General features: G+C 42.1%; 1 protein-coding gene, 1 long non-coding RNA gene and 1 pseudogene across 2 annotated transcripts; 2 read left to right on the forward strand and 1 right to left on the reverse strand.

The window, feature by feature from the left end:
• The first annotated feature begins 3,521 nt into the window (after positions 1-3,521).
• Positions 3,522-44,475, forward strand: LOC133243887 (uncharacterized). The gene is made up of 4 exons (XR_009735219.1): positions 3,522-4,086; positions 42,611-43,138; positions 43,818-43,959; positions 44,394-44,475. It is a non-coding gene; the product is annotated as an uncharacterized LOC133243887 (long non-coding RNA).
• LOC133243886 (zinc finger protein 280B-like) lies at positions 17,188-38,051 on the forward strand (annotated as a pseudogene).
• A 1,577-nt stretch (positions 44,476-46,052) lies between the features above and the next one.
• Positions 46,053-48,667, reverse strand: LOC133243817 (testis-specific Y-encoded protein 1-like). The gene is made up of 3 exons (XM_061410553.1): positions 48,649-48,667; positions 46,916-47,331; positions 46,053-46,148 (listed from the first exon to the last, which is right to left on the reverse strand). The coding sequence occupies exons 1-3, from the start codon at positions 48,665-48,667 to the stop codon at positions 46,053-46,055; spliced, it is 531 nt and encodes a 176-aa protein (XP_061266537.1).
• Positions 48,668-72,089: the final 23,422 nt, after the last annotated feature.

The raw sequence follows: 72,089 nt of genomic DNA on the forward strand, positions 1-72,089 counted from the left end.
ACTGTGAAGAAGGCTGAGCGCCTAAGGATTGATGCTTTTGAACTGTGGTGTTGGAGAAGACTCTTGAGAGTCCCTTGGACTGCAAGGAGATCCAACCAGTCCATTCTGAAGCAATTGAGCCCTGGGATTTCTTTGGGGGAATGATGCTGAAGCTGTAACTCCAATACTTTGGCCACCTCTTGAGAAGAGTTGACTCATTGGAAAAGACTCTGATGCTGGGAGGAATTGGGGGCAGAAGGAGAAGGGGACAGCAGAGCATGAGATGGCTGGATGCCGTCACTCACTCTATGGACGTGGATCTGGGTGAACTCCGGGAGGTGGTGATGGGCAGGGAGTCCTGGCGTGCTGTGATTCATGGGGTCGCGAAGAGTGGGACAGGAATGAGCGACTGAACTGAACTGATCTGAACTGAACTGAACTGAAGTGACCAGGTATCCATAGACACAAGACTTTTTTGGCCTGTAGCAGCTCCGCCCCAGCGAGCATTGAGCATGAACTTGGCATAGCTTCTTGATTTCTGGGGACCGTGGTAGCGATAACTGTGCAGGGACAATGACCTCCTCTGCCGCAGAAGTTTTGACCCTATCAGAGTCTTTTCACCAGCCTCTTGTAGCTGGTGATAAGGAGGCCTCTTTTGCCACTCTTCCTCCATAGCTCCACTCTTTCAGGCACTTAGAGGGCTCCCTTGCCTGGGGTACTTCTCTGTTGTTTGGAGCATCAGGCACATAGATGGGGCCCCTGGGTGGGGTCCTAGTCTGCAGATCAGTAAGTCAGGCACTTGATTGGCCAGCCTCTCTTTTGTTCAGCTGCCTATGCTGGTGTATGGGGAGAAAGAGACTATGGTGAGGGCTCCACCCACTATGATTGACCCAGTAGGATCCCCTTGCTTCCATGGGGCCTGGTGTTCCTCCACAAGCATTTCCAACCCGATCTCCTTCCTCACATCCCATCAGTCCGTCTCTCTGCAGTCAATAGCAGCCCTTCCCCTGGGATTGCTCCACAATCTGCAAAATCCAGATCCCAACTGCTGTCCCTTCTATGGGACCTGTGTCCCTGTCTGGGGTGTGTATGACTGTGGCAAGGACTGTCTGATTCTCATTCCGTTTAGGCTACCACAGATCAACTGTTTCACTCTCAGCCTAAAATAGTTCTCCTCTGATCCAGACAGTTGATCCCAGGTGGGGGTCGGACACCGACTTAGAGTTCTCCCACCCACCGACGGCAGGTCCAGGCCTATTAACATTCCTGTTCCACCCACCCCTAGTTCCTTCACCCTACCGAGTTTTGTGGTACTATTTATTATTTTCCTCTGGTCAGGTACTCCTGTCAGCTCTCAGTTGATGTTCTGCACACACTTCTGTGTCTGAAGGTGTGTCCTTGATGTATCCGTGGAGTGAAATGTACTACAATTCCAGCTACTGTTCTGCCATTTTGTTCATCTCAACGTTTGGACTACTAGAAATAAGACTGTTATGAACATTCATGTGCACTTCTTTGGGTATTTTTTTTTTTCATACTTGCTGGTATAAACCTTAGAAAGGGATTGCTGGGACATATGGTAACCCAATGTTTAACTTTTGAAGGAACTTCCAAACTGTTTTCCACCATGGTGTACTATTTTGTATTCCCATAAGCAGTGCATGAATGTTCAAATATTTTCACTTCCTCATCACACTTGTTCTTCTCTGTCTCTCATGAGAGCCATACTTTCGGTGTGCCTTGCATGCTTACTTGCCATCTGTATATCATTATCTAGTGAATTTCCTGTTCAAATCTTTTGTCCATTTTTGCATTGGTGTGTTTCATATATTCTGTCTGATTCTTAAGTTTTTCTGACTTCAATGTGACTGTTATTATTTTTTATTTTAATTTTAAATTGGCCTACTATATAGAAAAGCAATTAATTAAATTTTATATATCATCTGTATATCTTGTGACATTGCTTAAATTAATTCTTAGTTTTAGGTATTCTGTTCCTGTAGATTTCATTGGATATTCTACATAGATGTCACTAACAGATAAAAACAGCTTTATTCTTCTTTTCCAAACTGGATAGCTTTTCAATCATTTCCTAATATGACTTCACGGACAGAAATTCAATATAATGAGAGTGGACATCTTTCTGTTGATTGTGATTTTAGAAGTAAAACACTCAGTGTTCTACCATAAAGTGTGATGTTAGTGATAGTGTAGTACTTTCATAAGGTTGAGGAAGTCTTCTATTTCTGCTGCTGCTAAGTCGCTTCAGTCCTGTCCAACTCTGTGCGACCCCATAGACGGCAGCCCACCAGGCTTCCAGTCCCTGGGATTTTCCAGGCAAGAACACTGGAGTGGGTTGCCATTGCCTCCTCCAATTCTATTTCTATTTCTACTTCTATTTCTAGTTTGCTAAAATGTTACAGAATGTGCTCAGTCACAGAGTTGTGTCCAGCTTTTTGCAACCCCATGAAGTGTAGGCCGAACAGGCTCCTCCGGCCTTGGGGATTCTCCAGGCCAGAATACTGGAATGGGTTGCCATGCTCTCCTCCAGGGGATCTTCCCAACCCAAGGATGGACCCAGATCTCTGAGATGCCAGGCTCTTTCTTTAAGAGCTGACCTGCCAGAAAAGCCTAAGAATACTGAAGTGGGTAGCCAATCCCTACTTCAGGGAATCTTCCCAACCCAGGGATATTAGATTTTATCAAATTATTTTTCAGCATTTATCGAGATGACCCTACTGTGTCATCATTTTCAGTTCTTTAGTAAGTTGCTTTATCCTGATGGATTTTCAAATGTTTAACGAATGCTACACTCTTAAGGGGACAAAAACCAATGGATTATGCTATGTCATACATTGTATGTATTGGTGTAGGCTGCCACAGATCAGCTGATTCATTCTCAGCCTTAACTGTTTCTCCTCTGATCCAAACAATTATTCCAATGTGGGGAGTGGAAACCTACTTCAGTTCTCCCACCCACCAAGGGCAGGTTCAGACCTATTAACACTCCTGTTTTCCCCCCTAGTTCCTTCATCCTACCAAGTTTTGTGGTTCTATACATTCTTTTCCACTGGTCAGGTACTCCTGTCAGCTCTCAGCTGGTGTTCTGCAAGCACTTCTGTGTCTGAAGATGTATTCCTGATGTGTCCAAGGAGAGAGGTGTATTCCTCCTGCAACTACCACTCTGCCATCTTGTTCATCTCAACTTTTTGACTATTAGAAATAAGACTGCTATGAACATTCATGTGCACATCTTTGGGGAACCATTTTTTTTTACACATAGTGAGGTGACCATGAGTCCAAGACTTGAAGCAAGACAGCTCCATGTGGAGAAAGGGCAAGTGTATTCAGTGCAGTCTCACAGTCTGAAGACAGCAGTGTCTGAATGGAAGCTAGAACAAAGGAGGTGGGATGGAAAAAGCTTCTGGGAGGTGGCCCAGAATTAAATCGTCTTGAAAGTGCTTTAAGACCACCTCTCAAAGAGTCAGACACGACTGAGAGAGTGAACTGAACTGTAGGAGGAAGGTGGGATGATTCTCATTTCCACAGACACTTCAATGCAGCCTAATTATCATGGAGGTAATTTAGGCAAGATATTAAAATCTAGGTGATGGCAAAAGATGGGAGAGAACAGAATCAAAGCCTAGATACTGTGGCTGTGGGTCAAGGTTTGGAGGAGACACATGCTCCCTGCCTTGTGACACAACAGAGTTGACTTAGAGAGATGAGGATGACAGGTGAGTTTGGAGGGCTCCTAAGGGCCATTAAAAATGATGCATTCCCCCCCCCCATCAAATCATCTGAGTTGCCCCCCATTCTGCCCTAGAGGTATCAGGATTGCGCTTTGTGATGTCAATTCTCAGCCAGGGCCACCATTGGCTGGGGAAGTGAGTTGCTGATCTCATAAAGCATAATGCTGTGGATCCTAGGGAGGGGTATATAGAGGTGTGCTCAGGGGCTCTGGAGCAGACCACTGGGAGTCTTCAAAATGACTAAAGAGACTCAGAAGCCACAAGGCTCTAGAGCACTTATGGAACAGCTGACTTCAGGTAACCAGGAGGAAAAGATGAAGACTTCCTGTCAACTGAGGTCCACAAAAGTGTCAAGGTGAGTTGCACCCATCCAAGCTCCTCTTGCCCATTGACACCGCCCCATAAGACCCCCTGCCCTCTACTGGCCTGGCACATAGCCCTTCTCTGGTCACACTTTTCCTGAAACTATCGTTCCTATCCATCTTCACCCTCTTCCCCAAACAAGTGGCATTCTGTGCTCCCTCTCTTGTTCTCTCCAGGTGTCCAGGGTAACCATGAGGGTGAAAAGTCATCTGGTCCTGAGCTTCGTTTTTGTTCAATGGAAGATTTTTGATTACAGTTTTGCTTTCCATGCTTGTGATGGGTATGTTGGGATTATCTATTTCTTCCTGGTTCAGTTTTGGATTGTTATACTTTTCTAGGAATTTGTTCATTTCTTCCAAGTTGTCCATTTTATTGTCCTATAGCTGCTGATAGTAGTCTTTTATGATCCTTTGTACTTCTGTGTTGTCTGTTGTGATTTATCCATTTTCCTTTCTAATTTTGTTGATTTGATTATCCCCCCTTTCTTTCTTGATGAGTTTTGCTAATGGTTTGTCTATTTTATTTATCTTCTCAAAGAACCAGCGTTTATTTTGCTGAGTTTTGCTATAGTTTCCTTTGCTTTTTTTCATGTATTTCGGCCCTAATTGTTTTTTTTAATTTTATTTTATTTTAAACTTAACAAATTGTATTAGTTTTGCCAAATATCAAAATGAATCTGCCACAGGTATACATGTGTTCCCCATCCTGAACCCTCCTCGCTCCCCATACCATCCCTCTGGGTCATCCCAGTGCACTAGGCCTAAGCATCCAGTATCGTGCATCGAACCTGGACTGGCAACTCATTTCATACATGATATTATACATGTTTCAATGCCATTCTCCCAAGTCTTCCCACCCTCTCTCTCTGAAACAGAGTCCATAAGACTGTTCTATATATCAGTGTCTCTTTTGCTGTCTCGTACACAGGGTTATTGTTAGCATCTTTCAAAATTCCATATATATGCTTTAGTATCCTGTATTGGTGTTTTTCTTTCTGGCTTACTTCACTCTGTATAATAGGCTCCAGTTTCATCCACCTCATTAAAACTGATTCAAATTTATTCTTTTTAGTGGCTGAGTAATACTCCATTGTGTATATGTACCACAGCTTTCTTTATCCATTCATCTGCTGATGGGCATCTAGGTTGCTTCCACGTCCTGGCTATTATAAACAGTGTTGCTATGAACATTGGGGTACATGTGTCTCTTTCAATTCTGGTTTCCTCGGTGTGTATGCCTAGCAGTGGGATTGCTGGATCATAAGACAGTTCTATTTCCAGTTGTTTAAGGAATCTCCACACTGTTCTCCATAGTGGCTGTACTAGTTTGCATTCCCACGAACAGTGTAAGAGGGTTCCCTTTTCTCCACGTCCTCTCCAGCATTTATTGCTTGTAAACTTTTGGATCACAGCCATTGTGAGTCGTGTGAAATGGTATGTCATAGTGGTTTTGATTTGCATTTCTCTGATAATGAGTGATGTTGAGCATCTTTTCATGTGTTTGTTAGCCATCTGTATGTCTTCTTTGGAGAAATGTCTATTTAGTTATTTGGCCCATTTTTTGATTGGGTCATTTATTTTTCTGGAGTTGAGCTGGAGGAGTTGCTTGTATATTTTTGAGATTAGTTGTTTGTCAGTTGCTTCATTTGCTATTATTTTCTCCCATTCTGAAGGCTGCCTTTTCACCTTGCTAAGAGTTTTCTTTGATGTGCAGAAGCTTTTAAGTTTAGTTAGGTCCCATTTGTTTATTTTTGCTTCTATTTCCAATATTCTGGAAGGTGGGTCATAGAGGATCCTGCTGTGATGTATGTCAGAGAGTGTTTTGCCTACGTTCTCCTCTAGGAGTTTTATAGTTTCTGGTGTTACATTTAGATCTTTAATCCATTTTGAGTTTATTTTTGTGTATGGTGTTAGAAGTGTTCTAGTTTCATTCTTTTACAAGTGGTTGACCAGATTTCCCAGCACCACTTGTTAAAGAGATTGTCTTTAATCCGTCATATATTATTGCCTCCTTTGTCAAAGATAAGGTGTCCATATATGCATGGATTTATCTCTGGGCTTTCTATTTTGTTCCATTGATCTATATTTCTATCTTTGTGCCAGAACCATACTGTCTTGATAACTGTGGCTTTGTGGTAGAGCCTGAAGTCAGGTAGGTTGATTCCTCCAGTTCCATTCTTCTTTCTCAAGATAGCTTTGGCTACTTGAGTTTTTTTTTTTTTTTTGTATTTCCATACAAATTGTTTAATTATTTATCTAGCCCTGTGAAGAATACCGTTGGTAGCTTGATAGAGATTGCATTGAATCTATAAGTTGCTTTGGGTAGTTGTAGAGGGAGGTAAACTTCCAAACTCATTCTATGAGGCCACCATCACCCTAATACCAAAACCTGACAATGATCCCACAAAAAAAGAAAACTACAGGCCAATATCACTGATGAACATAGATGCAAAAATCCTTAACAAAATTCTAGCAATCAGAATCCAACAACACATTAAAAAGATCATACACCATGACCAAGTGGGCTTTATCCCAGGGATGCAAGGATTCTTCAATATCCTCAAATCAATCAATATAATACACCACATTAACAAATTGGAAAATAAAAACCATATGATTATCTCAAAAGATGCAGAGAAAGCCTTTGACAAAATTCGACACCCATTTATGATAAAAACTCTCCAGAAAGCAGGAATACAAGGAACATACCTCAACATAATAAAAGCTATATATGACAAAACCACAGCAAACATTATCCTCAATGGTGAAAAATTGAAAGCATTTCCTCTAAAGTCAGGAACAAGACAAGGGGGCCCACTTCCACCATTACTATTCAACATAGTTTTTCAAGTTTTGGCCACAGCAATCACAGCAGAAAAAGACATAAATGGAATCCAAATTAAAAAGAAGAAGTAACACTCTCACTATTTGCAGATGACATGATCCTCTACATAGAAAACCCTAAAGACTCCACCAGAAAATTACTAGAACTAATCAATGATTACAGTAAAGTTGCAGGATGTAAAATCAACACACAGAAATCCCTTGCATTCCTATACACTAATAATGAGAAAACAGAAAGAGAAATTAAGGAAACAATTCCATTCACCATTGCAATGGAAAGAATAAAATACTTAGGAATATATCTACCTAGAGAAACTAAAGACCTATACATAGAAAACTATAAAACACTGGTGAAAGATATCAAAGAGGACACTAATAGATGGAGAAATATAACATGTTCATGGATTGGAAGAATCAATATAGTGAAAACGAGTATACCACCTAATTGTTATTATTACATTTTCCTTCTTCTAACCCTGAGATTCTTCACTTCTTCTTTTTCTAGTTGATTTGGGTGTAAAGTTAGGTCATTTATTTGAGGTTTCTCTTGTTTCTTAGGGTAAGTTTGTATTTCTATGAACCTTTCCCTTCAGATCAGATCAGATCAGATCAGTCGCTGAGACATGTTCAACTCTTTGCGACCCTATGAATCGCAGCATGCCAGGTCTTCCTGTCCATCACCAACTCCCGGATTTCACTGAGACTCATGCCCATGGAGTCAGTGATGCCATCCAGCCATCTCATCCTATGTCTTCCCCTTCTCCTCCTGCCCCCAATCCCTCCCAGCATCAGAGACTTTTCCAATGAGTCAAGTCTTCGCATGAGGTGGCCAAAGTACTTGAGCTTCAGCTTTAGCATCATTCCTTCCAAAAAAAATCCAAGGGCTGATCTCTTTCAGAATGCACTGGTTGGATTTCCTTGCAGTCCAAGGGACTCTCAAGAGTCTTTTCCAACACCACAGTTCAAAAGCAACAATTCTTCAGCACTCAGGCTTCTTCACAGTCCAACTCTCACATCCATACATGTCCACAGGAAAAACCATAGCCTTGACTAGACGAATGTTTTTGGTAAAGGAATGTCTCTGCTTTTGAATATGCTCTCTAGGTTAGTCATAACTTTCCTTTCAAGGAGTAAGTGTCTTTTAATTTGATGGCTGCAGTAACCATCTGCAGTGATTTTGGAGCCCAAAAAATAAAGTCTGACATTGTTTCCACTGTTTCCCCATCTATTTCCCATGACGTGATGGGACCGGATGCCATGATCTTCGTTTTCTGAATGTTGAACTTTAAGCCAACTTTTTCACTCTCCACTTTTGCTTTCATCAAGAGGCTTTTGAGTTCCTCTTCACTTTCTGCCGTAAGGGTGGTGTCATCTACATATCTGAGGTTATTGATATTTCTCCCGGTAATCTTGATTCCAGCTTGTGTTTCTTCCAGTCCATCGTTTCTCATGATTTACTCTGCATAGAAGTTCAATAAACAGGGTGACAATATAAAGACTTGACGTTCTCCTTTTTCTATTTATTTTTTTTTCCTTTTTCTATTTAGAATCAGTCAGTTGTTCCATGTCCAGATCTAACTGTTGCTTCCTGACCTGCATACAAATTTCTCAACAGGCAGATCAGGTGGTCTGGTATTCCCATCTCTCTCAGAATTTTCCACAGTTTTTTGTGATCCACACAGTCAAAGGCTTTGGCATAGTCAATAAAGCAGAAATAGAGGTTTTTCTGGAACTCTCTTGCTTTTTCCATGATCCAGCAGATGTTGGCAATTTGGTCTCTGGTTCCTCTGCCTTTTCTAAAACCAGCTTGAACATCAGCATGTTCATGGTTCCCATATTACTGAAGCTGGCTTGGAGAATTTTGAGCATTATTTTTCTAGCGTGTGAGATGAAAGCAATTTTGCCGTAGTTTGAGAATTCTTTGGCATTGCCTTTCTTTCAGATTGGAATGAAAACTCACCTTTTCCAGTCCTGTGGACACAGGCTGAGTTTTCCAAATTTGCTGGCATATTGAGTGCAGCACTTTCATAGCATCATCTTTCAGGATCTGACATAGCTCAACTGGAATTCCATCACCTCCACTCTCTTTGTTCGTAGTGATGCTTTCTAAAGCCCACTTGACTTCACATTCCAGGGTGTCTGGCTCTAGGTCAGTGATCATACCATCGTGATTATCTGGGTCATGAAGATCTTATTTGTACAGTTCTTCTGTGTATTCTTGCCATCTCTTCTTAATATCTTGAGCTTCTGTTAGGTCCATACCATTTCTGTCCTTTATCGAGCCAATGTTTGCATGAAATGTTCCTTTGGTATCTCTTATTTTCTTGAAGAAATCCCTAGTCTTTCCCATTCTGTTATTTTCCTCTATTTCTTTGCATTGATCGCTGAAAAAAGGCTTTCTTTTCTCTTCTTGCTTTTCTTTGGAACTCTGCATTCAGATGTTTATATCTTTCCTTTTCTCCTTTGCTTTTCTCTTCTCTTCTTTTCACAGCCATTTGTATGTGTTGTGTTTTCATTTTCATTTGTTTCTATGCATATTTGCATTTCATTTCTGATTTCTTCTGTTATATGTCGGTCATTCAGAAGCACATTGTTTACCCTCCATATGTTTCTATTTGTCATGGTTTCTTTCCCCCTGTAGTTGACATGCAATCTTACTGCTTTGTGATCAGAAGAGATGCTTGAAATGATTTTGATTTTTGTTTTCAGTTTACCAAGGCTAGATTTGTGGCCCAGTATGTGATCTATCCTGCAGAATGTTCCATGTGCACTTGAGAAAAAGGTGAAATTCATTGCTTTGGCGTGAAACGTTCCTTTGAAATCAGTTAGGTCTAACTGATCCATTGTATCACTTAAAGTTTGTGTTTCCTTGCTAATTTTCTGTTTGGTTGATCTATCCATAGGTGTGTGTAGGGTCTTAAGGTCTCCCACTATTATTGTGTTGTTTTTAATTTCCCCTTTCATACTTATTAGCATTTGCCTTATGTATTGAGTGCTCCTATGTTGGGTGCATATATATTTATAATTGTTATATCTTCTTCTTGGATTGATCCTTTGACCATTATGTAGTGGCCTTCTTTGTCTCTTTCCACACCCTTTATTTCAAAGTCTATTTTATCTGATATGAGTATTGCTATTCCTGATTCCTGTTGCTCACATTTTGCATGAAATACCTTTTCTCAGCCCTTCACTTTCACTCTGTATATGCCCCTTGGTTTCAGGTGTGTCTCTTTTACACAGCATACATAGAAGCCTGGTTTTGTAACCGATTTATCAACTTTCTTTGTCACCTATCTATCCATTTGTCCATCCCTCTTTCCAATCAACAATCAATCTTTTTCCTTGGTGCATTTCAGTATGTGTCTCCTTAAGTATCTCAGCAAGCCTGCCATTAAGTAGTCAGCCGTGTTTGTATACAGCAATTTTCTTTGGATATTAACTTTACACACAATGAAATATAGCAATCTTTTCTTTCCTCAGTCATGCTACTTTTGAACTGAAGTATAGTCCATTTATAATTTTGTGTTAATTTCTGCTTTACAGCAAAGTGATTCAGTTATAGACATATATTTACATATGTATACGTTGAGTGTGGAGATATATATATATATACACACACACATTCTTTTATTTAATCTCTCTCTCTTGTTTTTTTTTTTTTTTTGGCTAAACTGTGCAGCAAGTGGAATTAGTTCCCTGACCAGGGTTTGAACCTGCATCCCTTGCAGTGGAAATCTGCAGTCTTAACCTCTGGACTGCCAGGGAAGACATATATATATAATTTATATATATATATGATTTATATTTATATATATATATATATATATGCCTTTTTAAATCACATTTGATTATGATTTTTAATTGGATACTGAATGTAGTCCTCTGTGCTCTAGAGTAGGAATTTGTCAATCCATTCCATATAATTTGTTTTCTATCTCTTAACCCCAGTCTCTTACTCCATTTCTCCCCCAATTCTCTCTGCCCTGAAGTTGTAAGTCTATTCTCTATGTCTATGAGTGTCTTTCTGATTCATACATATGTTCATTTGTGTCATATCTTAGATTCCACATTTGGATATTATGATATTATTTGGTATATATGTTTCCCTGTGTGCCTCACTTCATTTAGTATGATCAGCTCTCAGACCTTGCATGTTGACTCAAATGGCCTTATTGTTGTAACTGTACATATTCCTGTATCTTTTTAACCATACATGGAGCTATTCATCTATGGTTATTTTCTAAATTATATTATTAAAAAGTGTTTATAAATCACTCTTGGTATAGTATGTCCATTTTGAGTCTGTATAAGGATTTTATATGTATCTGTCACTTCACTTAATTTGCCCAGTCGAGTCCAACTCTTTGCGACTCCATGAACTGTGGCATGCCATGCTTCCCTGTCCAATTACCTACTACCCAAGCCTGCTTAAACTCAGATGCACCGAGTGGGTGATGTGAACCAATGATCTCATCCTCTGTTGTGTGCTTCTCCTCCTGCTTTCAATCTTTCTCAGCATCAGGGGCCTTTCCAATGAGTCAGTTCTTCATATAAGGTAGCTAAAGAATTGACGTTTCAGCATCAGTCCTTCCAGTGAATATCCAAGAGTAATACCCTTAAGGATTGACTGGATTGATTTCCTTGCAATCCAAGAGACTCTCCAGAGTATATGTGGGTATGAAAAAATATTCATTGTGCTTATGTTTCGTCTTTTGGAGACATAGAATAATACTTATGAATGTAATTCATAAAATGTTGATGTATTCTCTCATATGTATATGTGCGTATGAATAAATGTTTACTATGCTCTTGATGAAGGTGACAGAGGAGAGGGAAAAAGTTGGCTAAAAACTCAACATTCAGAAAATGAAGATCATGTCATTCAGTCCCATCACTTCATGGGAAATAAAGGGGAAACAGTGGAAACAATGTCAGACTTTATTTTGGGGGGCTCCAAAATCACTGCAAATGATGACTGCAGCCAAGAAATTAAAAGACGCTTACTCCTTGGAAGAAAAGTTATGACCAAATCTAGATAGCATATTGAAAAGCAGAAACATTACTTTGCCACCAAAAATCCATCTAGTCAAGACTATGGTTTTTCCAGTGGTCAAGTATGGATGTGAGAGTTGGACTGTGAAGAAAGCTGAGCGCCGAAGAATTGATGCTTTTGAACTCTGGTGTTGGAGAAGACTCTTGAGAGTCCCTTGAACTGCAAGGAGATCCAAACAGGCCATTCTGAAAGAGACCAGCCCTGGGATTACTTTGGAAGAAATGATGCGAAAACTGAAACTCCAGTACTTTGGCCACCTCATGCGAAGAATTGACTCATTGGAAAAGACTCTGATGCTGGGAGGGATGGGAGGCAGGAGGAGAAGGGGACGACAGAGGATGAGATGGTTGAATGGCATCACTGACTCAATGGACGTGGGTCTGAGCGAACTCTGGGAGTTGGTGATGGACAGGGAGGCCTGGCGTGCTGCGATTCATGGGTTCCAAAGAGTCGGACACCACTGAACGACTGAACTGAACTGAACGGATGCATATGATGCCCTCTCAAGCAGAAATAGAAAAATGATAATGAATGTAATTTATAAAATCCGAATGTATTCACTCATATATTTACTGTGGTTATACTGCCATCTCATGGAGAAACAGAAGAATGCTTATGAATGAAATTTATAAAATCCAGATATATTATTCACATATTGAAAAATATACTGTATAATTTATTAAAAAATTAACACATGATCATAACAGAAAATGTTAATTTCTTAGAAAAAAAAGAAAGGAAGAAAGAAACCGCCCATGATCTCATTTACTACTCGCTCAGAATTCTGAGTTCCTTAAATAGACATTTCTCCAAAGAATACATACAGATGGCTAACAAACACATGAAAAGATGCTCAACATCACTCATTATCAGAGAAATGCAAATCAAAACCACTCTGAGGTACCATTTCACACCAGTCAGAATGGCTGCGATCCAAAAGTCTACAAGCAGTAAATGCTGGAGAAGTTGTGGAGAAAAGGGAACTATCTTACACTGTTGGTTGGAATGCAAACTAGTACAGCCACTATGGGAAACAGTGTGGATATTCCTTAAACAACTGGAAATAGAACTGCCTTATGATCCAGCAATCCCACTGCTCGGCATACACACTGAGGAAACCAGAAGGGAAAGAGACACATGTACCCCAATGTTCATCGCAGCACTGTTTATAATGGCCAGGACATGGAAGCACACCTAGATGCCCATCAGCAGATGAATGGATAAAGAAAGCTGTGGTACATATACACAATGGAGTATTACTGAGCCATTAAAAAGAATACATTTGAATCAGTTCTAACGAGATGGATGAAAGTGGAACCTATTATACAGAGTGAAGTAAGCCAGAAAGAAAAACACCAATACAGTATACTAACACACATATATGGAATTTAGAAACATGGTAACAATAACCCTGTGTACGAGACAGCAAAAGAGACACTGACGTATAGATCAGTCTTATGGACTCTGTGGGAGAGGGAGAGGGTGGGAAGATTTGGGAGAATGGCATTGAAACATGTATAATATCATCTATAAAATGAGTCGCTAGTCCAGGTTCAGTGCATGATACTTGGGATGCTTGGGTCTGGTGCACTGGGACAACCCAGAGGGAGGGTATGGGGAGTGAGGAGGGAGGAGGGTTCAGGATGGGGAACATAGGTATACCTGTGGCGGATTCATTTCGATATTTGGCAAAACTAATACAATATTGTAAAATAAAATAAAATTTATTAAAAAAAAAAAAAAGTAATTCTGAGTTCCTGAGCTGGAGAGATAAAATATGAGGGTGTGTTAGTTCTTTCACTATAAAATACTTTCTGTTATTTGAATTTTAGCAAATAACTTGGTTCGGATATGTGGTTCTTGCTTTGTTTACTTATACTGAAGATTTTTCTTTTACAAATACTGAGTAATTTGACCACATCTTTAGAGACTGCTTGCTTTATACTTTTTTTATTCTTTTTTTTTCTTTTTCCGTTTTTTCTATAATTAAAAAATGTTGCATGTCGTGCCTCCAGGAAATAATACTGTAATGAACATTAGGGTGTATCAATCTTTTGGTTTTAAGGTTTTCTCCAGAAAAAAATGCCCAGGAGTAGGTCATAAGGTGATTATATGTTTTAATTTTTAAAGGAGCAGCATTACTCTTCACCATAGTGCCAGTACCAATTTACATGCCCACTAACAGTGCAAGATTGTTCCCTTTTTTCCCACATTCTCTCCAGGAATTATTGCTTGTAGAATTTTTGTTGCTATCTATTCGGCCTGGCGTGAAGGAATACCACATTGTAGTATTGATTTGTATTTCTCTAATGAATAGTGATGATGAACTATGGATGGAGGTTCATGACACTGTACAGGAGACAGGAACCAAGACCATCCCCAAGAAAAAGAAATGCAAAGAAGTAAAATGGCTGTCTGAGGAGGCCTTACAAATAGCTGTGAAAAGAAGAGAAGCCAAAAGCAAAGGAGGAAGGGAAAGCTATATCCATTTGAATGCAGAGTTCCAAAGAATAGCAAGTAGAGAAAAGAAAGCCTTCCTCAGTGATCAGTGCCAAGAAATAGAAGGAAATAAAGAATGGAAAAGACTAGAGATCTCTTCAAGAAAATTAGAGATACCAAGGGAATATTTCATGCAAAGATGGGCTCAATAAATGACAGAAATGATATGGACCTAACAGAAGCAGAAAACACTAAGAGGAGAACTGTACCAAAAATATCTTCAGGACCCATTTAATCACAATGGTCTGATCACTCACCTAGAGACAGACATCCAGGAATATGAAGTCCAGTTGGCCTTTGGAAGCCACACTACAAACAAAGCTAGTGGAGGTGATGGAATTACAGTTGAGCTATTTCAAATTCTCAAAGATGCTGCTGGAAAGTTCTGCACTCAATATGCCAGTAAATCTGGAAAACTCATCAGTGGCCACAGGACTGGAAAACATTAGTTTTCCTTCCAATCCTAAAGAAAGGCAATGTCAAAGAACGCTCAAATTACAGAACAATTACACTCATCTCACACACTAGTAAAGTAGTGCTCAAAATTCTCCAAGCCAGGCTTCAGCTATACGTGAACCATGAACTTCCAGATGTTCAAGGAGGTTTCAACAAAGGCAGAGGAACAAGAGATCAAATTGCCAACATCTGTCAGGTCGTGAAAAAGCAAGAGAATTCCAGAAATACATCTATTTATTCTTTATTGACTATGCCACAGCCTTTGAGTGTGTGAATAACAATAAACTGTAGGAAATTCTCAAAGAGATGGAAATACCAGACCACCTAACCTTCCTCTTGACAAATCTGTATGCAGGTCAAGAAGCAAGAGTGAAAACTGGACATGAAACAGCAAACTGGTTCCAAAGTGGGAAAGGAGCACATCAAGGCTGTATATTGTTGTCGTGTTTATTTAACTCATATGTGGAGTACATCATGAGAAACCCTGTGCTGGAGGAAGCACAAGCTGGAATCAAGTTTGCTGGGAGAAATATCAATAACCTCACATATGCAGGCGACACCACACTTTCTGCAGGCAGAAAGTGAAGAAGAATTAAAGAGCTTCTTGATGAAAGTGAAAGAAGAGAGAAAAAGTTGGCTTAAAGCTCAACATTCAGAAAATGAAGATCATGGTCTCATCACTTTATGGCAAATAGATGGGGAAATGGCAGAAACAGTGGCTGACTTTATTTTGGGGGGCTCGAAAATCACTGCAGGTGATGACTGAAACCATGAAATTAAAAGACACTTACTCCTTGAAAGGAAAGTTATGATCAACCTAGACAACTTATTAAAAAGCAGAGACATTACTATGCCAACGATGGTCCATCTAGTCAAGGCTATGTTTTTTCTAGTAGTCCTGTATGGATGTGAGAGTTGAACTGTAAAGAAAGCTGAGCACTGAAGAAGTGATGATTTTGAACTGTGGTGTTGGAGAAGACTCTTAAGAGTCCCATGGGCTCCAGGGTGTTCCAATCAGTCCATTATAAAGGAGATCAGTCCTGGTGTTCATTGGAAGGATTGATATTTAAGCTGAAACTCCAATATTTTGGCCACCTGATGTGAAGAGCTGACTCATTTGAAAAGACCCTGATGCTGGGAAAGATGGAGGGCAGACAGAGAGGGGGACGACAGTGGATGAGATAGTTGGATGGCTTCACTGCCTCAATGGACATAAGTTTGGAGGACTCCGGGAGTTGGTGATGGACAGTGAGGCCTGGCCTGCTGAAGTCCATAGGGTCGCAAAGAGTCGGACCCGACTGAGTGACTAACCTGAACATAGCCTCTTTTCAAGTGTTTTTTCATCATCTGTATGATTTCTTTTGGGAAATGACTATTTAGATCTGCCTGTTTTGTTACGAAGGTGTTTTTTGTTTGTTTGTTTGTTTTTGATACTGGGCTACGTAGCCATTTGCATATTTTTGAAAATAATGCCTTGATAACTAATGGGAACTATCTGTGTAGCACAGGGAACTGCCCTCCATGCTCTGTGATGACCTAAATTTAGAAGAAAATTAAATGAAAGAGGTTATGTTTATACACTTGTACACCTAGTGTGATTTGTGTACGGCAGAATGTAACACAACATTGTTAAGCAACTACATGTGTATATGTGTACATACTCTAGGCTCCATTTAAAGGATGTTCTAAAAGAAGCAGAAGTAATCTACAATAACAGAACTGAGAAGAGGGGTTGCATGGGGAAAGACAGTGTGGGGAAGTATACCAAATAAATTATCTAGGATAATGGGGAAAAAAAATTTTTTTTCAGTGAGCATTAGATATATAATCTAGGTGAAATTGCAGAAATATTTCTGAAATGGACATTCCAAACAGGGTCTTGCCAAGTGGCTCTATGTATTTATAAATTTACTAGATAATGTCATATTGTCCTTCAGAAAGTTGCGTCACACTATGTGCTCACAACACTGCTGAAACACTCCTTTTCCAATTTGTCATCGTCCATTTGGAGGAAAAATTTGGTATATTTCAACTTTGTCATTGAACTTTGGCAGTTTTCATGGTGAGAAATCATAATCCATTATTGTTTTCGTTTGCATTTATTTTATTACCAGGTAGGTATGACATTTCTTCCTGATTTTTGGTAATTTTCCTTTTTTCGGGGGAGGGTAATTTGTATGTTTTTTTTTTTTAATTATTCTTGTTTTTTTCACAATTCTCTTCTATTGGGTTTTTCATCTTTTCTTATTTTAACTTCGGACTCTGCATAAATGAGGTAAATGAGTCATTTGTCAGCTGTCTTCCAAATATTTCTCAATTGTCATTTTATAATTCTGTGTTTATTTTCTATTCAGTCATGCAGGAGTTTTACTACAAAAAAAGTTATGTAAATTTTCCCTTTTAAGCTTCTGGACAAAGAACATGTAAAATAAGAAATTTTAAAGGTGGCCCAAAACTCTAGGAAGCTAGAGGGTGTGGTTAAAAGAATCGGGAGAGGTCAACGCTCTCTGACTTGGTCCCCATACTCCCCTAGAGGTGTCAGGATGAGGCTTTGTGAGGTCAAGGCTCACCAGGGCCTCCATTAGCTGTGCAAGTGGCTTGCTGACCTCATAAAGTGTAAGGGTGTGGCCACCTGGGGAAGGGTATATATAGGGGTACTCAGGGGCTCTGAAGTCGACCACTGCAAGTCTTCAAAATTACTAAGGTGACTGGGAAGGCTCTAGAGCACTGGAGTTTCAGTTTTAGCATCATTCTTGGAACAGCTGACTCTAGATACCCAGGAGGAAAAGATGAAGATCTCCCATCAACTGAGGTCCAAAGGATGTGTCAAGGTGAGCTGAACCCACCTAAGCTCCTCTTGTCTTTCTCTGACTTATTTAGTATGATCATCTCTAGGTCCATCCATGTTGGAAAAAATAGCATTATTTCGTTCTTTCTTATGGATAATATTCCATTGTATGCATAATATATCTGTCTTTATCCACTCACATATTTAAGTGCCTTAAGGTCGTTTGCATGTCTTTGCTACTGTACATTGTGCTACTATAAGCACTGTTGTGCATATCACTTTTCTGATGGGAGTTTTCGTCTTAATGGATATATGCCCAGAAGTGTTATTGTTGGATCATATAGTAACTGTATTTTTAGAGTATAAAAAAACTCTATACCAAGGAAGGAGATAATGGGCAGGTAGTTCAAAAGGAAGGAATATATGTATACATATGGCTGATTCATGTTGAGGTTTGAAAGAAAGCAACAAAACTCTGAAAAGCAATTACCCTTAAGGAAAAATAATAATAATTATTATAAAAGACCTGCTTACTGTTTTCAATAGTGGCTGCATCAGTTTCTTGATTTTCATGTATAGTAGTGGTAGTGAAAGTCACTCAGTCATGTCCGACTCTTTGCGACCACATGGATTATACGGCCCATGGCCAGAATACTGGAGTAGGTAGCCTTTTCCTTCTCCAGGGGATCTTCCCACCCAGGGGTCGAAACCATGTCTCCTGCTTTGTAGGTGGATTCTTTACCAGCTGAGCCACAAGGGAAGCCTGATTTTTCATGTATGCTGCTGCTGCTGCTAAGCTGCTTCATTGTGTCCTACTCTGTGAGACCCCAAGACGGCAGCCCACCAGGCTCCCCCATCCCTGGGATTCTCCAGGCAAGAACGCTGGAGTGGGTTCCCATTTCCTCTCCAATACATGAAAGTAGAAAGTGAAAAGGAAGTCGCTCAGTCCTGTCTGACTCTTCACGACTCCATGCCCTGCAGCCTACCAGGCTCCTCCGTCCATGGGATTTTCCAGGCAAGAGTACCGGAGTGTGGTGCCATTATAGGATGTTGTTCATCTCCCTGCAGTACATGGTTGAGTTACATGTTTTTTTTCAAAATCTGTTTTGTTTTGTTTTAATACATACTCTTAGGAATGGAGCTGCCAGGTCATATGCTCAGTCTCTCGTATTCTTGAAAAGACAAATTCCAGCAATCAGAATCCAACAACACATTAAAAAGATCATACATCATGACCAAGTGGGCTTTATCCCAGGGATGCAAGGATTCTTCAATATGCTCAAATCAATCAATGTAATACACCACATTAACAAATTGAAAAATAAAAAACATATGATTATCTCAAAAGATGCAGAGAAAGCCTTTGACAAAATTCAACACTCATTTATGATAAAAACTCTCCAGAAAGCAGGAATACAAGGAACATACCTCAACATAGTAAAAGCTATATAAGACAAACCCTTCAGGAAACATTATCCTCAATGGTGAAAAAGTGAAAGCATTTCCTCTAAAGTCAGGAACAAGAAAAGGGGGCCCACTTTCACCATTAATAATCAACAGAGTTTTGGAAGTTTTGGCCACAGCAATCAGAGGAGAAAAAGAAATAAAAGGAATCCAAATGGAAAAGAAGAGGTAAAACTCTCACTATTTGCAGATGACATGATCCTCTACATAGAAAACTCTAAAGACTCCACCAGAAAATTACTAGAACTAATCAATGATTACAGTAAAGTTGCAGGATATAAAATCAACACACAGAAATCCCTTGCATTCCTATACAGTAATAATGAGAAAACAGAAAGAGAAATTAAGGAAACAATTCCATTTACCATTGCAACGGAAAGAATAAAATACTTAGGAATGTATCTACCTAAAGAAACTAAAGACCTATATATAGAAAACTATAAAACATTGGTGAAGGAAATCAAAGAGGACACTAATAGATGGGGGAATATACCATGTTCATGGATTGGAAGAATCAATATAGTGAAAATGACTATACTACCCAAAGCAATTTATAGATTCAATGCAATCCCTATCAAGCTACCAACCGTATTCTGCACAGAGCTAGAACAAATAATTTCACAATTTGTATGGAAATGCAAAAAAAACCTCGAATAGCCAAAGCTACCTTGAGAAAGAGAATGGAACTGGAGGAATCAACCTACCTGACTTCAGTCTCTTTTACAAAGCCACACTCATCAAGACAGTATGGTACTGGCACAAAGACAGATTTATAGATCAATGGAACAAAATAGAAAGCCCAGAGATAATTCCACACACATATGGACACCTTATCTTTGACAAAGGAGGCAAGAATATACAATGGATTAAGGAGAATCTCTTTAACAAGTGTTGCTGGGAAAAATGGTCAACCACTTGTAAAACAATGAAACTAGAACACTTTCTAACACCATACACAAAAATAAACTCAAAATGGATTAAAGATCTAAATGTAACACCAGAAACTATAAAAATCCAAGAGGAGAACATAGGCAAAACACTCTCCGACATACATCACAGCAGGATCCTCTATGACCCACCTCCCTGAATATTGGAATTAAAAGCAAGAATAAACAAATGTGACCTAATTAAATTCTAAAGCTTCTGCACAACAAAGGAAACTATAAGCAAGGTGAAAAGACAGCCTTCAGAATGGGAGAAAATAATAGCAAATGAAGCAACTGACAAACAACTAATCTCAAAAATATACAAGCAATTCCTACAGCTCAATTCCAGAAAAATAAATGACCCAATCAAAAAATGGGTCAAAGAACTAAATAGACATTTCTCCAAAGAAGACATACAGATGGCTAACAAACACATGAAAAGATACTCAACATCACTCATTACCAGAGAAATGCAAATCAAAACCACTCTGAGGTACCATTTCACACCAGTCAGAATGGCTGCGATCCAAACACCTACAAGAAATAAATGCTGGAGAGGGTGTGGAGAAAAGGGAACCCTCTTATACTGTTGGTGGGAATGCAAACTAGTACAGCCACTATGGAGAACAGTGTGGAGATTCCTTAAAAAACTGGAAATAGAACTGTCTTATGATCCAGCAATCCCACTGCTCACCATACACACTGAGGAAACCAGAAGGGAAAGAGGGACGTGTACCTCAATGTTCATAGCAGCAGTGTTTATAATAGCCAGGACATGGAAACAACCTAGATGTCCATCAGCAGATGAATGGATAAAGAAAGCTGTGGTACATATACACAATGGAGTATTACTGAGCCATTAAAAATAATACATTTGAATCAGTTCTAATGAGGTGAATGAAACTGGAGCCTATTATACAGAGTGAAGTAAGTCAGAAAGAAAAATACCACTACAGTTTACTAATGCATATATAAGGAATTTAGAAAGATGTTAACAGTAACACTGTAAAGGAGACAGCAAAAGAGACACAGATGTATAGAACAGTCTTCTGGACTCTGTGGGAGAGGGAGAGGGTGGGAAGATTTGGGAGACTGGCATTGAAACATGTAAAATATCATGTATGAAACGAGTTACCAGTCCAGGTTCGATGCACAATACTGGATGCTTGGAACTAGTGCACTGGGACGACCCAGAGGAGTGGTATGGGGAGGCAGGAGGGAGGAGGGTTCAGGATGGGGAACACATATATATCTGTGGCAAATTCATTTCAATATTTGGCAAAACCAATACAATATTGTAAAATTGAAAAATAAAATTAAATTAAAAAAAAATAAAGGGCACTTAGTAGTGACATTTATAATGACTCCTACCAAATATATCTCACTAGTACCATAAAGATTCCCCTTTAACAATGTTTCTCTACCATGTCTTCTCTGTATAGTATTTGGTACTTTTTCACTACTCAGAGGTGATAACTCATTAGCATAGTTGGATTATCTATGTAATACACTGGGCTTCTCAGGTGGCACTGTTGTTAAGAATCTTTCAGCAAAGGCAGGAGTCAAAGGAGATGTGATTTGGGAAAATGCCCTGGAGGAGGAAATGGTGACTCAGTCCAGAATTCTTGCCTGGAAAATTCCAAGGACAGAGGAACTTGTTGGGCTATGGTCTCCGGGATCACAAAAAGGTGAAGCTAAAAGAGTTCTTAGTAATTCACTATAATGAGTGTATTTCATGTGCTTTTAAATAAATACTGAGAACTGTATTTACCTGTTGGTATTTTCTTCCAGATATGGTGTGCTATTTGACATTTTTCATCTACACAAAAGAGTTAGCAATTTTGGTTTTTTGTTTTCATTTCTGTATTTATGTATTTATTTATTTTATTCGTATTATTTTTTACTTTACACTATTGTAGTGGTTCACCATACATCAACATGCATCCGCCACAGGTGTACACATTTCCCCCATCCTGAACCCACTCCTACCTCCTTAGCCATACCATCCTTCTGGGTCATGTCAGTGCATCAGCCCCAAGCTTCTCTTATCCTGCATGGAACCTGGACTGGCGATTCATTTCTAATATGATATTATACATGTTTTAATGCCATTCTCGCAAGTTATCCCCCACTCCCTCTCCCACAGGGTCCAAAAGATTGTTCCATACATCTGTGTCTCTTTACCTATCTCGCATACAGGGTTTTCATTACCATCTTTCTAAATTCCATATATATGTGTTAGTATACTGTATTGGTGTTTTTCTTTCTGGCTTACTTCATTCTGCATAATAGGCTCCACTTTCATTCACCTCATTAGAACTGCTTCAGATGTATTCTTTTTAATGGCTGAGTAATACTCCATTGTGTATATATGCCACAGCTTTCTTATCCATTCATCTGCTGGTGGACATTTATGTTGCTTCCATGTCCTGGGTATGAGAAACTGTCCTGCGATGAACATTGGAGTACACGTGTCTCTTTCCCTTCTGGTCTCCTCAGTGTGTATGCCCAGCAGCGGGATTGCTAGGCCCTATGGCAGTCCTATTTCTAGTTTTTTTGTTTTTTTTTTTTTTTTTTAAGGAATCTCCACAGTGTTCTCCATAGTGGCCATACAAATCTACATTCCCACCAACAGTGTAAAAGGGTTCCCTTTTCTCCACATCCTCTCAAGCATTTACTGCTTGTAGACGTTTGGATCGCAGCCATTCTGACTGGTGTGAAGTGGTACCTCATTGTGGTTTTGATTTGCATTTATCTGATAATGAGTGATGCTGAGCATCTTTTCATGTGTTTCATAGCCATCTGTATGTCTTCTTTGGAGAAACGTCTATTTAGTTCTTTGGCCCATTTTTTGATTGGGTCATTTATTGTTTGGAATTGAGCTGTAGGAGTTGCTTGTATATTTTTGAGTTTAGTTTGTCAGTTGCTTCATTTGCTATTATTTTTTTTCCCATTCTGAAGGCTGTGTTTTCACCTGGCTTATAGTTCTTTTGTCGTACAGAAGCTTTTAAGTTTAATTAGGTCCCATTTGTTTATTTTTGCTTTTATTTCCGATATTCTGGGGGGTGGGTCATGGAGGATCCTGCTGTGATGTATGTCAGAGAGTATTTTGTCTATGTTCTCCTCTAAAGACAGATATATTTAAAGCTCGGAAGCCTTTGGAATATTAAGTGATTCTGTTTTGTTTTTTTTTTCCAAGCAGTTTGAGCTGTATTTAAATGTTGATATTTTCTTCTTAAGAGTGTCCTGTATTTCTTTTTCACTTATTAATTTTTTTTTTTTTGATGAGTGACTACTGTCATGTTCAAGGGTAGGTGTCATATCAAGTCCAGCAATAGGACCTTGTGTATATCAGATGTCCATCAGTGATAGTTTTAAGGCTGCTGTTACAGAGAAAACTCTATGCTGCAAGGCTTTATTATTTGCTCCTTTTTAGGATGGCCTGTGATGTCTGAGAGTTTTTGTCAGGCCTGGGAGTGCATTAGAGCAGAATGAGCCAAAGGATGCCATGAAACCTGATGTATCCTCACTTTTGGATCTTTGAAGTAAGTGCTCATATTCTCTTTAAGTTGAAGACAAGGATGAGTTGGTTTTACATGTACAGATTCTTGTTCTGAAACACTGAGATGACATTATGTATTCAGTGGTGCTTGCTTTTCCCTACATATTATTAGAAATTGTTTTGTCTACCACTCTTGCTGCAATAGGTTTATACGGATTTTGTATTTAATATGTATCTGTGGGAAGAAATTAATACCAAGTTCCAGATTTATCCCTTCCATCCACCAAGGTCCTTGGCTACCATAAGTTTCTTGCCAGTTTGGATGTCCACATCACATTTGTGTGGGCACACACTGCAGTGGATTTCTGTATCCCACCACTCCAATGTATCCCATGATATTTCTTGAAGTGTTCCTTCATTTAGCGTGATGATCTCTGGATTTCTCTCTATCGGTGAAGAGGGCCTACTTTCAAATTTCAGTCCTGATTAAAGCTTCATTCCAGACCTATATCACACTTCTTTATCTATTCCTCTATCCAAGTACACTATCTTACCTTTCATTGCTTTGATGTTCTGAATGATGCAGCAGGATCTAGTTTGGGGTGTGTGGTGTTTGAAATCTGTTCATGTCTGAAATGCTGCAGGAGAGGATCTGATTTACCATGCTGTCATGACCTCTTTATTTATTTATTTTTCTTTCATGGGAGTGCACCTTTCTAGTCATGTCCATAGTGGCTCTTACCAGGTCCATTAAAGCATTACCTTAAAGCGTCCACTGTACTACTCCTACTCTGCCATTGATGCCATGTCCAGGATTTGACAGTGGCCCTTTTCCATGCTCAGGCGGAGGTGATAATGTCCTCAGAGTTTAGATGTCTGTATCTCTTAGAATTCACCCTATGTGTCATGTGCTTTTTTAAAGAAACACGGAATTATGTTTAGCTGTTCATATCCTCTTCCTGTTAGCTTCTCCCAAGTTTACTTTACTTATTTTCCCCTCTGTGAACCCTGAAAATTTGTTAAGGGTGGATATCAGTTAGAGCTCAGCACCCTTGTGAATATTGTGGCCATCAGCAAGAATTTTAAGGTTGCTGTTAGAGAAAATGTCCACAAGGTGACAGCATTTCTTCATTCCCTCCTCTTTTACCCATGGTAACAGCAGCCTCTGTGTTATTCCCAAGTCTGGTTGTAAATGAGAGTAAAATGAGACACAGGTAGTCACCAAAAGTTTTGGTTGTTTACTCTTTGATTTTTTTTTTTTAAGCGAAACTATATATTTTTTAAGACTATTAACACCGTTGTAGTTGTTGCATAGAAACAATTCCACCTTCCTTTCCATAGACACTTGGAGGAATTTAGCTCTGGTTATTGTCAGAGGTATCTTTTGGAATCTATTGAGTACATATCTCTTGATACAGGAGGTCCATGTGGATTATGAATTGCATAGGTATTTGTGGGTATAAGTCTATTCCAGCCTTGACCTGTTGGCCTCTCACCCACCAAAACCCTTTGCCAACTGTAATTTTCTTACCAGGAGTGTAAGTCCATTTCACTTTTCCTTGGGTACTCATCCCATCAATATGTTTTTTAATCCCTTCTGGAAGGCATATGTTGTAATATCTCTTTAATCTGCCTTTCTTTACTTACTGTGATTCGCTCTAGGTTTCTGCATATTCCTCCAAATGGCTTTTTTTTTTTTTTTTTGCATTTTCATAATGTCAGACTCATATTTATTGTGTCTCTATGTCCCATATGTTTCTCTTTTAATTTGCAGCCAGCGATTCTCTTTCCTTTCATCTCTTGGGCATTGTGACTGCTGCTCCAGGGTATGTTTGTAGAGGTGGGGGTTTTGTGTGTGTTTTTCACGATCTGTTGATTGCTCAAATACTCTGGAAGTGGAGCTGACATATGACATCATCTACATCATTTTGTGATTCCTAGGTACTTTGGCAGCCATGCTTATAATGTCTCTGAGCACTTACCTTACCTCCCACCAATGGCATACAGGGTTCCCCTTTACTAACATTGCTCTACTCTTTCTTGTCTGTAGACTTTTGGATAATGGCCTTTTTGGTTTCCCATTAGTGATATTGCCTTGCAGTTTAAGTTTTCAATTCACTGATAATAGAGCAAATGAGGCACATTTCCAGAGGCTTTTTTCTAAGCATTGACTAAGTATTTACCTGTAGATGTTTCCTTCCTGACATGTGTTTTGCGCCCGTTTTTGTTGTTGTTGTTGTTTGTTTGTTTGTTTGTTGGCATGCCATACCTGGCCATTTTCTAAGGGTCAATTCAGCTCGGTTGTTCAGTCATGTCCAACTCTTTGTGACCCCATGAATAGCAGTATGCCAGGCCTCCCTGTCCATCACCAACTCCCGGAGTTTACTCAGACAGGTTCATCGAGTCAGTAATGCCATCCAGCAATCTCATCCTCTGTCATCCCCTTTTCCTCTTGCCCCCAATCCCTCCCAGCATCAGAGTCTTTTCCAATGAGTCAACTCTGGATGAGGTGGCCAAAGTACTGGAGTTTCAGCTTCAGCATCATTCCTTCCAAAGAATTCCCAGGACTCATCTCCTACAGAATGGACTTGTTGGATCTATTTCCAAGGGACTCTCAAGAGTCTTCTCCAACACCACAGATCAAAAGCATCAATTCTTCAGTGGTCAGCCTTCTTCACAGTCCCACTCTCACATCCATACAGGACCACAGGAAAAACCATAGCCTTGACTAGATGGACCTTTCTTGGCAAAGTAATGTCTCTGCTTTTGAATATGCTATCTAGGTTGGACATAACTTTCCTTCCAAGGAGTAAGTGTCTTTTAATTTCATGGCTGCAGTCACCATCTGCAGTGCTTTTGCATCCCCCCAAAATAAATCTGACACTGCTTCCACTGTTTCCCCATCTATTTGCCATGAAGTATGGGACCGGATGGCATGATCTTCATTTTCTGAATGTTGAGCTTTAAGTCAACTTTTTCTCTCTCCACTTTCACTTGCATCAAGAGGCTTTCTAGCTCCTCTTCACTTTCTGCCATAAGGGTGGTATCATCTGCATATCTGAGGTTATTGATAATTCTCCCTGCAATCTTGATTCCAGCTTTTGCTTATTCAACTCCAGAGTTTCTCATGATATCACACTGCATAGAAGTTAAATAAGCAGGGTGACAAAATGCAGCCTTGACTTACTCTTTTGCTATTTGGAACCAGTCTGTTGTTCCATGATGAGTTCTAACTGTTGCTTCCTGACCTGCATACAGATTTCTCAAGAGGCAGGTCAGGTGGTCTGGTATTCCCATCTCTTTCAGAATTTTCCACAGTTTATTGTGATCCACACAGTCAAAGGCTTTGGCATATCAATCAAGTAGAAATAAATGTATTTTTCTGGAACTCCTGTTTTTTTCATGATCTAGCGGATGTTGCCAACTAGATCTCTGGGTCCTCTGCCTTTTCTAAAACCAGCTTGAACATCAGGAAGTTCACGGTTCACATATTACTGAACCCTGACTTGGAGAATTTTGAGCATTACTTTACTAGTGTGTGAGATGAGTGTAATTGTGCAGTTGTTTGAGCATTCTTTAGCATTGCCTTTCTTTGAAATTGGAATGAAAATTGACCTTTTTCAGTCCTTTGGCCACTGCTGAGTTTTCCAAACTTGCTGGCATATTGAGTGCAGCACTTTCACAGCATCATCTTTCAGGATTTGAAATAGCTCAAATGGAATTCTATCACCTCCATTAGCTGTTCTCATAGTGATGCTTTCTACGGCCCACTTCATTTCACATTCCAGGATATCTGGCTCTTGGTCAGTGATCACACCACCCTAATTATCTGGGTCATGAAGATCTGTTTTTGTACAGTTCTTCTGTGTATTCTTGCCACCTCAATTCTTGTTTATTCAGTGATATTCTAGCAAGTCTCTTCTTTGTCCTGGATTAAGTTTTCTGTTTCTCTGGATGGTTCCCATCAGCAAACAGAATGACTATAATCTTACCTCTCATTAAAAATCTGTCCTTTGGTGACACATCGCCTATGCTTTTTTTATTTCATATTTGCTTATGCTAGACTTCTGTGGAGTTGTTTGTAGAATCTGTTATCTCCAGGTCTCTCATTTTCCTTTAAATTCACTCTTGTCAAAGTCAACAGTGAATTCCAAATGTTTAACTCAGTGGTCAATTTTTAGTTGTTATTTTATTTAATTTATTGACAGCCTTTATCAGAGCAGTGCATTTCCTCCTCCCTGGAAAAAAATGTTTCATTTGCGTTACAGAATGCTTCTCTTTCCTGCTTCTTTTCTACCTACAGTTCTCCCACATGCAATGTGTGACCTCTGTGTCTGGCTTTATTCAGATGTCACATTTTCTTTTAAAATATTTATTTATTTAGCTATGTGGCATGTGGGATCTTAGTTCCCTGCCCAGGAATGGAAACTGTGCATAGTCTTAAACACTTAAACATTTCCAGGGAAGTCCCCTAGTTTGTGTATTTTCAAGATTCATCCACTTCTTGGCTGTATAGCAATGCATTTTAATGGCTGTATATGATACATCAATATGGTATATGGCTTACATGAACTCCATTGAGAACAATTACCACGATTTTTTATCCATTCATCAATTAATAGATAATATTTGGATGGTGTATTCTTTGTGGCTCTTGTGAGTAATGCTGTTGGGAACACTGTTTTTGAATGGACTTAATAGTTTCAGGGATTTTTTTTTTATATATATACAAAAGAGTGAGATTTCTGGATCATATGGCTACTATATATTTAATTTTTGAGGTACTGACAAACCAAAGTGGTTGTACCATTTTACAGCAATATATTTTCAACAATATATTTCAGCAGCATATTTTCAACATTTTTCAACAATATATGAAGATTCGTTTTCTCCACATCCTCTGCAGCACTTGTTATTTTTCCTGGTTTTGATTATAGCCAAGCTAATGTGTGTGAAGTAGCATTTCAATGAAACTGATTTACATTTTGCTAAGGGCTTCCCTGGTGGCTCAGAAGGTGAAGTGTCTGCCTGCAATGCAGGAGACCTGGGTTTGATTCCTGGGCCAGGAAGATCCCCTGGAGAAGGAAATGACAATCCACCCCAGCACTCTTGCCTGGAAATCCCATGGATGGAGGAGCCTGATAGGCGACAGTCCATGGGTTCGCAAAGAGTCGGACAGGCCTGAGCGACTTAATTTCTTTCACTTTCAATCATGTTAAGCAGTATTTTTGGTGAAATGTCTATTCAAATTCTTTTCCTGGTTGTTAAAAGTTTTAATTGTTGTAAAAAAAAATCTAACTTAAATTTTCACCATTTTAACCATTTTTACATGCTAAGTATTTCACATACTTTCATCAGCCTTTTTGGAGAAAGAAATGGCAACCCACTCCAGTATTCTTGCCTGGAGAACCCCATGGACAAAGGAGCCTGATGGGCTACAGTCCATGTGAAAGCAAAGACTTATACATGACTGAGCAACTAATACACACACACACACACACACACACACACACACACACACAGTTACAGTGTTGTTTTATTGTTGTTGTCATAGTTTTCGCTATGCTATGCAGCTTGAATGACAGTTTCCTGGTTGAGAACCCTACCCAGGCCCCTGATAGGAAAGCGTGGAGTCCTAACCTCTGAACTATCATAGAATTCCTTATCATATTGTTAAGAAACATATCTTTACACCTTTTCATCTTGCAAAATTGAAACTATACCCATCACCTGTCCCATTTAACAACAACTCCTCTTTTCTTCCCTGTTTCCCTAGATCCTGGATTCCATCATTCTACTTTGTTCCTTTCTATTGCTTGACTATGTTAGATATTTCATATAAGTGGAAACTTACAGTATTTGTCTTTTTTTATGACTGGCTTAATTCCTTTGGCTGGATGTTTTATTTTTAAAGTGAATTTATTTTTTATTTATTTTTTAACAACAATAATGTATTGGTTTTGCCATGTATCAAAATGAATCCACCACAGGTATACATATGTTCCCAATCCTGAACTCTCCTCCCTCCTCCTTCCCCATACCATCCCTCTGGGTTGTCCCAGTGCACCAGCCCCATGTATCCAGTATCATGCATCAAACCTGGACTGGCAACTCGTTTCATATATGATATTATACATGTTTCAATGCCATTCTCCCAAATCATTCCACCCTCTTCCCCTCCCACAGAGTCCAAAAGACTGTTCTATACATCTTTGTCTCTTTTGCTGTCTCGTATACAGGGTTATGGTTACATCTTTTGAAATCCCATATATATGTGTTAGTATACTGTATTGGTGCTTTTACCTTCTGGCTTACTTCACTCTGTATAATAGGCTCCAGTTGCATCCACCTCATTAGAACTGGTGCAAATGTATTCTTTTTAATGGCTGAGTAATACTCCATTGGGTATATATACCACAGCTTTCTTATCCATTCATCTGCTGATGGACATCTAGGTTGCTTCCATGGCCTGGCTATTAGAAATACTGTTGCAATGAGCATTCGGGTACATGCCTCTTTCAATTTTGTTTTCCTCAGTGTGTATGCCCAACAGTGCGATTGCTGGGTCATATGGCAGTTCTGTTTCGAGTTTTTTAAGGAATCTCCACACTGTTCTCCATAGTCGCTGTACTAGTTTGCATTCCCAGCAACAGTGTAAGAGGGTTCCCTTTTCTCCACACCCTCTTCAGCATTTATTGCTTGTAGACTTGGATGACAGCCATTCTGACTGGAGTGAAAATGTCCCTTATAGTGGTTTTGATTTGCATTTCTCTGATAATGAGTGATGTTGAGTATCTTTTCATGTGTTTGTTAGCCATTTGTATGTCTTCTTTGGAGAAATGTCTATTTAGTTATTTGGCCCATTTTTTGATTGGGTCATTTATTTTTCTGGAATTGAGCTGTAGGAGTTGCTTGTATATTTTTGAGATTAGTTGTTTGTCAGTTTCTTCATGTGCTATTATTTTCTCCCATTCTGAAGGCTGTCTTTTCACCTTGCTTATAGTTTACTTTGTTGTGCTGAAGCTTTTAAGTTTAATTAGGTCCCATTTGTTTATTTTTGCTTTGACTTCCAATATTCTGGGATATGGGTCATAGAGGATCCTGCTGTGATATATGTCAGTGAGTGTTTGGCCTATGTTCTCCTATAGGTGATGTCTTAAAGGATCATGCAAGTTGTAGCATGTGGCAAAATTTCCTTTATATGGCTAAATAATATTCCATTGTATGTATATATCACATTTGATGGATGTTTAGATGCTTCCAACTCTTAGATGTTGTGATTAGTGCTGCTTTGAGCATGGCTGTGCAAATATCTCAAGACCCCATGTTAACTCCTTTTGAATTTATATCCAGAAGTGGAATTGCTGAATCATGTGGTAGTTCTATTTTTAATTTACTGAGGAGCCTTTATACTGGTTTCTGTAGCAGTTGCACCATTTTAAAATCTACCCATAACACACAAGGATCCACTTTCTGTACGTGCTTGCCAAGAGTTGTCCTTTCCTTTCTTTCCTTTTACCTTTCCTTTCCTTCATATGTAAATACGCACACATGCACACACAATATTTTCCATATCCTTTTCCATTATTATTTATCACAAACTATGAATATATTTCCTTGTGCTATACAGTAGGATCTTGTTTATCTGTTCTATATATTAACATTATAGTTTGCATCTGCTCATCACCAGCTCCCAATCTATGCCTCCCCCACCCTTCCCCTCTTGGTAATCACATAGTCTACTCTCTATGTCTCTCAGTCTGTTTCTGTTTCACAGATAAGTTCGTTTGTACCATATTTTGGAGTCCACATGTAAGTGGTACCATATGATATTTGTCTTTCTCTTTCTGACATCCTAAGTATTCTTTTTAATGCTAGTGTACAGTCAAGTGTTTACTTAATTTCTTTTTCAAAATGTTTGTTGCTATTGTATAGAAATCTGCTTGATTTTTAAAATATTTATCTTGTATTCTGCAAGCTTTTTATTACTTCTAATACTTGTGGTTTCTTCAGGATTTTCTATATATAAAAGTATGTTATCTCCAATATACTTTGACTTTTTCCTTTCCATTCTGAAGGCTTTTTTTTTTTTTAAACAACCAAAACAATAATTCCTTTTTCTTACCTGATTGCTCTGGTTATAGAACTGCCAGTATAATATTGAGCCAAAGTGTGGGATAGACTTCCTCGTGTTGTTCCCAATCTTAGGGGGAAAGCTCTCAGTTTTTCATTATTAAGTATGATGTTAGCTGTGGGTCTTTTACAGGTACCCTTTGATTGAGAAAGTACTCTTCTGTTCTTAGTTATTAAGTGTTTTTAACCCCTATTATGGATAGGTGCTAGACTCAGGGAAATGCTTTTTCTGCAGGCAAATATGTTTTTTGTTCTTTATTGCATTAAAATGGCATAATGTCAATTGAATTTCATATAATGAACCAACTTTGCATACCTGCATAAATCCCACGTGGTCATGGCATATAACCTTTTTTATATGTTGTTAGGGTTTTTTTGCCAGTGTTTTGTTGAGGACTCTTGCATCTGTATTCATATGGGACATTGGTTGTGTGTCTGTGTGTGATGTCTCTGTCTGATCTTGGTATTAGAGAAATACTGACCTCATTTTGCCTGCTTATCAGGAAGAGACATGTGGAGTGAAGGATAAAGCATTGTTGGATTTAAGTTTAGTCAGGATTAGAGGGAGAAATTTAGGATGTATCAGTGTGGATTCGGGGTGAGATTATCAAGAGAGTTCATTCTCAATTTCCTAGGCCTGTGTTAAGTGCTTGACATCGAATTATGCTGTTTGCTAACTATGTAGAGATACTATATACTTTGAATTTGTGCCCTATTTTCTGTATTAATATTTATGAAATTAGTATTTGTGAATCAGTTGTAATGTGCATTTAAGATAAGGGTTTTTTTTTTTTTTTCAGTTTTCCTACAAAACAAGATGCCATTGAATAGCTGATGCTTTAAAAAAAGGAGTTGTTAACCTTAAGTCTAGGAAATAAGCTTGTTTGTCTTTAAGATACAGAAACGCATTTAAAAATTATACATTTGCTGAAAAAGATGCAGCTGGTGTGTGGTTAACTTAGAATTCCAGGTTAATCTTCTTTGACTCCAAAGTCCATATTTCTAAACACTGTAAAATAGTGCTTTTGTAAAAAAAATTGTCCTTTACATGTGATTTGACCTAATGAACAGTGGTGGGTTTTCTTTCTTTCTTTCTTTAAATAGAAAATATTAAAATCAACATGGGACAAAGCTACGATTCTCGAGTCATGTAGACTTGTAGTCATAGGTTTTTCAGCTGTCATTTAGTCTCTTTGATGCTAAATGTCTTTATCTGTAAGATAAGGGTGTTTATAACTACCTTAGAGTTTTGGAGACAAACAAATAGCACATTTTTCTGTACTTAAATAATATGTAGTATATTTATACTTAGGTGGCAGTTTATTTCAAGGAAGCACTGGGAGTTGTGGCCACATCCTCCAAGAATAAAAAAAAAAAGTACTTAAAATATGGAACGACCATGTATGTTATGTGAAAAAGAACAAGAGCCAGAACCACAGAAAAGCAAGGGAGAAGCCAAATAAGTAGATGATGAACACGCTGAACTGATCTTTTTGGAGTGGAACATGTAAATGAAGATGCTGATGTGATCTTTGTGGGGATGACCTCAAATCCAAAACCAGTCATTTCAAACATACTGAACAGAGTTACCCCAGATTCTTGTTCAAGGAGAAAAAAGTATGGTCACTTCAGGAAAGATAATGCTCAGAAATTACAGCCTGTTAATCATGTGACTCCTGCATCAGAAGCAAAGACTGTCTTGCCACTTTCTGTCTCTGAATCAAGATCAACAGATAATCCTATTATTATTGAGCCTTTGTCCAAAGCAGATTCTAAAAATATTTCACCACAAATAGTGCCTAATAGCTTTTCAGAGTTATGTTCTCCTTTGATTACCTTCACAAGTTCATTGCAGCATCCAGTAGAAACAGCAGTTATGCAGGAGCTATGGATAAAAGTCCTCATGTATCAAAGTGACTTTCCACTTCTGAAACAAATAGCACAAATCCCAAAAAGCCTAAACTCAGTGATGGAATTATAGGAGAACATTCTTTAGCTTTGTCCCCTCCAGATATTTTTCAAACAGTGACTACTCAGCAAAGCACACCAGACAGTGTTCATACCTCATTAAGCCATGTTCAGAATGGAGAATCTTATCCAACACATTTTCTAAAGGACAATGTCCATTGCAAACCTATAAGCCCTTTAGGGTAAAATGGACTGACAAAAATTGACTTTCCAAGTGTAGCAAGTCAAAACAAGATTGTTGATCCCACAGAAGGCAATCTGAATGTGTTACTTCGTGACTTCTACTATGGACAGCATATAGGAGATGGGCAGCCAGAACCGAAAACTCACACAGCCTTTAAATGCCTCAGCTGCTTGAAAATTCTAAAAAATGTCAAGTTTATGAATCACATGAAGCACCATATGGAGCTTGAGAGGCAGAGAGGTGACAGCTGGAAATACCACACCACCTGCCAGCACTGCAACTGCCAGTTTCCTACTCCCTTCCAGCTGCAGTGTCACATTGAAAGTGTCCATACTTCCCAGGAGCCCTGCACAGTCTGTAAAATCTGTGAATTGTCCTTTGAGACAGATCAGGTTCTCTAACAGCACATGAAAGATAATCATAAGCCTGGTGAAATGCCCTATGTATGCCAGGTTTGCAGTTACAGATCATCATTCTTTGCAGATGTGGATGCGCATTTCAGAACTTACCATGGTAACATTAAGAGTTTACTTTGCCCCTTTTGTCTCCAAATGTTTAAAACTGCAACACCATACATATGTCATTATAGACAGCACTGGGAAAAGTTTTCACCAGTGTTCCAAATGTAGGCTACAGTTTTTAACTTTTAAAGAGAAAAGACAGCACAAGACCCAGTGTCATCAAATGTTTAAGAAGCCTAAGCATCTAGAAGGATTACCTCCTGAAACAAGAGTTTTTTTTCAGGTATCACTGGAACCCCTTCAACAGGATTGGTGGAAGTAGCATCCATTACTGTGAACACATCTGATTCTGAACCATCATCTCCCAAATCTAAAAGTAGGAGGCAAAAAAAAAAAAAAAACCATTAATTCTACTTTCATTAAGTCTGAAGCAAGTATTTCAGTCAAAGTTAAAAACCCCATTAAAAACAAAAAATTCAAATTTTAGAATTATTCAATAATATCAAATATAGGGCAACCAATGTGTAATTTATGTGTTTTTGTTTTAAATACATGAAGTACAGCTTTGTTTAAATATTGAGATGTTATTTAAAAATATAGTACCTGTTTTTCATATAAGTGTTTTAACATGTAAAAAGTGTGTGTGTGTGTGTGAGAGAGAGAGAGAAAGAGAGAGGTGGAGAAAGGAAAAGTAACAACGTATTTTGGTATTTCATGTTATTTGCAAGTTCGAAAGCTCTGCTGCTGCTGCTACTGCTGCTGCTAAGTTGCTTCAGTCATGTTCGACTCTGTGCGACCCCATAGACAGCAGCCCACCAGGATACCCTGTCCCTGGGATTCTCCAGGCAAGAACACTGGAGTGGGTTGCCATTTCCTTCTCGAATGTATGAAAATGAAAAGTGAATGTGAAGTCACTCCGTCGTGCCCGACTCTTAGCAACCCCATGGACTTCAGCCCACCAGGCTCCTCCATCTGTAGGATTTTTCCCACAAGAGTACTGGAGTGGGGTGCCACTGCCTTCTCCACTATACATATAATCTGTAGAGTGTTTAGCAATGAAATTTTCAACTCTTTTCATGCCTTGAAGATCTCAGTATTAACTATATAGCCAGATTGGAATGGCTTTGTTATGGTATGGTCCTGTGTGCTGCTGAACTCTGTGAAGTGCCTCTGTTGTGCTGTTCTAAGATAAAATGGTTCCGAAAGCCTGATGTGGAGAAGTTGATGGAGAAACTATGATGTGAGTTTGGACCAGACACGGGATTTAGTTAGTGGAGAGCTGTGGCTTCTTGTCCCAGTTGAGGAAGAGGCATGCATGCACTCCAGGCATGGAGCCAAGGCAGAAGGAACACTGTCTCAGAGTGTCTTAACCTAGCCCAGGGACATGTCAAGGAAGCCAACCATTAAAATGCCTGTTAGGTGAGAGGCACCTGCAAGGATCAAGCAGGACCTGTGTATCATTGACTGCAGTTGGAGAAGCAGAGACAGTTAATAGAATGAGGCCTGGTGCCAGTGGACCTCCTGTTGAGTGATCAAAAGGGGAATTTGATTCATTCCATCTCCTTTCCCATTTGGCTGGCCTTTAGTCAAAGTGAAGTAGCCCTATCGGTCTCCATCACAGTAGTAAAGCAACTTAAGATTCCCAAAGAAAAAAGCCTTGACATCCAGTTTGATTTGTACTGGACCCATAGTTTTAACTGAAAAGGATCAAACACAGGGAACCTTTTCAGTTTATGAATTGAGCTAAATTTAGTTCTCTTTCCCTTAAGCTACAAAGGAGTTGTCCGAGAAGAGTAAATGTAGTGGATACAAAGGGTCCAGGGTGATTAAACCCTCTATAGAACTTTTCCTTACCTTTTCCAGTTACATGTGTCTTACCCTAGTTTAACACGTGATAATTTCAGTTTTGTATCTTATCTTGCCTTGGGCACGAATGTATTAAAGTTAACAGCTAATTCTTTGTGTAATTTCCCATTTTATCAAACTAATACTGGGTTTCCATCTTACTTGACACAGTCTGATGTGCAGGAATTTTCTCATTTATTTCAGTAATTATCAGGTCATAGAGTTATCATCCTTCCTCTACTCTACCCAACTACCTAGTCTGTGATTATACTTGTGGAAACCTTTTTTCGTGTGATCTCCAAGGGCTCTTTCACAGACCTGTGGTGTACCCTCTAAGTATTGGTTCCTGAACATCAGCACACTTGGCTTCCTCTGTGGGTTCCTGGAGTTGAGTCTCCTCCTGGAGTTGAATGCCATACCTTCTCCACTTCTGGCACAGATATCTAGAATCTCTGTGCACCATTCAAGGAACCTGGAATCTTGGCTGCAGACCTATGTCAAGAGAAATCTCTCCATTTCCTCTTCCTTTCTCCTCCTCTTTGTCTCTCCCCACTCTTTCTGCCCCCCCCCCCCACAATTCATTTAAATCCTCTAAGCTTTCACAAAATGCTAGAAAGTGATAATCACCAAGGGGTTACCATCCCTCTCAGAACAAAAGAGGAAGGACTACAGATAACTAAGCTGTAGTGAGTCTCTTGTCTCCATTTTAGGTAATTTCCTGAGTGTAAATTCAAACACAAGTAAATTGTATTTATTTACTCAATGCTTGATTGATTGGTTTACACTTTTAATATTTTACTAGGCCTTTCCAGTTAGTTCGCTTGGGCCAAAGCACTTTGCTAAGTGTCAGCTTAAACTGCTTTTAGTTGTATAACGAGTGTGTGTGTGTGTGTGTGTGTGTGTGTGTGTGTGTGTGTGTGTTTGTCTTCTGGTCTCAGGTGAAAACTCTATATATAAATGTGCAGACTATTGCATTCTTATCTCCTTTATTCTATTTCTATAGTAAAAATATGAAATGATTTATTTATATGTTTTTATTGTTGCTTAGGATTATCAATACTGTTACTGTTGTTTGCTCTGTAATATGCTCCTAAAGAGTACAACTTGTATTTATTGCCAAATGAAAAGTTTCCAGTGATATGGTCCCTGACTACTTCCTCTCTTCCATTCTCTGTCATTCTACTCTACTATTTTCCCCACTGCTGCCCTGTTTTTGACAACACTGGCCTTGCTTTCCCTAAGCAAATTCAATTTCTTCCCAATCCAAAGACTTTGCAAATGCTCTTCTTCTGGGAATGCTCTTCCCAGAAGAAGAGCATTGCTACATCCCTTGTTTGAGCTTCCCCAATGCTGTTCAAATCACACAATGAAATCCTCCTCACACCCCTCCTTTTCCTTCTCCTCCTTAAAGACACTTTAAGTCTCTATACTCGTCTTTCCTGTCCAGCCTAAAGTTCCTAGATTTTCACACACACACACACACACACACAAAACCTGAAAAGAGATAATAACATCAGGGCTTTGCTTCATAAAATTAACTTGAGTAAGTTTCTGTGCCTGCAGAACAAAGATAGTTAATACTGAGGTGAGTTCTTTCAGGAGCTTCCTCTATTTTCCTATTGATATCTCTATATTTTTTTCAGGCAATGGCACTTTGTTTTTTTTTACAAATGTATTGAATATCTGTCAAGATGACTATTTTGTTATTGCCTTTGGTGAATTTCCTTGTCTACTTTGCTTGTTCTTTCAGGTAAAATTTATTGTTTTATTAATGTTGCCAAAACATTGTCAGTAAAATTACTATTTATAAAAATAAAATGTTTTTTAAAAAATTATTTCTGCTGTCCATCTTTTTACAAATAACATAGCATTTTTTTTGTTTGTTTCTTTTTTTAAATAATCTTATTGTGTTGTCCAGAAATTCTAAACAGTGATGTGTAAATGGGTTTTCTGGTTCTTAGTACCATCAAAGGCAATGAGGATATGGCTTAATAAATTTCTGTTTCTGTTTTTAGATTTTAAAGAGAATTGTTTCATTGGATATTTACAACATCTGTTGAGACATTTACTTTTCTTTCTTTCTCCCTTACTTTCCTTTTCTTCCTTTCTTCCCATGACTGTCTTCCTCTTTCTTTCCTTCCCTTTCTTTTCCCAGGTTTTGGTTTGACTTGACCTTTCCTGAAACAAAAGTAATTCCACTCAGGGTTGAATATTACCATCTCAAAATCCCATTCCATGTGTCATTCATTTCTAGTATTGGAATTAACCTCCTCTTCTGTTATTAGATTGGCTACAGTAGTATCAATGTTTCTGATTTTTTTTTTTTTCGAAGAAGCAGGTTTTGTTTTATTATCCCAACAAGTTTTATTTTTGTTGTTTTTTATTTTTGTTTCAATTCATATATACCTTCTACTTTCTTTAGGATTTTTTCTTTATAATCATACATTTTAAAAGCTTTCTTTACAAATTTTATGGAAATATATTTGATTTACAATGTTGTGTTTCAGATGTATATCAGAGTGATTTAGTTATGCATATACATGTCTATTTTTTAGGTTATTTTTCATTATAGGTTATTACATGAAACTATTTCTTTTCTTTCTTTTTTTTACTAGATGGTTTAGGGCTTGACCTATCTTTACTTAAATAACCTATTTTGTCTGAATCCCAAATGGTTTTATGTATACATTTTTAAAATCAAAATTTCATTCTCTATGATTTTTTGGCACGGTAATTCCAAAGATTTCACTTCTTGCAGGTGAATGTTTTAATTTATAGTTTATTGAGAATTAAGTTTTCCTTGGAGGTCTGAGGGTATGTGTGTATATACACTGGCATGTCTATATACAGATCCTTTTAAGATTACTACATTTTTTTAAGATATATAAATATATTTTAAAAGATATTTTCTGTTTGTATGGTAAAAACATGAAATGTTTTAATTCTAGAAATTTGTTCCCCTAAGGAATATAGTATAAAAAGTAAAGGTATAGAACTATTCCTTTGAGAATAATCCCTACTAACAGAACCTGGAAATGTTAAACAAATGATTCATAACACTTCCTAAAGGTGGTAAGAAAAATGTTATTCAAGGTAAGAGTACTACAGCGGGGGTCTTATAATACGGGAGAGAGAGTGAGCTTAAGCCTGACTCCAGCAGGGACACAGCTGGGATTTATAGCTAAGGAACAGGGTGGGTCCATGTGATAGCAAAGAGAGACTGGGAGACTGAAAAGCAATGAACAACAACAGAGTGGGTGTCAGTGGATGGAAACATATTAAGATGACCATAAGGGTGCTGGTGGATTCTGGCTCAACTGAGACGATCATTGCTGAGGCTAGGCAAGACTGATAAGATATTGAGGTGAGTGATAAAGAATTTGATCTGATCTGAGGGTGGTCAGATCAAGGGTGAAGTATGTTTTCTAAACTGAAGTAGCAGAATCTAGCTTAGATTGGACTAAATGGACAGGTGCCCCGGTATAAAGACATGAGCCAAAGTTGGCAGTGCATTAACGAACTACTGCTGCATAACAAATTATCCCAAAGCAACAGCTTAAAACAATATTATCTCATACTGCTGCTGAAAGTTGGGAATCCAGGAGTAATTCAGTTGAGTGTTCTGGCTCAGTGTTTCATGAGATTGTCGTCATCTGAAGCCTTGACATGGGCTGGTGGATTTCCTTCCAAGATGGCTTACTCACATAGCTGTTGAAACCAGTTTCCTTGCTGGCTATTGGGAGAAAGCCTCAGTTCTTTCCCATGGGCCTCTCTACTGGGCTACCTGAGTGTTCTCAAGATACGACTAAGCTGGCTTCTAGAGTGAGTGATCCAAGAGGATGAGCAAGGAGGCTGCAGTGCCTTTTGTGACTTAAAGAGTCATAGTCAGACACTTCATTTTCATTTCTACAATATTCTAACATTAGAAGTGAGCCACTAAGCCCAGCCTACATGTAAAGGGGAGTATAAGGACCACCCTTGAAGGAAAGGATTTGTGGACATACTTTAAAACCACATGGTACACCCATGGCCACAAATTGTTTACATACTTGTATGTCCAAAATGCATTTTCCTGCAAATGCTTTCAAATAATTTATCCATTATAGCATTAACTTGAAGTTCAGGACCTTGTCATCGAATTCAAGTCCAGATATGGACCAGGTGCACTTGGTGCACTGAACACTCAAGTGTTCAGTCACTCAGTTGTGTCCTACTCCTTGCGACCCGATGGACTGCCACATGCCAGGGTTTCCTGTCCACCATCAACTCCAGAGGCATGCTCAAACTCAAGTCCATTGAGCTGGTGATGCCATCCAACCATCTCATCCTCTGCTGTCCCCTTCCCCGGCCTTCAATCTTTCCTGCATCAGGGTCTTTTCTAAAGCGTCAGTTCTTAGAATCAGGTTGCCAAAGTATTGGAGCTGCAGCTTCAGCATCAGTCCTTCCAATGAATATTCAGGACTGCTTTACTTTAGGATTGACTAGTATGATCTCCTTGCAGTCCAGGAGACTCTCAAGTCATCTCCAACACATCAGATCAAATTATACAAGTTTAGTTCCTCTAGACCTGATGATCTGTGAACAAAAGAGATGAGTTAATCTGCTCACTTTCACAGCCAACATACAGTGCTGGGTCAGGCATAGATAACCTTCATGGGCACTCCTGTTCCAGAAAGAGGAGGGGAGATGGGAGTCAACAGTAGCAGTTCTGAAATCCCACGGGTTCTTGTTGGCAGTCCTTTGATTAGGATTTAAGGCCTGGAAACTTCCTAGGCTTCAGTCTCTGAATTTTTAATTCTGCCCTCTGACATGATTCCATTGCAGGAAAGGTGGGTAGTATATGGTTACAGTGAAACAGTCTCCCTAGCCTGCTTCCTGCTTGTCGAAGGTAGAAGTTCAGAGCTCTCTTATTTTGTACTATTGCTGGTCCTTTCAGTCCAAGCTGAACTTAAATATGTTATCTTAAAAACTTGGTGTGTCTCCTGATAATCTTACTGGTTTTCATGGTAAAGCACTCCACTCCAAAGCCACCATCACACATGTCTTCATAATAAGGCCTACTCTGTCTTGGCTTTCTGCTGAGATAGCTGAGGGATAACACCCTGAAACTTGGTACAAGTCTTATTGTGTGACTAAAATGTCTCTGAGTGACACCCCTGAACTCTTTGGAGGGCATTGGCCTGCCTAAATAATGCCATGAAGCATCCCCTTCCAGCTTTCTGAGGCTTAACAAAGAATTTTACACTCACTCATCTTTAGACCACGTTTATTAAAAATAAATAAATAAATATGAATTGATGTATAGGTGTTATAAAATGTTATATTTAGACCACCTTATCTCAATGCCCTGGATAGAACCTTGTTTGAGAGCCATTAATTTTAGCATCCTCTGTCATGTTAAAAGACTGGAAAATTTCCAATTCAGCAAGTTCTGTCTTATTTTTTAATAGTTTCTCTTAAATATATTTTTTTAATTTCCCTTTATATTTTACTATAGGCAGCAAGAAGAAACCAGGAAGCACTTTTGGCTGTTTGGCTGGAAATCTCCTTAGCTAGATATCTCAATTAATTAAGTACAGTTTCTCCTTCCTGGTACATTTCTACTTTTCATAAACTGCAGATATAGTGGACTTTTCTCTGCACATTCCCCAGGCTCTTTTTTCCTGCCTCTACTTTCTGCCAGACATCCTGGGTGCACCCCTGTGATCCCACTTAGAACGTGTTTGCTCAGTGAGATAACTGGGATCGAATCCCTGGCTTCAGTGCTTCTGCTGGCCAGAGCATATGTACCTTTCTCTAACACCTTCATGTTTTTGCTATCCAACTTCCATCACCTGGCTAGGTCAATTCCGGAAGCTCATACTCACAAGCACACTGGCAGGGACTTCTATGCCCATGTGTGCACACACATGTGCGTGTACACAGGAACATCCCTGAGAGGAAACGCACACGTGCAGAACTACAAGCTTTCTTCTCTAGGAATATGAATTTTGGTAAGTACCTTTGTGCTCACAAACAAAAAGTAACTTTCTGTTCCTGGTTGTTTCCTTTCGCTTGTTAATTAATCATGTCACCTTGCACTTCTAACTCTGTGCTGCTACTGCTGCTAAGTCACTTCAGTCAAGTCTGAGTCTGTGTGACCGCATAGACAGCAGCCCACCAGGCTCCCCCGTCCTGGGATTCTCCAGGCAAGAACACTGGAGTGGGTTGCCATCTCCTTCTCCAATGCATGAAAGTGAAAAGTGAGAGGGAAGTCGCTTAGTCATGTCCGACTCTTCGCGACCCCATGGACTGCAGCCTACCAGGCTCCTCTGTCCATGGGAATTGCCAGGCAAGAGTACTGGAGTAGGGTGCCATTGCCTTCTCCATCTAACTTTGTGACTTATCCTCAAAGGTTACAAAATCTTGGCATTTGCCAGTGACACGGACCGACCAGCAGAGCAGCAAGCAGGGTTGGAAGCACTTGCCATGAACAGCTGTATGACATGCGCCTGTGTTCTGCATTCTCCCATCACCTTGGACAGCTTCACAGTACCAGTCACATTGGCCTGATCCATGTGGGGACAGAAAACAAGGACCTTTGGGCTCAGCTGACTTGGAGAACCTCTCTCTCGGTGTGCACCTATCTAGGTCATTCCTTGTCAATGTTGTGCCCCTCTTGCTAGCCTACCACTCTTTATGGACAACAACATTCTGAGTGAGGCCTTCTGTTCTTCCTATCTGTGTAGCTTTATGTGTGCACCTGTCTACATGTGCCCCCAAGGGCTATCTCCATGTAGCAGGAAAAGGCCAAAGAGACGCCTGAGCCTCCAAGAGCCCCAAGAGACTGTGATAGGCCTGGATCTTATCCTATGTTGTGAGAAAGGTGCACATGGATACAGGGTCTCTTCAGATACAAAGATTGGAACCTGAGGCCATAAAGGTAAGGTGGCATTCCTACACGTCCTCCCTTCTGTTTAACACTACCCATGCACATGGAGTCCCCAAACAGATGATGCCCTGCAAAACCTTCCCTTTGTGGGCCCACAGCTCATGCCTCCCTTGGGCGGAAAGCAGCTTTTCTATCTCAAAGGCACCAAGATGGCTTGAACCACCAAGGCCACAGTGATTTGCTAGATGTCAAGACTCTCTTCCAGTTGCTCTCATTAGGCCCAGGTAGGACTCCCTACAGTCACACATCTCTGCTTGCCTACACAGCCCACATGCCAAGGAAGCCAGCCTCCATTTGGGCCCAGGAGCATCCAAGACGGTCACCTGGAACGCAGCTTCCCTCTGAGCATCACCTGGTTTCAGATACCCTATGACAAAATCAGAGATTTTGCCTCAGCGAGACTGCTCGAATTCTCTCAGATGCAGACGGACACTTTTGCCCCTCAGGCCCCCAAAGCCAGTGGCAAGACCCCAGAGGAAAGAAGAACTTCACATCATGACTTTCAGCACCCACCATGGCGTATCTTTGGCAGGACTGCTATTGCCTAGACCCTGGACCCTGAAAACCAGCAGGCCCCAAACTGCCCCCAGGGGCTTCCCTGTCTCCCACTCTCCTGAGGTCCTTTGAGACATGCAATTACTCCTTGCTCACTCCGTTCCCTCCCTCACAGGCTCATCCGGGCACAGGGTCAAACACGTACAACCACCTGTGCTTTCCTCGCCTTTCTGCACTGCCAGGGAGGCAGGCTGGAAGTGCCTGGAGGCATGCCACACTCACATCCTGTCTCTCCTAGGATGCCTGTGGTTTTGCAGGTACAGCTTACTTTAGCATGTCTCCCGTTTTGTGTCACAGTGTGTGCCACCCTCAGGGAGGGAGTGTGCTGGCTGATGGGCTGCTCCTGGGCAGCACTGGCCCAGGACCTTCCCAGTTCTCCTTCTCACATGTGTGGAACAAGTCTCCAGTGCAGCAGGCAATCTGTGCCTCTTTCTCCTTCACGTCTCTGCCCAACTCGGAAGGACCTTAGCCTCCTCACCATCGTGGGTCTTGCCACAGCCATGTCCACCATTTCAACAGGCCAGCTATGGCCCCCCGAGACTCAGGGCTCCACAGGCAGTGGTTTAAAAGCCCCACCCTACCTGATTTGCCCTGAGTGAACCCTCAGACCATGAATCCCTTTTCCTGGTCCAAACACACACAACAACACAGTAGAAATGGTGAGCGTGTTTTGTGTTTTGTCTAATTGCAGATATCTGGAGCCATGGTCAGGAGTTATCACTGGCCATCCTTTCTTCATTCCCATCCTGGACAGGGTCAGTGCACAGATATGGCGACAAACTCCTTCAGACTGGGAACGCCTCGTGCCTCCTCTTCTGGTTACTCAGCACCTCCTCTCCTGTCGCCTTCATCTCTGCATCTGCCCTGGGCCTGATACACACAAACACACAGAAACACAGCCAACACAAGCACATGCGTGTATACACACATGCTTGGCATGGGGACACAAATGCAAACAGGGAACACAGGTGTTTCAGGAGCTGAAGACGCCCATGTCCAGCAATGTTGGAGATGGTGTCAGTCGGCACCATGTCCTGCCTTTGGGGCTCCCTGTCCACCTCCTCCCCAGATTCATCCGGATTTTCCCAAGGCAGCCTGAAGCCACTTCGAGTGCAGCATGTGTGGTGGTGGTGGTGAGATCCGAGTGGTGAATGTGGAAATTCACCCAAGATCCCAAAGTCAGCACACAGGTGCACTGGGACCACCAAGAGGATGTACTTTCAATGATAGGCCATCGCAGGGTAAGGGGCGGGAGTGAAGGGCCCAGTTAATCTCAAACTCAGTGAGCAGCAGGAGGCTGGAGGATGGCAGGACCCAGGGACGGATGATTCTGACACAGACCCTTAATTCACCCTGCCTCTAGGCCTCTAGAGGAATAGGGTATCACCTAGGTATCACCTAGGACTCTCGAGCTGCAACCATAGCTGACTTGAGGGAGACTTACTTCACTCACGGACACACAGAGTCCCCCATGCCCCTAGTCTCAGCAAGTCACCTGCTACATGCATAACCCAAATTCTGGCTCTGCAGCCAGCTTGCATGAACCTGAGCATCCTCATTTGGGAAAGGATAGTGTCCCAGCTATGATAAGGCTGTCTCTCAGGGCCTATCTCCTGACCGCCTCACCACATGTGTTTCTGTCAGTTATCTCTGATGGAAGAATCATCCTCCCCGAGGTAGTACTTCAGGGGATCGTCCCACATGTCATTGCTGATGAGCTGCTGGCAACACGAGCAAGGTCAACCCAGGGCTGACCAGGCCCTGAACCCTCCCATGAGCAGCCAAGAACTGCAACATTAATCATCTCCTGTGTGCAGGCCCAAAGCAACCCCACATCAGCAATCGTGTTCAATTCTGGGCCATTGTGGCCTGACAGCCAGTTGAGAAAATTAAGGCTCCTGGTGTCCAGACTGTGGCTGGGGGATGCCCATTCAAAGTCCCAGAACCAGGGGACTGGAGTGGAATGACATGCCCTGTTCCCTGCGGAAAGACGGGAGACTGGGGTGGACTCCACAGGTGGATCATGTACATGCTTGCACACGCACACTCATCACCCTGGGAGCCACGTGTTACCAGTGATGTCAAGGTAATACTCCTTAATGATCATGGTGTTCAAGAAGTAGGGGTTGTCCTGAAAGGAAAAGATCAGCTTGCAGCGGGACTGCAGATGGCTCCGCACCTGCACCTGCCAGGGTAGGGAGGACGGAAAAGGTGCAAACTTCTAGGGGCCTCAGCTTGCCTCCCAGGCAGGCATTAACAGCTTCCACGACTCCTCTCCAAAGTCTCACAGCGCAGGAACATGGCTAACAGGATCTTCCCACTCCCTGCCAGGTCCCATACCCATCCTTTCTCAGTCTTCCTCACTGATCTTCAAGTCGATCATGTAGCCGAGAAAGTCTTGATCTTGGTCGCTGATCATGACGGAAACTTGAGGGTGGCTCATAATCTGCTTTAGGTCAAGGAGCCATTCAGGGAGCTACATGCCAGGCCAAGAAGAGCCAGGAGCATCAGTCCTAGTCTGGGGTGGAACAAGGATATTGGAAAAGGCATCTGCAAGGAGCTGGGTACTGCCTGTTACCTGGCCACCCCTGATGTCATCAGGCTTTGCCATACCATCAGACACGCTCATGGCTCTCGGCCACTTGTGGTGGTGTGCATCTGAGGTGGTCTGCATTCTTCAAGCAAGGACTGGTTTCTGACCGCTACTGTTCTCCTCCAGACTTGTGTATGCTGGGTAGTGGCATGTCACTGCTTACATGGTCAGATTTGCAGTCCTGTGACAATCTGTGTTTGAAAGCAAAGGGGTTTTGTGTGTGTGTGTGTGTACGTGTGTGTGTGTTGTGTGTGTATGTGAATGACTCCCATGTCTTAGCTATATGCCAGGATCACCCGCATTTACAGCAATAGCTGTACAGATGCTGCTCTTGTGTACCATCTCTGGTCATTCCTGACTTGGAGGCCTCAGGTGCTGCTCCTCCTCAGATGCAGGCCTGAAGGAGACACTCAAAGGCATGGCTGCAACACGTACATCTGTAGCCCTGCCCAGACCCTACTCTGCTGGGCCTTTGGAGCTTGCCAATTGCCCAGGACCACATTTTCTTCAGGGGCCTCCAGCGCCCTTCCTGTGCCCTCGCCCCCTCCCCCTCCTCCTGCTCCTGCCCCTTCTCCTCCTCCTCATGAGCAGTGGACCCAAAGGAGCAGCGGAAAGGATACAGTTTTGGCCCAGAAGCCAGGGATGCCCTGGATGATGGCACTCCCCCAAGCCAAGTGATGCTTCCTCCTCTGATGGTAGGCCCTGTGGTTTTGCTCACACTCAGAGCTCAGTTCCACCTGCAGGGCGGCCAGTGCCTTCAGGACATCTAGCGCCTGGTGCTCACTCGGGCCTCCCGGCCTGTCCTGGCCCTGCTCCTCCACCGTCTTCTCCTCCACCTCCTGGGAGGACCACTGTTTCTGCTCCTCATCTGCCACAACCTCCACCTCTTCCATGATGTCTTCTGCAAGCAGCCAGAACTCCCGCCGGATCCCTGCCACGTCTCCGTCCACCAGGGTCTGGCTGTCTTGCACTGCCTCCACCCTAAAGAGGATGGCCTCTTCACTTGGCGTGACAACTGGTGGTTGCAAGGTTCCAGCTGCGCACAGCATCAGGATGGCAGGTCGCGGGATGAGGGGTGGGGGCTTCTCCCTGAGTACTGGGGCTCACAGCTAAGGGTCCCGGGACGCTCCCGCCTTCCTTTGATCGCCTCTCACGCTCCTCTTGGCCCAAGCTGGGGCAGATGTGAAGGGACACGATATAACAGCACAGACAATGGTGCATAATGGTGACCAGGCTGCAGTAAACCTGTGGGACCCACTAGCTCTTTTGGGGGCGGGGAGTGAGGGGGATGGTCGGGAGGTGGGGAGTGGTGTGTTGGGGGTGGCGTGAGGCCAAGGAAAGGGGTGCCGGACAGCCCAGGCCAGGGTGAACGGGCCCTGGGACATCAGCGGAAAACAGGCAGGAGCCTAGGCTGTGAGCCAAGCACAGGCTCCTTGCCCAAATCTAGACCAAGGGCAGAGAGGGTAGTGGGCGGCACCCTTATGGACATGCCCCTAGACTGGAGGGCATCTTCCGCGGTTCCTGTGTTCCAGTGTCCCGACGTGGCCAGATTCTGCACCAGGATTGTAGAGGGTTTTGCATGTGGCTGGGGTAGCCCCGGGCGCTGTCATTGACCTGGCCCTGGAAATTCCAACCACGGGTTCCTGCTCCACAATCCAAACAATACCCTCCTGTGTCCCCTGGGACCAGCAATAGCTGGGAGCTCTCCCTGACTATCCAAAGGATATGCAGGGGTGCCAAGTGGCTGGATACTTTTCTTCATGGGACAGAGAGCCTGTTGCTGTCCTGATACTAGGGGAGTAGGGAAAAACCCCAACATTTGCTACCGTTGATCTCCACTGTTCAGGGAGACCAGAGGTTTAGGGTGCAGAGCTCGCTCTTTGTCTCTCTATCTTTGCTTCCGGCATAGCACTGTTTTGGACAATCCTTCTGTGTGTGTACCAGGCGCTAATGTCTGTGTGTCTCTGTCTCTCTAAGTAGTGCTGTTGCCGTCTGCCACTCTCTGGACAGCAGCTCTCAGAAAAGACGCTTATCCTTTGCAAGCCCTTCTGGTCCTGACTGAGTTGCAGCAATGGGAGATTAGACGGTTTTAGTCCATACGTTCGGAGAGTGCTTTCTCAACCTTGAGAACCAACAGTGGGCGGTCACTGCTGAACTGCAGAATTGGACGTGTGACCCTCCCTCCCTCGCTGGACAGATGTGAACACTGCACAGCCCTGAGGTGGCTTGGCCACACTTTGCACAGAGGGAGAAATGGGGCCCGCTCTGCTGGCATGAGGGAACTCCCTGAACCTTGTTCGAATGCCTGCCAGGGAGACTCTACAGACATTTCTCCATAAGTTCCATGACTCACCGGTGTCGGAGACATGCATGTCTGCCATTTACCCTATTGAGGCCCTTTCAAAGTGGTACTGTTCTCCATGTGAGAACACATCCCAACCTGCCCTATCACACAAGCCTGTGGGGCCTGAAGCAGCAAGAGGACCAAGCTAAGCCAGCCATCCTATAGTCCTGATATATGATATATGCATTCTACAAAGAGCTTGAACATGGACAGGACCCACCTGATTCAGTGCAAGGATTGAGATGTGGGCTCAAGAGTGTTTGTTGGGGGCTTGAACAAAGGCAGGACCCAGCCTGGTTCATTGGAGCGACTGAGATGTGGCCTCAGGAGTGTCTGTCTGGATGAACAAGCGGTGGATCCAGCCGCGGTCAGTGCAGGGACTGAGATGTGGGCTCAGGAGTGTTTTTTGAGTGCTTGAACAAGGGCAGGACCTGGCCTGGTTCAGAGAAGGGACCCAGATATGGGCTCAGGAGTATTTCCCACGGGTTTCAGCAAGTGCTGGACCCAGCCTAGTTCAGTGTAGTGAAGGAGATCAGCCTGAGAGTCAGATGAAGGCCAAGGAGTGTTTGTCAGGGTCTTGAACATGTGTAGGACCCAGCCTAGTTCAGTTCAGGGGCGAGAAATGGGGTCAGGAGTGTTTGTCTGGGCTTAAATATGGCCAGGATCTCAGCCGCTATCAGTGCAGGAACCAAGATGTGGTCTTAGGAGTGTTTGTCATGGTTGATATGGGAAGGAAACAGCCTGGTTTGTTGCAGGGACTGGGATGTTGGCACAACAGTATTTGTCATGGCTTCAACTTTGGAGGGACCCACCCTTGTTCAGGGCAGCGAGTGAGATGCAGGCTCAGTAGTGTTTCCTGGGGGATTGAACAAGGGGAGCACACACCTTAGATCAGGGACAGGGAGCGATTTGTGGGCTCAGGATTGCTTGCTGCGGGCTTAAATAAGACCAGAAACCAGCCTTTGAGTCAGATGCAGGCCCAGAACAGTTGGTCGGGGGCTTGAACACGTGTAGTTTCTGGCCTGGTTCAGTGCAGTTTCTGATGTGTGGGCTCAGGAGTGTTTGTCAGGGGTTTCAAAAAGGGCAGGACCCCGTCTGCTTCAGTGCAGGGACCAGGATGTTGGCTCAGGAGCATTTGCAGGGGACTTCAGAAAGTGCTGAACCCAGCCTAGTTCAGTGCAGGGAACAAGATATTGGCACAGTAGTGTTTGTCAGGGTCTTGAACAACTGTGTGGATCACAATAAACTGTGGAAAATTCTGAAAGAGATGGGAATACCAGACCACCTGATCTGCCTCTTGAGAAATGTGTATGCAGGTCAGGAAGCAACAGTTAGAACTGCACATGGAACAACAGACTGGTTCCAAATAGGAAAAGGAATATGCGAAGGCTGTATATCGTCACACTGTTTATTTAACTTACATGCAGAGTACATCATGAGAAACGCTGGACTGGAAGAAACACAAGCTGGAATCAAGATTGCCAGGAGAAATATTAATAACCTCAGATATGCAGATGGCACCAGCCTTGTGGCAGAAAGTGAAGAGAAACTGAAAAGACTCTTGATGAAAGTAAAAGTGGAGAGTGAAAAAGTTGGCTTAAAGCTCAACATTCAGAAAACGAAGATCATGGCCTCCAGCCCCATCACTTCATGGGAAATAGATGAAGAAACAGTGGAAACAGAGGCAAACATTATTTTTCTGGGCTCCAAATCACTGCAGATGGTGAGTGCAGCCACGATATTAAAAGACGCTTACTCCTTGGAAGGAAAGTTATGACCAACCTAAATAGCATATTCAAAAGCGGAGACATTATATTGCCAACAAAATTTCGTCTAGTCAAGGCTATGGTTTTTCCTGTAGTCATGGATGGATGTGAGAGTTGGATTGTGAAGAAGCCTGAGTGCCAAAAAATTGACGCTTTTGAACTGTGGTGTTGGAGAAGACTCTTGAGAGTCCCTTGGACTACAAGGAGATCCAACCAGTCCATTCTGAAGGAAATCAGCCCTGGAATTTCTTTGGAAGAATGATGCTAAAGCTGAAATTCCAATCCTTTGGCCACCTCATGCGAAGAGTTGACTCATTGGAAAAGACTCTGATGCTTGGAGGGATTGGGAGCAGGAGGAGAAGGGGACCACAGAGGATGAGATGGCTGGATGGCATCACCGACTGGATGGACGTGAGTCTCAGTGAACTCCGGGTGTTGGTGTTCGACAGGGAGGCCTGGCATACTGAGATTCATGGGTTCGCAAAGAGCCGGACACGACTGAGCGACTGATCTAATCTGAACAAGTGTAGGACTCAGCCCAGTTCAGTGTAGAGAGCGAGATATGGGCTCAGAAGTGTTTGTTAGACCTTCAACGTGGGCAGAACCCACCTGCTTCAGTGCAGGGACCAAAATGTGGTTTCAGGAGCATTTATCAAAGTCTTGAATAAGGGCAGGAACCAGGCGGCTTCAAGGCAGGGCGTGAGATGCGGGTACAGGAGTGTTTCCAGAGGGATTGAAAAAGGGGAGGACACACCTTAGTGCAGGGGCAGGCAGTGAGTTGTCAGCTCAGGATGTTTTTCTGGGGGCTTGAACAAAGTAGAAACCATTCTAGTTCAGTGCAGGGATGGAGATGTTGGCTCAGGAGTGTTTGTCAGGGATTTGAATGAGGGCAGGGACCACCGAACTTCAGTGCAGTGAGTGAGGTATGGGATCGTAGTGTTTCCTGGGGTATTGGTCAAGGGGAGGACACACCTTACTTCAGTGGCAGGGAGAGTTGTCAGCTCAGGATTATTTGCTGGGGTTTGAACAAATGCTGGAACTATCCTGGTTCAGTGCAGGAACCAAGATGTTGGCTCAGGAGTGTTTGTCAGAGTCTTGAACAAGTGCAGGACACAGCCTAGTTCAGTGCAGGGACGGTGATGCAGGCTCAAGAGTGTTTGTCGGGGGTTTGAACAAGGGCTTGGCCCAGCCTATTTTAGTGCAGGGACTGAGATGTGGGTTTAGGAGTTTTTGTCGAGGGTTTTGACAAGGTCTGGACCCAGCCTGGTTCAGTGCAGTGCGTGAGATGAGGGCTCAGTACTGTTTCTGGGGGTTTGAACAAGGGGAGGACTCACCTTAGTTCATGGGCAGGGAGCGAGTTGTTGGCTCAGGATTGTTTGTCGGGGCTTGAACAGAGGCAGAAACCATCCTGATTCAGTGCAGGGATGGAGATGTTGGCTCAGGAGTTTTTGTCGGGGATTTGAACATGGGCAGGACCCAGTGCATGGACCGCGATGCACGCTCAGGAGTGTTTGTTGGGGCTTTGAACAAGGTCAGGACCCAGCCTAGTTCAGTGCTGAGACCGAGATGTGGCCTCAGGAGTATGTGTTGGGGGATCGAACAATGGCAGGACCTAGACTCGTTCAGTCGGAGAAGTCAATGGCACCCCACTCCAGTACTCTTGCCTGGAAAATCCCATGGATGGAGGAGCCTGGTGGGCTACAGTCCACAGGGTCACTAGGAGTTGGACACGACTGACGGACTTCACTTTCATTTTTCACTCTCATGCATTGGAAAAGGAAATGGCAACCCACTCTAGTGTTCTTGTCTTGAGAATCCCAGGGATGGGGGAGCCTGGTGGGCTGCCATGTATGGGGTCGCACAGAGTCGGACACAACTGAAGACACTTAGCAGTGGTAGCAGCAGATTCGTTCAGTGCAGTGACCGAGATGTGGGCTCAGGAGTGTTTGTCAGGTCTTGAACAAGTGTAGGACCCAGCCTAGTTCATTGTAGTGAGTGATATGTGGGCTCAGGAGTATTTGTTGTGGCTTGAACATGGGCAAGGACTCATCTGCTTCAGTTCAGGGACTGACATATGGGTTCCAGAGTATTTGTCAGGGTTTTGAACAAGGGTAGGACCCAGGTGGCTTCAGTGCAGGGAGTGAGATGTGGGATCAGGGGTGGTTCCTGGGGGGCAGGGAGTTGAACAAGGGGAGGACACACCTTAGTTCAGGGGCAGGGAGCTAGGTGTCGGCTCAGGATTGTTTGCCGGGGGCTTGAACAAAAGCAGGAACCATCCTGGTGCAGTGCATGGACAGAGATGTTGGCTCTGGAATGTTTGTCAGAAGTTTGAACAAGGGAAGGACCCAGCCTAGTTCAGTGCAGGGACTGAGATGCAGGCTCAGGAGTGTTTGTCAGGGTCTTCAACAAGGGCAGGACCCAGACTGCTTTTGTGCAGGGACCGAGATGTGGGTTCAGGAGTATGTGTTGGGGGATCTAACAAGGGCATGACGTAGACTGGTTCAGGGCCGGGGATGTGATATGGATACAGGAGTGTTTGTTGGGGTCTTAAACAAGGGCAGGACCCAGCCTAGTTTAGTGCAGGGACTGAGATGTGCGCTCAGCAGTATGTGTTGGTGGATCTAACAAGGGCATGACCTAGATTGGTTCAGTGCATGAACCAAGATGTGGGTTCAGGAGTATTTGTCGGGGTCTTGAACAAGGGCAGGACCCTGGCGGGTTCAGGGCAGGGAGTGAGATGTGGGATCAGGAGTGTTTTCTGGGGGATTGAACAAGAGCAAGACAGACCTAATTTCAGGGGCAGGGAGCGAGTTGTGGGCTCACGGTTGTTTGCCGGAGGCTTGAACAAAGGCAGGACTCAGCTTGCTTCAGTGCGGGGACTGAGATGTGGGCTCAGGTGTATGGGTTGGGGGAATCTAACAAGGGCAAGACACAGACTGGATCATGTGCAGGGCAGGAGATTTGGGCGCAGCAGTGTTTGCCGGGGTCATGAACAAGTGTAGGACCGAGCCTAATTCAGTGCAGTGACCAAGAGTTTGGCTCAGGAGCGTTTGTCGGGGCTTGAACATGGGAAGGACCAGCCTGCTTCAGGGCAGGGCCCGAGATGTTGGTTCAGAGGTATGTGTCAGGGGACTAACTAGGGCAGAACCTAGACTGGTTCAGTGCAGTGACCGAGATGTGGACTCATGAGTATTTTCCAGGGGGTTGAGCAAGTGCTGGACCCAGCCTAGTTCAGTGCAGTGACAGAGATGTGGGCTCAGGAATGTTTCTCAGGGCTTGAACATGGGAAGGATACAGCCTGCTTTTGTGCAGGGACCAAGATGTGGGCTCAGGACTGCACTGGAAAAAAACATGATTCCATTACTAATGAGTGTAATGCCTATATATAACAATTAGGTGTAACTAGTCCATTGTGCCATTTAGGAGCACCTCAAGATGCAAGGCAAATGCAAGGAAGTAGGAAAGGGGGAATTAACAGTACCACAATTATAATGGCGGTCTTTAATACCTGACTCACACCTATGGATACATCAACTGAAAGAAAATTAGCAAAGAATCATGAGCTGTAAATGTACTTTTGTGTGTTATCTGTCTTTACACTTACTGTAGTGCCTCTAGTATGGCAGGAGGAGATACTATATAGTTGTCCATATTTCCTACTGTCAGGAAGTTACCTAGAACAATTGGTAGAGTTGGGAAATTGATAGAAAAGTCCTAATACAAAGATGTATCTTCTAAACTAGTGCTATCTTCCTTTTTCATAAGTGGAGAAGTACTCACCAAGAAAGTGAAATCCCAGATATCAGGTTATATGATCTCATAATGGGAATTTTCTGAAGATAGCAGTCTACATGCATATAAGTAAGTCCTGGCTCAAGCCCAGTTAATTATGCTAAATGTTAGAACATGTCTGATAGAACACATCTCCTTCAAGTCTCACACACCCTTCCTAAATTAATATCTCTTGAATTTCTAAGCTATGACTCTCTACTTGGTATAGTATCATAGGCTGAGGCTTTAAGGTTGTAAAAGCTCATAGAGGACAGAGACCACATTAATTTATTATTACATTTGGAAATATCTCCGCAAGGCCTGCAGCCAGGTCTGGGGCAGCTGCCATCACCCTAAATGTCCAGAAGCTAGATCTGAAATCTGCCCTCCATTCTCCTCTCCAACTTCCTCCATCTTATCACCAACCTGTGGTGTTGTCTGTCCCTTGCCCTGGAAAGATACTTTGTTCTTACAGTCTTCATCATCTTCCTTGAGTGCCTACCCATTGCCTATATTTCATACTGTCTGCTGATTGAATGAACACAATTTATGAATGGAAAGCAGAGGCTGAAGACAGGCCTGCACAGAAGCTTCTGAAGTTACCTAGTGGGAATCTGCATTGACATGTGGCTACGTTGAGTGTTATTACTGACTTGAATCCTGTTAACTTGGTCATCTGGGAAATGCACATTTTCAGTCTGAAACAGGCACAAAAGGCTTTTTTTTTCTTATTTCATTTTTGTGTACACCTTCTCTATAGTGTCCTATATCTGGTACTGTTACCTACAAATATTCCCAGTTGAATGTGCCTTGGGCCTGATATGCACATATTCCGTCTTTTAGGCTTGGCTAAGATGGGAGGTTCAGACGTCTTGTTGACACAATTTCTCAAATTGGTAGAGGACTTACAATCTACAATCTTTATCCATTACCAGGACATGTCCTTTGAAGGGCTGCAGGTGTTAACAATGAACTTGCCTAGACCCATGCTTTTGTGGCCCTAATGGCCCTTCATAGAGCTGAGGACCATTTGATTATCCTTAGGCACTTCAGTTTGGACTGGATTTTATCCTTTTGTTTGTTTTTTAAGCAGATATATACTTTGCAAGCTAGAATTGGTCTTGTGGGGTTCTCACAAATCCAGAGGACTGGCAGTAAGACTGGTGGCCATAGATGATAATTTTTGCCATGGAAAAGGTGACCTCATCATACCTGCAAACCCTCTGTGGGAAAGGCCCAGGTGGCTCCAACCATTTACGGGAGACCTTGTGATCCTGTAAGCTCCCCAATGGCTAGTGCAGCCTATTGTCTTGGTTAGGGGAGGTTAACGGAGGCATGATTACCATAATGTGCCTGCTTTGTGTCATCACTAAAGTAATAGGCAGAAATTGTTCTAGATAACATCCCTTTGCAATGACCATTCCTCAGGATTGGTGAGGTCCTATCATCAGGTTTCAGAAGGAAATCAGTGTGAAGGATTAAAGGATCATACTATATGTTTTTGGCAAGGTCATGCTGACTTGCTGATGTGTGTACTTTCTTCTACAACTTTCTGTAAATTATGCCCCTTCCATTATTTCCTAGGGGATATTTACCCATATAATGGAAAGAATGGCCATCCTTGCTGAATCTCTGAAGAAACAGTTAAAAATCTTAGGGGGCATTAGGAATCTGTGAGGATTATCAATTGATGGGTAAGAGAGTTCTTTACCATTTTCATTTCACTGAGAACCTAAGTAAGTTTGGTGAGTATCATTAAGTCCGACTCTTCCTGATCCCATGGATTGCAGCATGACAGGCTTCCCTGTCAATCACCAACTCATAGAGCCTGCTCAAACCCATAACCACTGATTCCGTGATGCCACCAAGCATTTCATCTTCTGTCGTCACCCTCTCCTCCAGCCTTCAATCTTTCTCAGCATCAGGTTCTTTCCCAATGAGTCAGCCTTTCATTTCAGGTGGCCAAAATATCCAGGATCCAGTTCCAGCATCAGCCCTTCCAATCCATATTCTGAACTGATTTCCTTTAGAATTGACTCCTTTCATTTCCTTGCAGTCCAAGGGACTCTCAAGTGTTTTCTCTAACACCACATATCAATAGCATCAATTCCTTGGAGGTCAAGATTCTTTAGGCCCAATTCTCATCTCTTTACATAGCTTTGACTAGACTGACCTTTGTCTGCTTTATAATGTGCTGTCTAGCCTGGTTGTAACTTTTCTTCTAAGGAGAAAGCATATTTTAATTTCCTGAACAGAGTCACCATCTTCAGTGATTTTGGAACCTGCTCCCCCCAAATAGTTTCTCACTGTTTCCATTGGTTTCCCATCTTTATGCCAGAAAGTGATGGGACCAGATGCCATGAATCTCATTTTGAATGTTGAGTTTTAAGTCACCGGAATCACTCTCCTCTTTTACTTTCCTCAAGAGACTCCGTAGTTCTTTCCATGTTCTGCCACATGAATCGTGTCATCTGCATATCTGATGTTATTGATATTTCTCCCAGCAAAGTTGATTCCAAACCCTGTTGCATTCAGTCTGGCATTTTGTGTGATGAACTCTTCATGTAAGTTCAATAAAGAGGTTGACACTACAGCCTTGAAATATTCCTTTCCCAACTCAGAACCTGTCTGTTGTTCCATTTCCTTTTCTGATTGTTGCTTCTTGAGCTGCATACAGATTTATCAGGAGGCATATAACATACTCTAGTAGTCCCATGTTTAGAAGAATTTAAAATGTTTTGTTGTGATCTACACAAACAAGTCTTTGACATAGTCAAAAAGGAGTAGATGTTTTTCTGGTGTTCTCTGGCTCTTTTGATAACCCAATGGGTGTTGGTAATTTGATCTCAGGTTCTTCTGACCTTTCTAAATCGAGCTTGAACATCTGGAAGCTCATGGTTCACATTCTGTTGAAGCCTGGCTTTGGGAATTTTGAGCAGTACTTTGCGAATGTGTGAGATGAGTGAAGTTAAGTAGTAGTTTGCACATTCGATGGATTGTCTTTTATTGGGGTTGGAATGAAAACTGAAATTTTCCAGTGGTCTGGCCACAGCTGTGTCTTCCAAATCTGCTGCAATATAGAGGGCAGCACACTCACAACATCATCTTTTAGAATTTGAAAGAGCTCAACTGAATTCCACCACCTCCACGAGCTTTGTTTGTAGTTATGCTTCTAAGGTCCAACTTGACTTTGCATTCCAGGACGTCTGGCTCTAGGTGAGTGATCACACCATTGTGCTTAACTGGATCATGCAGATCTTTTGTGCATATTTCATCTGTGTATTCTTCCCTCCTCTTCTTAATAGCTTCTGCTTCTGTTACATCTGTACCATTTCTGTCCTTTATTGTGCCCCTCTTTGCATGAAATTTGCCCTTGGTATCTCTGATTTTCTCGAAGAGATCTGTAGGATTTCCCATTCTATTTATTTCCTCTATGAACTGGTATTGATAACTGAGGAAGGTTTAATCTCTCCTTGCTATTCTTTGGGACTCTGCATTCAAATGGGTATTGTTTTCATTTTCCCGTTTTTGTTTAGCGTCTTTGGTCTTTTCAGATCTTTGTAAGGCCTCATCACTTTGTCATTTTGCATTTCTTTTATATGGGAATGGTCTTTATCCCTGATTCCTGTACAATGTCACACCTCCACCCATAGGTCTTCAGGCACTCTGTCTATCAGATAGAATCCCCTGAATCTATTTATCACTTCCACTGTATGATCATAAGCGTTTTGATTTTGCACCTGTAAAATATGCTAATCCCCTATTTCATGCAGAGAAATCTTCACCCAGATTTTTTTCAAAGAAATACAGAGAACTCTTTCTGTTATTCAGGAAATACATGAAATATAGCTGTACCTATTTGATGTTTTAGCTCAGATATAAATTTCTGATTCATTGAAAATTCTCTATTTCATGTGTACAGTTCAGTTCAGTTTAGTTCAGTCACTCAGTCGTGTCTGACTCTTTGCCACCCCATGAATTGCAGTATGCCAGGCCTCCCTATCCATCACCATCTCCCGGACTTCATTCTAACTCACTTCCATCGAGTCAGTGATGCCATCCAACCGTCTCATCCTCTGTCATCCCCTTTTCCTTCTATCCCCAATATCTCCCATCATCAGAGTCTTTTCCAATGAGTCAACTCTTCCCATGAGGTGGCCAAAGTACTAGAGTTTCAGCTGTAGCATCGGTCCTTCCAAAGAAATCCCAGGGCTGATCTCCTTCCAAATGTACTGGTTGGATCCCCTTGCAGTCCAAGGGACTCTCAAGAGTCTTCTCCAACACCACAGATCAAAAGCATCAATTCTTCAGTGCTCAGCAATCTTCACAGTTCAACTCTCACATCCATATATGAAGACTGGAAAAACCATAGCCTTGACTAGACGAACATTTCTTGGCAAAGTAATGTCTCTGCTTTTGAATATGCTGTCTAGCTTGGTCATAACTTTTCTTCCAAGGGGTAAGCGTCTTTTAATTTCATGGCTGCAGTCATCATCTGCAGTGATTTTGCAGCCCCCAAAAATAAAGTCTGACACTGTTTCCACTGTTTCACCATCTATTTCCCATGAAGTGATGGGACCAGATGTCATGATCTTCGTTTTCTTAATGTTGAGTTTTAAGCCAACTTTTTCACTCTCCTCTTTCACTTTCTTCTAGAGGCTTTTTAGTTCCTCTTCTCTCCCATAAGGGTGGTGTCATCTGTATATCTGAGGTTATTGATATTTCTCCCAGCAATCTTGATTCCAGCTTGCACTTCTTTCAGCCCACTGTTTCACATGATGTACTCTGCGTGTAATTTAAATAAGCAGGGTGACAATATATAGGCTTGCGGTCCTCCTTTCCTAATTGGAACCAGTCTGTTGTTCCATGTCCAGTTCTAACTGTTTTTTCCTAACCTGCATATAGGTTTCATGTGTACAAATCTAGAAAAAGTTTCATATGTGAATAGTTGAGATTTCATATTTCATATGAGAACATTTCTCCCCAGATTGTTAAATGTGAAATACACAGAATTCCAAGTCTCATATCAGAAGACCTTCATTCAAGCTTTCTTAATGGAAATATACAGAATTTCAGAGCTCAAGCATGAAAATCTGTGGGAAAATTCTACATTTCTTGTAGGAGAATGAATGCACTTTTTTCAAATGTGAAGTAGACAGTATTCAATATTTCATGAAGGAAGGACAGCACAAAGATTTTCAAATGAGAAATATGAAAAAATTCCATATCTCATGTGAGAAATCCTGTGACCATATTTTGATATGTGAAATAGACATTTTCATATTTCCTGTCAAAGAATCTGCATCCCGATTTTCATATCTCTAATGTGAAAAATTCCACATTTTATGCAGAAAATATTGTATGTATACTTTCATGTGAGATGTACAGAGAATTCCACATTTCAAGTTGGAAAAATTGTCCCCAGATTTGTATATGTGACTAATAGAGAATTTTATATTTCACATTCTGGAATATGCATCTAGATTTTCAAATGTGAAACTGAGAATTTCATCTTTTATGAAGGACTATGTCATTTCAGATGTCTGTACTTGAAACAGATAATACCTTCATCAAGAGGTGCCTTAATTCCTATTATTCTTCTGTCATTTGGGTGTTGTCATCTGGATAACTAAGTTATCATATCGCCCACATAAATTTTGTGTCTAGCTTGAGATTCATCTAGGATTTTATTTTTTCATGATGTCCTCTGTACAGAAGTCAAATAACCAGGGCAACACTAGATAGCTTTGACTTATTCCTTTCCCGATTTTGAACCACTTCATCGTCCCGTGTCCAGGTCTAACTGTTGCAAATTTAATAGCGTACACATTTCCCAGGAGACAGGTAAGGAATTCTGATGTTCTTTTCTCTAAGAATTTTCCAAAATTACTTTTCTTTTTCAATGGTTTGTGTGTGATTCACAGTGTCCAAGTCATTAGCAGAAACAATTAAGCAGATATAGATGATTGTACAGTCTATACATCAATTTATGTGTACCTGTTATGACTGAATCACTAACTATACATTTCTGTGTTTTTTTGTTTGTTTATTTTTTGGTTATTGTTGTTTTCTCTCTTTATCAAGTAGTCAAGTACCAAGTAGTCAAGTCAAGTATGAACTTGCCAACTTATTCTACAGGAATTAAATTATGCCCATGGCCGTCTCTGACCCTTGAGACTCGCTGAATGGAATTAAGCTTTGAGATTTGAAATCAGACATCGGTACTCTGGGAAAATGTCAGGAACATTCAAGATATAGCTAGATATATTCAAGTGCTGACTTTTTGAGCCCAGTTATGCTATTATATTTTATGTGGAATGTTCTGCATTTCTTCATGCTGATGACAATTTATCATTAAGAGAAATTTTCTAGGGGGAAAACAACAACAACAACAAATGTGCTTGATTGCATGTTGGAAGTCAAAGTAATACCAGTTACGTGTGTACGTAAGCAACGTCCCATCAAACAGAGTAATTCATGTCCACTAATGTTTCATGTTTTGCTGTCAAGGAAAAAGAATAATAGAGCTTTCCAGGAAACACTGAGAAGTTCAAAGAAGGCAGAAATGTAGAAGGATATGAAATGCACCTCTCTCAGTGTATAGATCAGAAGTAACACTTCTACATGGTCAATAGTTTTCCCAGAGCATCAGATAAATACTAGCAGAAGACCCTAGTCCCCAGAGTGTTCCATGTGGGTTTCAGACATACCTGGGTGGGAAGGAATTAAGATGGGAAAAGAAGTATAAGAGGAAGCAAAACAAAACCTGAGCCTTGTGGTGGGAGACGGAGAAGCAGGGAAGAGATTTCCAGAATGAGGCAAGCCCCTTCAGTAAAGGGTAAATTGCTTTGGACTGAAAGGAAGCAAGGTAAGACAGCTGATGAAATATTATTTATATAGAGCAAAAGTTACACAGATAATGTGTGTCTTGGCTCTATATGGCCCAAACTGCAATGCAGCTCAACCAGTGTGCATGGGGTCTGGAAGCTGGACACAGGATTTAGAGTGCCATCCTGGGAGAGGACTGTTGTTGGTTATGTGGAGACGGCCTGAAGGAGAAAGGGTGACAGAGAATGAGATGGCTGGATTGCATCACCAATGCAATGGACACGAACTTGGGCAAACTTCAGGAAATGGTGAGGGACAGGGAAGTCTGGCACACTGTGGTCCATGGGGTTGCAGATACAACTGGGCAAATGAACAACAACAATTTCTTGAGATAAAGCTGTTCCAGGGAGAGTAGAAGAGGAAAACGTTTGTGAGAACAATGGAAGCGCCAAGTTCTCCCCTAGAGACGGAAGAAGTGGGAAGAGTCTGGCCATCTGGATTAGTGCACTCCTGAAAGGTGTGCCTTCTGGCCACCTTGTAGAGTCCACTTCTCACACAGCCCTGATCTGTAGTCAGCAGGCACCAGCATGTATCCTGAGGGCCTGACCTCCTACTGGGTACCAGGTTCTCGGTTGGTGTGATATGCACAGCCCTGTTGGTGAACACTCAGGCTGACCACATGTCACTCCACAGCCACAAGCCCAAGGGAGCTTCCTCCTTGACCACAGCAATGGACCTGAACTGGACTCAGCCTTGGGGTTGTCTATGGAAGGAAAGGTGGGAAAGGTCATGTCTGTCTTTCTTTTGTTTGTTTGTTTGTTTTTTTCTATTGTTGGCCAGCCAGTGCAGCTTGCAGGATCTTAGTTCCCCAACTACGTATAGAATCCATGCCCTCCGCAGTGAAAGTGCAGAGTCCTAACCACTCCAGGACTACCAGAGAGTTCCTAGTAGGTCATTTCTTGAGCCTGGCAGATGGCCCAGAAGTCTGACGTTGGCTGCTGAGAGGCAGCCTTCTATGGGTCAGGCTTGGGTGAAGTCACAAAACATCCCTCTCTCCCTGATCTCTGGGAGCCCTATGACCATGGCCCATATCATAGAAACTTCTGGAGGTAGAGAGAACTGAAGGACGACATACCCCCTCCCCACTCATATTCCTTTCCTGGCTACAGACCCAAAGGCCTTCCAATAAATTCATCTGCTCTCAACCCATCTACAGAAAGCATGCTGTCCTCCTTCCTGGAAACCTTCCCTGAAGAAAAGGTTGAAATCATGTCCTCTGCTTCTTCCTAACATAACATGTGAAGGCTTTTCTGTACATCCAGTGTTAAGCTTATGCTAGACAGCTATGGGTTTTCTTCCTTTTTTTTTTTTTTTTGTTAAAACACATACTCCCCTTCACGACCAGGATGGTTTGAGCACAGGCCTTGCTCTGTTCTCAAGGCTCTGTCCCTCACAGTCTAGGAGAGAAGTAAAGAAAGTTGGGGCCAGAACGAGAGTTGGGTGGGGACTTTTAGCATCAGTGGTCTGCAAGAAGGGGTCCACAGGAGCAGGCTGTGTCCTGGAAAATCTGGGGGGTGGGCATTTGTTGATGTTTAGAAGTCACCTGGGAGCTGAGTCATCACCTGCATACTCCCCACCTGTCCTTGAGGTGAGCCCTCTCCAGGGACTCCTGATCTAAAGAACGCATTAATGTACTAAGGTGGCCACAAGATATACGAGAGACCTAAACAACAGGAAATTGTTTTCTCCCAGTTCTGGAGGCTAGAAGTCCAGGATCAAGGTGTTGACAGTGTGGTTTCTTGGGAGATCTCTTTCCCTGATGCACAAACAGCTGCATTCTTGTGTCCTCCTGTCCCTTTATGTCCATGCATCCTTGATGTCTTGTGTGTCCTAATTTCCTTTTTTTTTTTTTTCTGGCCATGCTGCTTCACTTCTGGGTCTTAGTTTCCAGTCCAGGGATTGAAATGGGGCCCTTGGCAGTGAAAATTCTGAGCCCTAACCACTGGCCTTGCAGGGAATTCTGCTCTCTCTTTTTATGTAGAGAAACATCAGATTGGACTAGGTCTTACCCTAGTGACTTCGTTGAGTTTAACTACCTTGTTAAGAATATAATCTACAAATATAGTCACATTCCAAAGTGTAGGGGGTTAGGACTTCTACAGATAATTTTTTAAATGAATTAATTTATTTGATGGCACCAATTGTTAGTTGTGGCATGTGGGGTCTTTGGACTTCCTGGCAGCACATGGGATCTAGTTCCCTGACCAGGGACCGAAGTCCAGCCCCCTGCACTGGGAGTGGAGAGCTTTAGCCACTGGATCATTGGGAAAGTCCCCTCAACATATGGATTTTGTAGGACACAATGAAGCCCAAAACAGGGTTGATGGTAGGGTGATGTGCCTGGATACACATTGTGGTGTAGCTTCACGTTGCACCCTACCTGCTCCTTACAAATATCTGAGACGCTTAGTAACGTTGACTCCCCGGACCCATTCCTGGAGATACTTATTCTGTGGGTATGGAGTAAGATCGGCAAAATCAACCAGAACTTTTCAAAATCAATCAGTACTTTTCAAAACTCTCTAGTACTCCCTGTTTAATATGGACACCTTAAGCAGCCTGGGCAACACCTGGAGTTTGTGAGAAACTCAAGACTCTCAGGCCCCACTCACAACTGTTGGACAAGAATATGTTTTTACACAAGACACGTAGGGAAATCCTTAGATTCACTGAGGGTTACAAAGCACAGCCCAGGAGATTTGCAAGTGTGGCCCAAACTGAGAAGTTTGGATCCAGATCTCTGAGCTTTGCTTATACCCTAACTTCCTTTAGTACGAAGGACATCCAGAAGCCTCAGGACAGAGTGTGGAGGTCCTAGAATCTCTGAAGAGTGGTGGGGAGGATGAAGCTCCCAGCTCAAGCTACAACATCTGATTGGTTTATTGAATTACCAATAACACACTTCTCCCAAGGCAGGTGCTCAGTGTGTCACATGAAGAAAAAATTAATTCCTGACCCTCAACCCTCAGGGTCTCCTGAAGGAGTAGATTCTTGGATATTTTAAGCATGTTTTTACTGTTGTTTGGGTTCCCCTTGTGCCTCAGCTGGTAAAGAATCTGCCTGCAATGTGGGAGACCTGAGTTTGATCCCTGGGTTGGGAAAATCCCCTGGAGACAGGAAAGGCTACCCAGTCCAGTATTCTAGCCTGGACGATTCCATGGACTGTATATAGTCCATGGGGTCAGGAAGGGTCAGACACGACTGAGGGACTTTCACTTTCACTGTTGTGGTTTAGTTGCTAAGTTGTGTCTGAGTCTTTTGTGACCCCATAGACTGTAGCCTGCCAGGCCCCTCTGTCCATGGTATTTCCCAGGCAAGAATACTGGACTGGGTTGCCATTTCTTCCTCCAGGAGATCTTTCCAACCCTTTCATTGAAACCAGGTCTCCTGCATTAACAGGTGGATTCTTAACTGCTGAACCACCAGAGATCAATCTTTCCCAAAGTATTGGATGATTTTACACCCTGGGACTCACGTCACATCAGAATCAAGTGAGGCAAACATTGAACTTTCAGATGCCCAGGCCCCCTCCTCAGGCAATTTTAGTTTCTTAGGTATGATATGCAGCCCTGGAATCTCTATGTTTAATAATGTCCCAGGTGATTCTGAGATTTGAACAATCTTTAGAAGCATATGAAAATGAAAGTGTTAGTCACCCAGTTGTGTTTGACTCTTTGCAAACCCATGGATAGTAGTTCCCCAGGCTCCTCTATCCATGGAATTCTCGAGGCAAGCATACTGAAGTGGATAGCCATTCCCTTCTCCAGGAGATCTTCCTGAACCAGGGATCAAACTCCTGTCTCCTCTACTGCAGGCAGACTTTTTACTGTCTGAGCCATTAGGGAAGCCTAGAAGCATAAATATGTAGTCAACATTTTCCTTCCTTTCCCCTAAGTTTTTGCAAACATTTTAAAATTGACATCCAAAATGTTTTTATTGTAAGTGTAAACACAGCAAAGGATGTACCTTTGGGCATACAATAAAAATAAACCCTTTAAGTAATCAAACTAGGAATTCCCTGGCAAACCAGCGTTTACTGCTCAATGCTATCACTCTGGTGATCTGGGTTCAGTCCCCGGTCAGGAAACTAAGATCCTGCAGGAAGTCTCATGGTGTGTCCATAAATAAATAAAACTGTTGATATCATGCTTACAAATACATCCAGAAGAATGTAAAGAGCATAGAATTCAAATATATATATATATTTTTATTCATTTATTTGGCTGCCTCAAGTCTTAGTCATGGCATGCAGGATCCTTTGTCCTTTCTACTGCCCTCTGGCATGTGGGATCTTAACCACCATGTATTAAACGCACATTCCCTACATTGGAAGGCAGATTCTCAACCCATGGACCACGAGGGAAGTCCCTAGCCTTGGGTTTTGATACTCACCAACATTGCAGAAGGCCCTGGCAAGGCAATCCAGCATTTTTGCCTGGAGAAGTCCATGGATAGAGGAGCCTGGCTGGCTACAGTCTATGGGGTCGCAAGAAGTCAGACACAACTGAGCAACTAGGCACAGCACTCACCATCAACCGTCTTAAAAGAGTCTAAAACGAGCTCTTTCTAATGGTCAGTTCTGTATTTTTTTCCCTGCTTCATTGAGATGTAATGGACACATATTGTGTAAATTTAAGGTGAACACATGTTGATTTGATAAGAACAGTGTTTTTGATGTTATATCTGGTTACAACACTTGAGATCACGTTCATCAGTGAACTTCATTTTTGTTCTAATTCAGTGACTCTGTTACCTTATAAGGAATGGAAATACACATATTTCTGCTCTGAAACCCTCCCTCCCTCTATGTATCTGTGTGCACAGGGCTGTAAAGGCAGTGGGAAGGAAAGCTTGAGATATAATCTTGGTGGTGCAAAGGGGAAGGAGAGAGAAAACGGGGAGTGAGTGAGGAAGGCAGAAGGATGGGGACCAGGGTGTGACCTGACACCCCTGACCTGGTTTAAGAAAGCATGAGCCCCTGCCTAGAAAAAGCTCCTGGGGTTCAGCATGAAATCCACAGTGAGGACCCCTGAAATCCAGCGGGTGCTGAGTCTTCAAGTGCAGATCATTTGGGAGTAAGCTTGCTTTCTGCTCTCCTCACCATGCCCACCCGCCCCCAACCCACCACCCTTGCTCCCAGAAGAGGACAGGGGTTTGCTGTTTGCAGCTGGAGAATTTTCTGGTATTGGAGGAGAACCCCTGCTTTTTTCCATTCCTGATATCAGCCCGAGCTCTGTTGGAATAGCTGTGTGGACCACCTTCCCCGGCCCTTAAGCTATTGAATCCCAAATAACTAAAGATGCAGATAAACTGGAGATAAGATGGTGGGCCTCTGGATGCCAGAGAGGGAAGTGGGGACTCTCACCACCCTGAGACCTGGAAAACAGCCCCTGGGTGGGGCCCTGCAGCCGCAACCACATTCTTTCCTCTCTTTAACAATTTGGTAGAAAGGTTTCTAGTTGAAAGATCCCATGGGGAAAAACTGGTTCAGAAACCTGATTGGAGCACCATTTGGATACTATGGATTGGATTAGAATGGGCTTTCAAAGGCTTGGAATCTCCTGATCCAGCCTCACTGAGAAAAGGCTTTTGGAGAGCCAGGTAGGAGTTTCACGGACACTGGACACAGGAAGCGGTGCTGATATTTCCAGAGAAATCTTTCTGGGGTGTGGAGACAGAGATACTCCAGCTTCATCCTCCTGTGGGACTCAGAATAGGAAGTGTTTAGCTGCACTGAGTCAACTGGACTTCAGGAGCTGGTGAGCCATGGGGTTTGGAATGCTTCATTTTGTTCTCTACAGCCATGAGTGTGCAAAATTGCTCTGTAAAGGCCTAGAGAGTAAACGGGCATTAAGCGCCAATGCAGTCTCTGCCATTAGCAGAGTGAAATAGCCTCGGGTACCCACTCCAGTGTTCTTGCCTGGAGAATCCCAGGGACAGGGGAACCTGGTGGGCTGCTGTCTATGGGGCCACACAGAGTCGGACACGACTGAAGTGACTTAGCAGCAGCAGCAGCAGCAAATGATCACGGCTGTGTTCCAATAAAACTTTATTTGTGACACTGAAATTTAGATATCATATAATTTTCACATATCACAAAATATTCCTTTGTTTGCCCCCAAATTAAAAAAATGTAAAAATATTAAATATATTTTTAAAAGTTAAAAAAAAAAAACCTAAAACCTAAAAATCATTCTTAGCTTGCTGGTTGGGAGAAAAAGCAAACAGGAAGGAAGCCAATTTGTAAATTCGTGTTTAAACCATTTGCCTATATAATGCAGCTAGCATCCCATTAGTGACTTGTGACATGAATTTAGTAGGCTGGATTCTGCTTATGAAAAACAGAAATTTCCATTAAATCTAAGATGACATCAGCTGTAAAATACAGCATTATTCCTTTTCTTTTTTTTTTTTTTCTGCCACACCCAGTGGCATGTGGGATCATAGGTCTCTGACAGGGATTGAAGCCATGACCCTGGCCTGGAAGTGAGGAGTCTTAAATACTGGATCACCAGGGAAGTCCCACAGAATTATTTTTCATACCACTATAAAATATACATGTATATACATATGTATGTGTGTGTGTTCAGTTGCTTCAGTTGCAAAACTATGGACTTGGAGAAGGTAATGGCACCCCACTCCAGTACTCTTGCCTGGAAAATCTCATGGACGGAGAACCCTGGTGGGCTGCAGTCCATGGGGTCGCTGGGAGTCGGGCACGACTGAGCGACTTCACTTTGACTTTTCACTTTCATGCATTGGAGAAGGAAATGGCAACCCACTCGTGTTCTTGCCTGGAGAATCCCAGGGACAGTGGAGCCTGGTGGGCTGCCGTCTCTGGGGTCGCACAGAGTCGGACACGACTGAAGCCACTTAGTAGCAGCAGCAGCAGCAGCAACGCTATGGACTGTAGCCCACCCGGCTCCTCTGTCCATAGGATTCTTCAGGCAGGAATACTGCAGTGGGTTGCCATGCCCTCCTCCAGGGGTCGTCCTGACCCAGAGATGGAACCTGCATCTCTTACATCTTCTGCATTGTCAGGAGAGACCTTTACCGCTAGGGCTATCATTTATACACAACCAAACAAACTATAATATGCTGCTGATGAAATGTGATCTGGTATCAGAAATGGTCAAATGTAAACTGTAGAATGTCCTTTAATGTCAATGAAACGTGTTAACAGCATGGAAGCTATCAACAAATGTATTATATGGAGAGAAATTGTGTTACAAACCTTTTATTTCAATGACCACTACTGCCCCTGTCAGCATCCAACTACATACTGGCTGACTTTCTCCCTTGCATGATACTTTTAATTCATTAAGATTTGGAATTCATTAAATGCTTGGAGAAATTGCTTGTCAGCTTCTTTGCTAAGATCAAGTGTAAGAACCTGGGGAGCCAGGAATTAGTGGGTCAAGCCTGTGGTACAGATAAAAGATTGTATTCATAACAGCTACTGTTTATTTATGCAGCAGACATGTAGCACTGACAGACACCAGAACTTGTTCTAGAAACAACAATACAGCAACCCAATAGCTCTGGAGTTGAATATGGCATGTGAGTTGGGGGAGGCTGTGATTTCTGACATCAGGGTCAGGGAAGCCTGGCAGAGAAACTGTGGACTGAAGCAGGTCAGGAGTTGGGTGACAGTACTTGAGACAGTGTCCAAGGCAGGGGGAGTAGCAGAAGTCCTGAGAAGGCCCTGTCCTCTCTCCTTGGTACCCTTGGGAGATTGGGTCTGGGAACCCTGCACCCACAGATACCAGAATCCATGGATGCTCAAGTTCCTTATATAAAATGGTATAGTCTTTGCACGTAACTTAAGGGGATGCTCCCACATGCTTTAAATCATCTCCACATTCCTTGTAATACCTGATACAATGTCAATGCTGTGTAAATAGTTTCAAGTACAATGTAAATGCTATATATATACACATATATGTATATGCATATACATATATGTGTATATATGCATATGTATGTATTTTTGTATGTATGTATGTGTATGTATATGTATATATAGTTGCCAGCATGAGGCAGGTTCAAGTTTTGCTATGAGAACTTTCTGGAATTTTTTTTTCTTTTTGATCCATGTATAGAGTCTGGTGCCTTCTGGACTCAGAGAGTGGAGGGAGTGAGGGGCACCCCCAAGGGACAGCTGGGGGCTCTTTTGGACATTTTATGTTGGTCAGCATTTCTGAGTGAGATTGGAGATCTATAAGCAAAGTGGTGCCTACCAGCTCTCCTGTAGAGTTTAACAGGAGCACTGGGGCCACTATGGGGAGACAAGGCAAAAGTAGGGGGTGGAGAAGGAAGTTTAAAATGATCATGTCACTTAACTGAGTTTGAGATGTTTCCTTATGTCTAAGGGTGTTAATAGTTATCTCAATGTTTCAGCTGATGATTAAATCAGGTACTAATTTTGTCTTTTGAAAGAAATATAATCATCACCACTTATCTGCAGAGAATAAGTTCCAAGACCCCCAGTGGACATCTGTAACCACACATAGTATCAAACCCTATATACACAATGGTTTTTCTATACAAACATACCTGTGATGCAGTTTATTTTATAAAAGAACAGTAAGAGATTGGCAACTTCCTAATAATAACAGGAAAGTGAAAGTGAAGTCGCTCAGTCGTGTCCAACTCTTTGCAACCTGATGGACTGCAGCTTACTATGCTCCTCTGTGATGGGATTTCCCAGGCAAGAATTCTGGATTGGGTTGCCATTTCCTTCTCCAGGGATGGAACCCAGGTCTCCCAAATTGTAGCAGACACTTTACCATCTGAGCCACCAGGGAAGGTGTAATAATAACATAGAACAATTATAACAACATATTTTTATAACAGTTTTGTGAATGTAGTCTCTATGTAAAATATATTACTGAACTAATTTCGTGATTTTTTTTTCACCCTAACTATGCACTATGCTCTGTGGCCATACCTTTTGCAGTTTGCAGTTTGACAGCAAAACTAACCCAGATTTCTTTTCTCTGCTTCACATTCACCACAGATATTAGCAACCTCAGCATACTTTTTTTTCTTTTTATATCAAATTGAGAACTTTGATCTTTTCACTTAAAGGTAGCACTTAAAGGATTCTCTCTGGCATGTCTAAATGACCAGCATCACTCCACTTATGGTTTGGGGCCATTATTGAGTAAAATAAGGGTGACTTGGTCACAAGCTCTGTGACATCTCAACAGTCATTGTGGTAACCGAGTGACAAATGGGTGAGATGTGCAGGACTAAGTTCGATTCACATTTCTGGGCAGGAGGAAGCAGGATGGTGTGAGATTCCAATCCTACTCCTCAGAATGACATGCAATTTAAAACTTATGAGTTATGTATTTCTGGAGTTTTCCATTTAATATTTTCAGTGAACAACTGAGGGTTAACTGAAACCACAGAAAGTGACACCTGAGATCAGAGGGGATGACCTTGTTCTGTGGTTGCCTTTAGGTGGAAAATACACTGGAAGGGGCCACTTGAAGCCAAAAGTGATTGTAAAATGGCCCATCTCTTCCTGTGTGAGGAAGCACAAGCACGACCACAACCCGAGACAAAGACCGCAGGGTCCAAACCCAGAGATGAGGATAATGATGATGCTGAGGTCATCTTTGTTGGAGTGCAGCATGTCAATGAGGATGCTGAAACTCTCTTTGTCAGAGTGATTTCAAGTTCAAAGCCAGTCATTTCTAACATTTTGAACAGAGTGACCAGGGATGCATCTTCAAGAAGAAAGAAGGGCCACGTGAGTCCAGATCCCTCCTGCACATTGCAACCTGCAAATCTCAGGACCCCAGCATCAGAACCAGTGGCCGTATCACCAGCTTCTCAGTCTGAATGGGGAGGAAAAGACAGTCCTATTATTTTCGAGCCTTCATCTAAACCTGATTATAAAACGAGCTTTCTGGAAGCTGTGCTCCTTAATCATGTCACGTTGCACTTCCAACTCTGTACTGCTACTGCTGCTAAGTCACTGCAGTCATGTCCAACTCTGTGTGACCCCACAGACGGCAGCCCACCAGGCTCCTCAGTTCCTGGAATTCTCCAGGCAAGAACACTGGAGTGGGTTTCCATTTTCTTCTCCAATGCATGAAAGTGAAAATTGAAAGAGAAGTTGCTCAGTCGTGTCGGACTCTTCGTGACCCCAAGGACTGCAGCCTAACAGGCTCCTCCGTTCATGGGAATTCCCAGCCAAGAGTACTGGAGTTGGGTGCCATTGCTTTCTCCATCTAACTCTGTGACTTATCCTCAAAGGTTTCAAAATCTTGACATTTGCTTATGACAGGGATCGACCTGCAGCACTCGCCATGCACATGTGTTCTGCATTCTCCCATCACCTTGGACAGCTTCACAGTACCAGTCTCTACGTTGGCCTGATCCATTGCCTGTGCATTCCTTCAGGGGACCAGAAAACAAGGACCTCTGGGCTCAGCTGACTTGGAGAATCGCTTTCTCGGTGTGCACCTACCTAGGTCATTCCTTGTCAATGTTGTGGCCCTCTTGCTAGCTTACCACCCTCTATGGCCCACAACATTGTGAGTGAGGCTCTCTGTTCTTCCTATCTGTGTAGCTTTCTGTGTGCACCTATATACCTGTGCCACCAAGTGCTATGTCCATATAGCAGAAAAAGGCCAAAGAGACGCCTGAGCCTCCAAGAGCCCCAAGAGACTGTGATAGGCCTGGGTCTGATCCAATGTTGTGAAGAAGGTGCTCATGGATACAGGGTCTCTTCCGATACAAAGAATGGAACCTGAGGCCATAAAGGTAAGGTGGCATCGCTACACGTCTTCCCTTCTGTTTAACACTTCCCATGCACACGGAGTCCCCGAACAGATGATGCCCTGGAAAACCTTCCCTTTCTGGGACCACAGCTAATGCCTCCCTTGGGAAGAAAGAAGCTTTCTATCTCAAATGCACCAAGAGGGCTTGAAACACCCAAGCCACAGTGATTTGCTAAATGCCAAAACTCTCAGTTGCTCTCAGGCCCAGGTAGGACTCCCTACAGGCATG

The sequence above is a fragment of the Bos javanicus genome, chromosome Y (assembly GCF_032452875.1).
Source record: "Bos javanicus breed banteng chromosome Y, ARS-OSU_banteng_1.0, whole genome shotgun sequence".
NCBI classification, from domain to species: Eukaryota; Metazoa; Chordata; class Mammalia; order Artiodactyla; family Bovidae; genus Bos; species Bos javanicus.

Coding starts and splice junctions, on each gene's coding strand:
- LOC133243817 (XM_061410553.1), bottom strand. Junction 46,149..46,915: donor CTGGCTTCTGGGCCAAAACT/GTATCCTTTCCG, acceptor GACCTAAAGCAG/ATTATGAGCCACCCTCAAGT.